The sequence below is a fragment of the Vipera ursinii genome (genome assembly GCF_947247035.1).
Source record: "Vipera ursinii genome assembly, chromosome: 1".
In the NCBI taxonomy this organism is placed as follows: domain Eukaryota; kingdom Metazoa; phylum Chordata; class Lepidosauria; order Squamata; family Viperidae; genus Vipera; species Vipera ursinii.
In genome coordinates this window covers 115401519-115452817 of record NC_139512.1, presented here as the reverse complement: position 1 = coordinate 115452817, position 51299 = coordinate 115401519, and the positions used below count along the sequence as shown (strand labels likewise).

Sequence of the window (51299 nt, the reverse complement as noted above, 5' to 3'; positions counted from 1 at the left end):
TGGGTGGATGTGAAATTTAATACCCACTCTTGCAGTTTCAGCTTGCAGTTTGTTTTTTTTCCTGGAAGGAGGAGACAGTACTTGTTGGACAATCCTTTTTGAAATCTTTTGAGTTTTAACAGAAATTACTCTGCATTGTTTTGTTTAGATTTGTAAGTTTTAATCTACTTGACAGAAGTTTGTTTCCATCTGATTGGAATCTGACTTTCAATTTTATTTTCAGAATAACCTATCTCTTCAGTGTGCTTTAACTGACTATGTGGGCTGTATTGCATATCATTTACCTAAAGATCCTCAGCTTGCGTGTTTAATGACTTCTTCTTTTCCTATCTGCCCATTGCTTTCATCTTCTTCACTTTTGCAAGCTCTGACTATTTGTTTTTTCAGATGGAGGGCAAATGAGAGGTGCGATTGTTTACAAGGATTCTCATGATGATACATGGAAGGTATCCTACACCGCAATGCTCAGAATTGTCTGCTGCTATTTTAGCTTTTTATACTTTTTCTCAACAGCCTTTTAATTTAATCTCTGACTCTTATTATGTGTGTCAACTTATTTTTAATCTTCCGGGTGCTTACATCACACCCAGGATTGACTCCAATCTCATGGCTCTTTTTTAATTTTACAGCAATTACTACAAGACAGAAAGCATTTATATTTTGTTTCTCACATATGCAGTCACTCGTCTCTTCCTGGACCTCTTTCTGAAGGCAATAGTCATGCCGATACTGCTGTTCATGTTTTACCTATTTTGTTTTCAGATCCTTTCTTCAGTCACTCTTTTTTCCATCAAAATTCTAGGGGGCTGGCACAAGCTTGCCACATTCCATTTGACCAAGCCAAGCAAATTGTTTCATCCTGTCCCCAATGTTCTGGAGCATCCCCCTCGGGGGACACGGGAGTTAATCCCCATGGTTTTGTCTCTAATCAACTATGGCAAATGGAGGTCACTCATGTTCCATCCTTGGTTCCCTGGAAGTATATTCACTTATCTATTGATACTTATTCAGGGGCACTTTGGGCCACACCTCAATGAGGGGAAATGGCTAATCATGTTATTTCTCATCTTTTTTCAGCCATTACTGCCTTCGGCAAACCTTCCTCTTTAAAAACTGATAACGGCCCGGCCTATTCTTCATCGGCCTTTTTGCAATTTTGTACAACCTGGAATATTGTTCTTATTTATGGGTTACCCTACAATTCCACAGGTCAAGCCATCGTGGAACAAGCTAATCGGTCCTTTAAAGACTGTTTTCACAAACAAATAAAAAAGGAGGGATCTCGGGTGCCCAATTTGTCGTGGGTAACACAACAGGTTAAAAAAGTTTTATTTACCTTAAATCAGTTGAATGTCTCTATTCAAAATTCGACCGCTTATCAGAGACACTTTCAACAGAAAACAAGTTTGCCTTCCCCTCTAGTATATTTTTGGGCATTACCAGACAAAACATGGTTAGGGCCAGTCCCTCTGATTACTTGGGGAGGAGGATATGCTGCTGTGCTTGCTCCTACAGGACCTTTGTGGATTCCAGCACGTTGCGTCCACCCAGCTAAGAATGTTGTGGCACCAGTCCCCAAATCTGGTTCCAGAAATGGCCAAAATGACTTTACAGACGGCACAGTGGCCAATACGATCTTGCTGGATCAGCCGTCCAGTAATGTGGGGAGATATGAAAAGCTTGACCACCAAAGCACAGGCAGTGCTGCAACAGCAGCATGTGGAGCAAACCTCCGAGAATTTATGCGCTGCCATTTTTGCAGTTTTAACTGCCAATTCCTTAGCCATTATTTGTTTATGCTTGATTATTAATTGTTGCCCTTTAGTGTCAGCAGCTGTCATCTCACCCAAACATTCACTTGAGCAGTGAATGAAGCAAAACCTATGGGTGCAGCTAGCTAACATCACACAAAATGAAGTCTTTTGTTTATCTGAATCGTATGACATGGAAAATTTGCTTTCTACATGTCTAATCCCTGTCTGTACTCCCTCTTCAGTAATTCAAAACTTCACTGGCTTGAGCAAATTTCTATTGTATAAAAAATTTAACTATGGGACTATATCTAGTTGGGGGTTGACTGCCTATGTTTTACCCCATTACAAAGTCGCATGGTCGCACAGAGAGACGGACACTTGAGCTGGGTAGTATTTCTTTTATTCGGATCAGGAATGAATCTGAGACAAAGGGGTTTACCTGGTGTTTCTTATACCTGCCCAGGTGAATGATGGCCAATAGAATTGAACCTGGGCTTCCCGCCAGTGCATGTGGCCAATAGGTTTAAACCCTGGCTTCCCGCCAGAGCTGACCATGCCGGGGGCTGTCAAACTTGCTCCGTCCGGCTTTTCCCGCCTCAGCGGTTATCGCCTGGAGCTGACCAGCCCCCTGCTGCGCTGGCATTTCCTGTGTATGCTAGCAGCATACACTACACCCCTTCCCCCATAGTGAGGGTTTTCCTCTGTCATACCATCTCCAACTATATACACATATTTACAAAACACGGTTACAATGGATACACTTGTTGATCTGTTGCCCCCTTATGAACGTACATAGTCAGCGAGGTAGCTTGGCGCTTTGTGTGGCCTACTTGACCTTCTTGGTACATGTTCTTCCGGAGGTATGGTGGCATGGCTATTCATTCCTTCCTGAAGCTCCTGTTGAGGAAGGTTGCTGTGTGTCTGTGTGTGTGATTTGGTGATTCCTGGTGACTGCCTGGTTTCTCTATCAGACTCTTGCCTGTACAGGGGTTGCCATTGCTCCCCCCCAACCATCCTCCTTGGTGAATGTGTTTGTATTGGCTTTTGTGTTGGATCTTCCTCCTCACCCTCCAGTGTGTCCTCTGCCACCCTTTCAGGAGTCTTGTTCCTCAGTTGATCCAGATGCCTTTTCCACAGGAGTCCCCCCTCCACCCTTACTCTGTAGGAAAGGGCCCCTGTTTGCTCTATAATTTCCCTTGGCACCCATGGATAACCCGTACTGTAGTTCCTGGCCCAAATGAGGTCCCCTGAGGTAAAATGTGTCTTGATGTTGGGGTTCCCCATGTCTGCGGCTACTCTGTCTAGATGGAGCCTGTCTAAAGTTGTAATGAGGTGTCTCCCCCATCTGAGTTCCGCTGGGCTTTTGCCTGTGGCCGTGCAAGGTGTTGCGTGTTGGTGAAGGAGGAATGTGGCTAGTCTTTGCTTCCAATCTCCCTGTACTATGCGCTTGAGTGCATCTTTTGTTGTTCTCACGAATCGTTCTGCCAATCCGTTACTGGCAGGGTGGAAGGGGGCCGAGGTGACGTGTCTAACCCCCAAGGTCCTCAGGAACACCTGGAAATCCGAGGAAGTAAATTGCGTTCCATTATCTGACACAATTACATCAGGCAACCCATGTGTAGCGAATATCCCCCTCAATGCTTGGATGGTCCCTGCTGATGTCATGCTGCTTACAGGTACCACCTCAAGCCATTTTGAATGACTATCCACAACTACCAGAAATGTGTGACCTTGGAATGGGCCAGCATAGTCTATGTGCACCCTGGACCAGGGTGAGTGTGTTTCCTCCCACTTATGGACTGGTGCATGTGGTTGTTCTGGCCGTGTCCTCTGGCATGTGTAACACCCCGCTACCTGTGCTTCTATCTCCTTGTCCAACCCTGGCCACCACAGGTAACTCCTTGCTAGAGCCTTCATTCTTACTATCCCTGGGTGTCCTTCATGTAGTGATTGGAGAACTCTTTCCCTGAGCCTTGTGGGAATTATGACTCTGTTTCCCCACAAAAGGCACCCTTTGTGTGTGGACAGTTCAAACCTTCTTGAGAAGTAAGCAGTGAACTCTTGCCCTGGTGATTTGTCTTGCCACCCACTACTCACCCACGAATGAACCCTGCTCAGAACCTTGTCTTTTGGTGTCTCTGTGGCTATGTCTTTCGCGTTGAGGGGGCATTCTGACAGTTCTTGGATTGCCAGGATTTGGGCAGCCGGTGCTGGGTCCGGCTCCCTGTCCATTAGGGGCAGTCTGCTGAGACCATCAGCGTGCCCCATCTCCTTCCCTGGTCTGTGTATCATTTTACAAGAATATGCAGAGAGAAATATTGACCATCTTAGCATTCTAGGTGACAAAATCTGTGGTGTTTGTCTCTCTGTTGTGAATAGTCCTAATAAAGGTTTATGGTCTGTGAAGATTATGAAATCTCTGCCATATAGGTAATCATGAAATTTCTTTACTGCAGCAACCACTGCCAGTGCCTCCTTGTCTATCTGGGCGTAGTTCCGCTCTGCAGCTGACAGGGTTCTGGAGTAGTAGGCGATGGGAGCCTGAGTTCCATCCTCCTTGAGATGGCTGAGCACTGCTCCAATCCCATAAGGGGATGCATCGCACGCAAGACAGATTGGCTGATCTTCCCTGAAATGGGTGACAGTGGCATCGCTTGCTAACATGTTTTTTAGTGTTTGGAATGCTTTTGCATGTTTGTCAGTCCATTCCCAAGGCGCTTGCTTATCAAGTAGCCTATGTAGGGGTTCTGCAATTGAGGCTTTGTGAGGCAGGAATGTGTGGTAGAAATTGAGGAGCCCCAAGAACGCCTGCAATTCAGGCTTGTTTTTGGGAGCAGGGGCTTCTTTGATTGCCCTCATCTTTGATGCAGATGGGTGGATGCCTTGAGCATCTATCCTGAACCCCAGGAATTCTGTCTCTGGGACCCCAATCCTGCACTTCTCCCTTTTGAGTTTGAGACCTGCCCCCCTGAACCTCTCAAGGACCATCCTTAAACGGGTCGCCAGCACGTCCGGGGAGCTGGCTGCAATCAGGACGTCATCAAAATAAGGGCAAACCCCAGGTATTCCCTTGAGCGTCCTTTCCATCACCTCCTGAAATATCCCCGGCGCTACGCTAACCCCAAACTGCAACCGGTCTACCCGGAACGCTCCCTTGTGAGTGATGATCGTTTGTGCTCTAGCAGCCCCTGGGTCTACCGGCAATTGCTGATAAGCTTGGGCGAGGTCCAATTTAGCGAACACCGACCCGCCTTGTAGGGACGCTAAGATGCTGCTGACTGCAGGGACCGGATAGGAATGGGCACTTAAAGCTCGGTTTATAGTCCCTTTATAATCAGCGCAGATACGAATTTCCCCATTTGCTTTAATTGGCGTTACGATGGGAGTTTCCCAATCTGCTCCATCAACTGGTGTTAACACCCCCTGGTCTACCAGCTTATCCAATTCCCGCTCTATCTTTTGCTTTAACGCGAATGGAACACGCCTCGCCTTCATCCTTATGGGTTGTACCTGGGGATCTAGTCTAAATGAGATTGGGGGACCCATGTACTTTCCCAACTGCCCATCGAACACATCCGCGAATTCCTCGCAGACTGCTTCTAGGGACAAATGGCTCCGTGTCTGATTAATCCCTGTGATTTTGATGCCCAAAGCGTTAAACCACCCTAACCCCACAAAGCTAGTCCGCTGGCCCTCGACGACCAACACACTTAATTTACTCTTGAATCCCTTGTACTGCACCCACAACAACGCCTCCCCCCGGATTTTGATCGGTGAATTTTGAAAGTCAGAGAGGGTCAGTCTGGATGTCCTCAAGGGAACCCGTTGGCCGCTCCGCTTGCAAATGTCTAAAAACGTTCTGGCGGAGATGATGGATACGGCTGACCCTGACTCCAGCTCCATCAAGCAGGGGACCCCTTGCAGCGTCACCCTCAGTTTTATTTTTCGGGCTAGCGCCGCAGGAGCCCCTGTTTTGAAAACGCCCGGCCGTCCCGACGTGTGACTCACAGTCAGACCCAGCGACCGCTTCCCAGTACCATGTGGCATACTGGAACTCAGCTTCCACCTCGTGTAGGCTGTCCCGCTGCTTGCTTCTGCAGACCGCCGCGATGTGCCCCGTTTTTCCGCACGACCGACACTTCGCCGACTTGAAACGGCAGGTAGACCGGGGATGCTGTCCTCCGCAGCTTGCACAGCGGGTAGACCGGGAGCCGCTCACGCCGCAGCCAGAGCACTGGGTAGACCGGGGCTGTCCGTAACTGCTGTTCTGGGTAGACCGGGAGTTGCAGCCACAATGCTGGGTAGACCGAGGGCGATTCGTGCTGTGGCCGTGAGGCTGGGTAGACCGGGGTCCGCTAGCTCCGCATCTGCACTCCTGGTCTCTCTCACCTGCCGTGGTTGGTCTCGGTTCTTTTCTGTTGTCTCGGTCGGTGTTGAAGGATCGCTGAGGTCGGTTGATGGCATCCACCTCCAGCTCTGCCCCGTCTGCGTCGGTGCCTCTTCTCACCTGGTGGATGGATCCGCCTTCCCTCGTTTCGGGCTCCTCGGCTGCATCCCAGGCTAGGAGTTCATCTTGGACATCCCTCAGGGTCAGTTTCTGCTTAGCAAAAAGTTTCTGGCGCAGCTTCCTGTCCCTCACCCCACAAACGAGCCGATCCCGCAGCCTAATTTCTAGATTTTCAAAATTGCAGAGGCGAGCTGCCAGCCTCAGAGCTGCCATATACTGTTTGGCAGACTCACCTGGTCGCTGATCCCGTTTTTCAAAACGATACCGCCAGGCGATCTCGGACGTCTCGGGCTTGAAATGTTCAGACAGCTTCGCCAGCAATTCGTTGTAGCCGACGGAGTGGATGTCATCGGGTGCGCAGAGACCGACCGCCAGCTGGTAGGTTTCTGTGCCGCAGCTGCAGAGCAGTACCGCCGCTCTCTGCCGGTCCTCCTTCACCCCGTTCGCCCTCAGGTAGCATTCTATCTGCCCCACGAAGGCTTCCCACTCCTCGGGGCGGCCGCTATTGAAAAGGGGATACTGACCCAGTTGTGTCATCTTGTCGTCTCGGTTGTCCTGCGACTGGATCCGGGGCTGCCGATTGGATTCCGTCCGCGGCTAGCGTTGTCCGATGCAGGATCCCACCCTCGTTGCCAGTACAAAGTCGCGTGGTCGCACAGAGAGACGGACACTTGAGCTGGGTAGTATTTCTTTTATTCGGATCAGGAATGAATCTGAGACAAAGGGGTTTACCTGGTGTTTCTTATACCTGCCCAGGTGAATGATGGCCAATAGAATTGAACCTGGGCTTCCCGCCAGTGCATGTGGCCAATAGGTTTAAACCCTGGCTTCCCGCCAGAGCTGACCATGCCGGGGGCTGTCAAACTTGCTCCGTCTGGCTTTTCCTGCCTCAGCAGTTATCGCCTGGAGCTGACCAGCCCCCTGCTGTGCTGGCATTTCCTGTGTATGCTAGCAGCATACACTACACCCATGATGTAATTGCTTTGCACACCCTGATAGTAGCTATCCCTGAGAATATAACATGTGCTAAAATAGTTAATTCTACATCTTCAAGTAAGAAGCTGTTCTGAACCAGCCCTCTTCTGGCCTTGTAGTAAGGCAAACCCCTATTCAGAAAGAAGAGACTGGAGAGCGTCCAAGGCTAAAAGGCATCTGCCAAGATTTATTACTTAATTAACAAAAACACTAGAGCTTGTCTCCTCAAGTGGAAGAGTTGCTTTCAGCAACCAGCCCCTCCCCAAACACTCCTTTTATTGAGAGCTCAGGGCGTGGTCTCCCTGTGCCTCCTCCCGAGGAGTCCCACAGCCTTTCTTTGTTTGTTCCTGCTCGACTGCCTCCTGCGTCGGGCGTCCTTGAACAGGGCCAGCTGTGGGTCATCATCCTCCGCACTATCGGGCTCACGCAGCTGAGAAGAGGTCCCCGGCTGAGGGCTCTGCAAAGCCTCCAAACCATCATCAGCCGGTTCGTCTCCCTCCTCCCCCTCATCTGAGTCATCCGATACATCGGAGCCGGCTGTCGGATCCACAGGCTGGCCCTGAGTCACAACACTATCCCGCACCGCAGGGCCCTTCCCCCGGGTCTGCCGATCCGGATGCGGTCGGGATGGGAACTGTTCGTGAAAAGCAGTCACCAACGCAGGGGCATGAACGGCGGTCGCGTCTTCCCATGTGAAGTCCTCCGGCCCGTACCCTTTCCACTCGATCAGGTACTGGAAGCGACCTTTCAGCCAGCGGGAATCCCTGATGCTGGCGACCTCGTACTCGGGGGTGCTGTCGCCATCACGAGGTCCTGATGGGGGAGGTTCCGCTTGGCGAAGTGGACAAGCCGGTTGTTCGGGGACCAACAAGGACCGATGGAAGACGGGGTGCACGCGCAGGGAACGTGGCAGAGTTAAACGATAGGCGACCGGGTTGATGACGGCCTCGACTGGGAACGGTCCAAGGTAACGGTGGTCCAGCTTCCTCGCCGGCCGAGTGGATGGTAGGTTCCTGGTGGACAGCCAGACCCGATCCCCCACCGATAATGGAGGCGTATCCCTTCTCGACCGATCGGCGAACCTCTTGTAGTCGGCCTTGGCCTTCTCCAGCTGCCGTCGCACCAACCGATGGATCGCCTGTAACTCCGCCATGAATTCGTTCGCTGCCGGCTCCGGTGAGTCCACGGGAGAAAGGGGGAAAAACCGGGGGTGATAACCCACGTTGGCCAAGAACGGTGTCATCTGCGTGGAGGTGTGCTGCGAGTTGTTAAAGGCAAACTCGGCTATGGCCAAATAGTCCACCCAATTGTCCTGCTGCAGGTTAACGTAGCAGCGCAGATACTGCTCTAAGATGCCGATGACCTTCTCGGTACCCCCGTCGGTCTGAGGATGATGCGCGGACGAGAGGCAAACCTTAATGTCCAACGCCCGCATCAACTCCTGCCAGAAGCGGGCTGTAAACTGGGCCCCCCTATCGGAGATGACTCTATCGGGAAGGCCGTGCAGCCGGAACACCTGTTGGATGAACATGCGACTAGTGGCGCGAGCTGACGGTAAGCCGCGACAGGGGATGAAGTGCGCCATCTTGGTCAACATGTCCACCACCACAAACACTGTCGTGAAGCCGGAGGATGGGGGTAGATCCGTCAGAAAGTCCATGGACACAGCCCCCCAGGGTCTCTTGGGCGTTGGCAAAGGCTGCAGTAAACCAGGCGGGGCCCCTGTCGCTGACTTGGCCTGCCTGCATGGGACGCAGGAGGTGACATAAGACTGGACATCGTGTCGGACTCGGGGCCACCAGAAGGTACGGGAGACCAGGTTCAGAGTCTTGAACAGGCCAAAATGCCCTGCAGCCGGGTTATCATGACACTGGCTGAGGACGAGTCCCCTGAGTGGCCCTCCTGGAACATAGAGCCGGTCACGATAATACAGGAGTCCATCCGTGACCAACCAAGGCGAATCTGGCCCCACCTCTTCCTTCCGCTGAGCCACCCACGCCTCCTGCTGCTGCGCCTCCCGGATCCGAGCCCGTATATCCACCGGCTCCCGCACCGCAGCAAAAGACTCGACGGGGATCACTGTCCTGGGCGGAAGCTTGTCTTCCACTCGGGTGTACTCGGGCTTCCTGGACAGAGCATCCGCTCTCTGGTTGTGCCCGCTTGGTATGTACCGCACCCGGAAGTCAAACCTCGCAAAGAAGAGGGACCACCGGATCTGGCGTTGGTTCAAATTCCGAGCGGTCTGCAGGCTTTCCAGATTCTTGTGGTCCGTCCGGACCTCGATTTGATGCCGCGCCCCCTCCAGATGATGCCTCCAAGCCTCGAACGCCGCCTTGATGGCCAGCAGCTCCGTCTCTCAGATGGTATAGTTGCGCTCCGAGGGGTTCAATTTCCGAGAGTGATACGCGCAAGGGAAAAGGGTACCGTTGGGCATCGCTGCCTGGAGTAACACGGCCCCAATGGCAATGTCGGAGGCGTCCGCCTCCACGACAAACGGCCGTTGCGGGTCAGGATGCTTCAAGATGGGCTCCTTCATGAAGGCGTCCTTCAAAGCTTGGAACGCCTGTTGTTCGGGGGCGTTCCACTGGAACCGAGTCTTCTTCTGCAGGAGCCGGGTGAGGGGGGCTGTCAAGGCAGCAAAGCCAGGGATGAATGTCCGATAGTAGTTGGCAAATCCAAGAAGTCGCTGAACATCCTTCACGCGACGCGGGGGTTGCCAACTCTGCAACGACTCAACTTTACTCGGTTCCATGGCGATGCCCTCAGGAGAAATGCGGTGACCCAAGAAATCGATGGTCACCTGGTAGAACTGGCACTTCTCCAACTTGGCAAACAGCCGATGTTTCCGGAGGCGCTGCAGGACCTGACGGAGATGCTGATGATGCGCTTCACGCGACGGGGAGTAAATCAGGATGTCGTCCAGGTAAATCACGACAAACTGGTCCAACAGATCTCGAAAGATGTCGTTCATAAAATGCTGAAACACAGCGGGGGCGTTGGTCAGGCCAAACAGCATCACCGTGTACTCGAAATGTCCATAGCGAGTACCAAACGCCGTCTTCCACTCATCACCCGGCCGAACCCTGACGAGGTTGTAAGCTCCACGCAGGTCCAGTTTCGTGAAGATCTTAGCCTCCCGGAGTCGGTCCAAGAGCTCGGGGATGAGGGGCAGCGGGTAGCGGTTACGCACCGTGATGGCGTTGAGTTTCCGGTAGTCACAGCAGAGCCGTAACTCACCCGACTTCTTTTTGACGAAGAGCACGGGCGCAGACACTGGCGAGGACGAGGGCCGGATGAAACCACGAGCCAAATTCTTTGTCAGGAAGTCCCGCAATGCAGCCAACTCGGGCTCCGACATGGAGTACAAACGCCCCACTGGGAGAGGCGCATCAGGGACTAGATCAATGGAACAGTCATAGGGCCTGTGCGGGGGTAATTGATCCGCCTCTGACTCGCTGAACACATCAGCAAAGTCGGACAGTTCGGGAGGCAAGGAAACCCCTGGGGAACCCTCCACCTGGCCGGCACAGATATGGCGGGTGTGATCCACGCACTGCAAACTTGGGAAGGTGACCAAGTTCTGAGACCAATAGATCTGTGGATCATGCGCCCGGAGCCACGCCAGTCCCAAGACCACGGGGAAGTGCAGTTCCGAAGTGATGTAGAACTGGATGGCCTCCACATGGGAACTGATGGCCATACACACGGGTTGCGTGGCGGCCGTAATAGGCCCGGACAGGAGCACTCGACCATCGATGGTCTCCACAAGCATGGGCGGATCCACCGGACACTGGGGAACAGCCCATTTGGCCACGAAGGCCGAGTCCATGAAGTTAGTGGTAGCCCCAGAGTCAATTAAGGCATGGACCGGAATCCCCTCTGGCTTGCCAGGAAGGATCAGACGTGCCTCCAAAATCAAATGCCGTGGAGGTTCACAGGCACCGTCGGAACGGCGTCACTCGGCGTGGTCGTTGTGGGTCGCCCGATCTATCACACCGTCTAGATCGGGCTCGGGCCGTTTCCCGACAGCAAAGTAGAAGACTTTCTCGGGGCAGGCTTGGTCACTGGTGCCCGCTGACGCTTCTTCGGGCAAGAAGCAGCCAAATGTCCAGGGTCCCCACAGTAAAAACACAACCCCCCCGATCGTCGTCTGTCCATTTCCGTCACCGAGAGACGGGACCTGGCGGCACCCAGCTCCATTGGCTCCTCCCTCTGGACTGGGGGCTCACGCACAACAGGAGCGGCAGGGGTCTGTGGGGTGGCACGGCGACTCTTTCGCTGCTGCAGCCGGGCATCGATCCGCAGACAAAGATGGATCAGCCCATTCAGGTCTGAGGGAATGTCCACGCGGGCCAGCTCATCCAACACCTCCTCCAACAAGCCATCCTGGAAGGCATCCACGAGCGCAGCCTCATTCCAGGCGGAATCCTGGCTAAGCAGCCGGAAATCACTGATATAGGCCTGTAGGGGGCGCTGACCCTGCCTCAAAGCTTTCAGGCGTCGGGTGGCAGTCTGCGCCTTAATTGGGTCCTCGTACATGAGGCGCATATGGTCACAAAACCCCCCAAAGTTATCCAACAAAGGGCTAGGCTGTGCCAGCAAAGGCGTGCCCCAACGAGCTGCATCCCCCGACAGAAGACTCAACACGAACCCCACCTTATCCCGGTCAGTGGGGAAATCAGCTGCTCTCACGCTGATAAATAGCTGGCATTGTCCCAGGAAGGCAGGAAACAGTTCTGGATTGCCAGCAAATTTATCCGGCATAGCTATCTGACATTTCCTCCTGGGTGGGGGTGCAGCATGTACCTGAGCTTGCAGTTGAGCCACCTGAGCTGCCAGCAAAGTGAGTTGCTGGGTGAGCTGGGCATTCTCGGCAAGAAGCTGCTCCATCGTAGTAGTAAGGGGTGGGAGGCTGAAAGCAAACTGTTCTGAACCAGCCCTCTTCTGGCCTTGTAGTAAGGCAAACCCCTATTCAGAAAGAAGAGACTGGAGAGCGTCCAAGGCTAAAAGGCATCTGCCAAGATTTATTACTTAATTAACAAAAACACTAGAGCTTGTCTCCTCAAGCGGAAGAGTTGCTTTCAGCAACCAGCCCCTCCCCAAACACTCCTTTTATTGAGAGCTCAGGGCGTGGTCTCCCTGTGCCTCCTCCCGAGGAGTCCCACAGCCTTTCTTTGTTTGTTCCTGCTCGACTGCCTCCTGCGTCGGGCGTCCTTGAACAGGGCCAGCTGTGGGTCATCATCCTCCGCACTATCGGGCTCACGCAGCTGAGAAGAGGTCCCCGGCTGAGGGCTCTGCAAAGCCTCCAAACCATCATCAGCCGGTTCGTCTCCCTCCTCCCCCTCATCTGAGTCATCCGATACATCGGAGCCGGCTGTCGGACCCACAGGCTGGCCCTGAGTCACAACAGAAGCCTCACTGTTTTCGTATTAGTTCACCTGTTTTAAATTGTACAGCTTTTGAGGAAACTTCCTTTAATTTTTCTCATGTTTGGCTCCCGCAAGGATGGTTTTTTACATGTGGTCAAGAAACTTTTAATTACATTCCTGCTAATATTAGTGAAGCACAGTGTTGTCTCAGCCAGTTGATTCCTGTTTTGCTTTCCAAACAGCAAATTCACTCAAATTGTTTTCGATGAGGAGTCACACTAGATAGCACCTGTGATTCTGAACCAGCTTTACTTAATAAAGCAGAATATGTAGCTTTGGCTATATCTATACTGGGTGTGCCAGCGCTTGCTGCTCGCGCTCATCTTAACATTAACACTGTTGTGTGTAATTTGGAAAAAACAATGCTACTTCTATAGCTATTTCAGCAATCAACCACGAGCTGCAAGCTTTGCGTAAAGGTATTTTGCAAAATCGTGCTGCTATTGATTATTTGCTTCTGCGTCAGCATTTGGGTTGTGCTGCTTAGTCTCTGCTCTGGGCACTCCGCTCCTCTGCCACTTAGCTCTGCACGGCTGTTGCTCTCAGCCACTGCTACCACCTAGCTCTGTTTCACTTCTGCTCAGTGGTCTCCATTTGCACCTCACCGCCTTCACTCAGCTGCCAGGCTGGATTGCTGTGCCACCTCTCCATCTCTCAGCTAGGCTGCCGCGCTCTCAGCTGGGACCTTGGGCTATCTCACATCTGGGTCACCTCTCTGCTGTATTGTCTCTCAGTCAGAACACCGGGCCACCTTGTTAAAGGATTTCTCCCCCCCCCCCCAAATTTTAAAATTGCCTTCTCACTGGCAAATTTCAAAGATCAACAGAGTAAAAGAGGATGAGATTAAAATTAGAACCCAATGTCTTTTTAAATAATTTACCCAGGAAAGGGGTTGTTTCAATTAATACCTCTGCACATATTACATAGGAAGTGAGCTCATGAGATCTCTCGTGTCTGTTTTAGGCAGATGTGGATGTGTCTCCCTTCTCTTCAGTCTCCTCCATCTACTCTTCTCTCCCTATAAAGTTGGATAGAGAAGTGCTATGCTGGTGGTCTAGGGCAGGCATGTCAAACTCGCAATGTCACGTGACGTCGTGCAACGTATTGTGACTTTTTCCCCATTGCCAGCGATGGGGTGGATGTGGTTTCGACGCATTCGGCCCGCGGGCCAGCAGTTTGATATGCCTGGTCTAGGAGCACTGCCATTAACACTAGTTTATCCTGCTGGCAGTACTGTAAAGAAATGAATTCCCAATATTTAATACCACACAACACTGCTGAAAGTTGAACAAGTTGCAAATGCATGGACAACTGTTTGAAAATAAATTACATTGAACACCTGTTATAATTTCTCCCATTTATAGCTCTTGTATTCCTTATAACACATAGTGAGCTTGATATAGTTTGTTTTAGCCATGCTCTGTGAAACAACCAAACAGCTGAATTTAAATATCAGAGTAAACAAAGCCAAAACAATTATTAGTTGTCTCTATGAGTTTACTTACAACATATTATAACATGTATACTTGTCTATTGAGCATACTAGAATGCTGAATTCAGAATAGCTGCTATTTTGGATTAACAGAAACTAGAACTTGTAACCTTCAATAAACCTTGGTTACAAAGTCTATTCCTGACTTCAAAATGTCTTATGTACAAAATGTATGAGTATTTGTACAACATGGTGGAATTGCTATTGACTAAGTACATTACATGAATTAACCAAAAAGCAGCCTGTGTTTTATCCCAGAAAGGGCTGTGAACCCAGCCTGAAAATCACCTCTGAATTCTCTCAGAATAGAAGAAATGGCTTATAGAGTTTCATTGGAAGAAGTCAAGGCACCTGAGTATTGCACGAGCTATAAATGAAGCCAATGAGAGGGCCCAGGACTTGGTTCCCACCTGGGAGAATTCTTGAGTAGTTGTTGTGAACGATGGAGAATCATCTAAGCCTATGGGCTTTGTTGCTTTTACTCACTGGTGTTTCTAGTCAGAACTCCTCAGGTAAATGTAGAGAGGGAATTTGGAGAAATGAAAAGAAAAAAAGAAGGAAGGGCTAATTGATTGCTCCTTAACCAGCTATTGTAATTTGTTTTTGGTGTCTATTCAGAGGACCAGGCTTCAATGTTCTTTTATTACAGGTTGTTTTCTGTTATTAAAGATCTGCCAAGATGCAATTCTAATTACAAAACAGTTTTAATGGGGATTAATTAAAGCTGATGTGCATTACTTGGTGTTAGGGAAGAATTAGCTTTGTTCCTTTAATGTATTCACAATACAAGCCAGTCAACTCACTAGGCTAGTGAACCAGTGCTGGGAATGGGGAGAAAGTATATTTATTAGGACATCTTACCAAGTTGTAAAATGGGGGAAAGTGGGGAATTTGGCTCAGAATTAGAAAGAAAACCCAATAGTTTTTTTTAGTTCTGGGCATTTTGCTAGATTTGGTATGCTTTCAGATCAATAGACAAGTCTTGTTGGAGGACCCTTAATTAGATTAACTTGTGCAAAGTCTTTAGTTTGTATGAAGGTTTGTTGGCACAGAATTAAGGAAAACAGTTTTTTTTCTCTTTTTTTAAATGAACAGATAACCGTGCATAAAATCTTGAGTTACATGTAAAGAAACATGTAGTTCAATTTATTTAATGGAACTTTTTAAATGGAAGTTCAACTGTAATAGTGGTTGGGGATATGCAGTTTCTAAAAATATAAATAATCTGCAGATAGCAAATGACAGTCAACCAATTTTGGTTTCCAAACTGGGCCAATCAGGAAAAAAAAAGCTACAGAGGATTTAAAAAAAATAGAATCCAGGGCCAGGTGTGCATCAAGCTGTTTTATTTATAAAATGTCTGTAGGGTCTTAGAGAATTTAAAGATGGTATCGATTAGGTCATTTCTAGATACAGTAAAGGGAATGTTAAATAAATTCATGACTGTTAAGAGGAAACCTAATGGACAACATTAAAAAAATGTTACTTCTGGAGATAGCCTGACTTCACTATTCACTCACACGTAGGCAGTTTATATGTGCACATTCTTTAGCATAAGAGTTAAGTTACTTTTTTCCTAGAAGCCCTTAACTTGGCCTGTTTGCTGGCAAGGCCCATGCTTGATGAAAAGTTTGTTTCTTAATTGCTAAGTAAAATACTGGTTGTTTTCCTACCATTGTCTGGTTAATTGGGATAGCTCTCTCTCTCTCTCTCTCTCTCTCTCTCTCTCTCTCTCTCTCTCTCTCTCTCTCTCTCTCTCTCTCTCTCTGTGTGTGTGTGTGTAAAAGAGTTGTGTGAACTCAGCCAATGTATCAGTTGAAGGGGGGCATTGGAGAAATGCAGGCAAGATAAATTTACAGAACTCCCAGGACCACAAACTACTAATTACCCTTTTAGATTTATGTATTGCAATTAGTTCAGGGTTGAACAATTGGGTCAGATGAAAAAGTTGTGGTTTAGTTAAGGTTGGGAAAGCAACCTGGCATGTGAACAGAGCCACAAAATAGCTTGATAGGGCTGTCTAGTGCCCTAAATAGCTTGGTGGGTTAGATGTAACAAAGAGTTTGATCCTAATTGTCTGCTTGAATAGTTACTTCATCCGAAGTGGATGCTTCTGTGCACCTAAGTATAGGACAGCCTGAATATGTGATTGCTTCAGTTATTCATTGGTTTTATTAAAAAGGAATGAGGGGTGATTGAAAAGCTTCCTAGACTCTCTGGCTTTTAAGCAGAGGCTTAACAAATACGACTGATGGTTTACAAAGATTAGAAAGTGTGAGAACAATACACTTCCAATGGTAGTAGACATGACATAAGGGCTTCAGACCAGCCACAACCCTCTCTTCCTCTCAGTGGCTGCCCTCACTCTCCCAATTATCTACCCTCTGAGTTGGCCAGTTACTCTGCCAGATATAAGGGCAGCTCTGAAGCTAATTGGTGGGGACCAACAACAAATGAGGCCTTTATGTCTTCCTCTTGACTTCTTGGAGGCATCTTATGTAATGTGTAGAATGATAATCTCAATTGATTGGAGCTCTGATTTAATCTTCTGGATCCTCCATCTTTTCAGGAGCTTAATGGTACTATTTATGAAAACCCCTGCATGTTCCTGCATGTAGAAAAAATATGCTGCTACAGATTGCTCTAGCAGCTGACCCCTTGTATCTTCTGCAGTTTCGGTGTCCTGTGGAAGCTCGCATCTAGTCATCACTGTTCCTGTGAATCTCTTCGGGACTGGTGTGATGGTTAATGCCAATGAGCTGATTCTGGGAACTGGCTGTACAGTGACAGCTGTACACGCAAATGTTCTCCTGCTGGAATATCCTCTCTTTGCTTGTGGAGCCACCAGACAAGTAAGAAAGCACCGTGTTTGGAATTTTGTGAATAGTTTAATTATAGAGGTCTTTGCAATAACACCAGTCAGGAAGGCAAGTACCCCTCTGGATAATAGCAGTAGAATGACAGAACCATCAGATCTCTGGAGGTCTATCCTGAACCTCCTTCCTTGCTATTTTAACCCTCTGGATATTATTCTGCCATAAATTCACTTCTGCTTCTATGCAACAATCTTCATGTATTTGGAGACTGCCATCATATCTTTAGTAATTTCTTATTATAGGCAAGACCTACCCAGATAATTTAATTGCATCTTATAGGGCTTGATTTCCATACCATCATCTTGGTTGCACTTTTGTGAAGTTGTTTCAAGGTGTCATTGTCATTTTCGAACTGTGGTGCCCAAACACAGCATTCCACATATCTCCGACTTGTGCATAATGGAATGAAAAGATTGCTTTCTCATGATTTGAACTCATGGGAAATTGTGTCTTGAAAATTATTTTGCAACAATTGTTGGATATGTTCTACAGGTGCAGATATTAGTATTGGGATGGTATCGGTAATAAATGGTACTTACGAGCATAGCACAATATATACATTTCTTCAAAGAGTTTTCATTTACCGTAGTTTTATTTCTGGCCAAAAGATCCAAGTAACAAACTACAGATAAAATCTAAAATTTGGCATTAGATAAAGCTGTTTCACATATCTACTTTGGGTTGGTGTGTTTTTTTTACCTTTTCCTTGTGTTCTTTGTTATTTCAACTTTTTAAATTATGTCATTTTTTTCATTTGTAATTTCTTTTCTGGAAAGCAATGATCTGCTTGTTTATAAGCTTTGGGCATTTTAAAAGCTATTTCTCTTCTCGGATTCTTCTGCTATATCATATATCTTCATCTTCATCATTTGCTGGATCAGTTTGCTGAGGGTAAACAAATTGTCCTTTTACTCAGTTACAAAGTTTGTGATGAAGAGAAATTTGCACCCCATTTCTTAATTTATTAATAGATTACTGAAGTTGCTCCAAAATATTTAACATTGAATAGGATGTTTTCTGTTGCAAAGTAATAATTCAAAATCTAGCTGACGAGGGTGCTTTGTCAAAAGATAAGGTGGTTTTATCATCCTCTACCCAACTATAGATGTCATTTCTTGGGATGAAGCTGTAGTCTTGGCCTTGATTATTGGCAGGAGTGAGCTACTTAATAAGATTCACACTGATTTCATTGGGTTTTTTTTTGAAAACAGAAGAATCTGTTTATACAATCTTAGTAGCCTTGGAAAATTTTTTTGGTTATTTGCAGTCTGCTGGGACTTCTTTTCATTCTTCCCAACTTAACAGAATGTTGGAACAAAATTATGCAATATCCAAATAATATTCTGTTCACCCATGAGCAGAACAGAGGCATTAAGCAAGGGATAAGGATGAGCAGGTAGGGGCAGCTATATCCTATTGAGTTCATGTTCGTTTATTCAAGGATGGGCGAATGGTGCTTTAATTCAGCAGTGGGGAAAGGCTCTTAGTCATCTTAGAATATAACCTTAAAATGAGCTTCTGCATATGTTTTATTTGTCCACATAGCTTCTTCCAGGAAGCATCCATTATAAGAACACTCTCCACTATGTGCCTTCAGCTCCAGATGGGGTGATCAGGACCAGTCCATTCTCCCATGCTATAAACTGTTTCTATCCTAGGTAAGTCATGGAATAACATGCTGGTGAAACGAGAGATAGTCTCAGTTATAATTATTTCTCTATGTTTTATAGACTGAGTCCTAAATGTTGAAATGTGGAAATCCATCTTTTGTTATTTGTTATCTATTTAAAGCAGACCAAGAAGCTACATACATAGTCTCTTATAGTATCAGAACTGGCATTACTGCTACCAGCATCCTGAGCTCTGAGAATTAATTTGAATTGGATTTGTACTTAACTGCATCTTTCCTTCTAGGAAAGTATATAATGTCCCCTTTTTTTACATTAAACTTATATACTGCCCCTCTCACCTACAAGGCGACTCTGGGCAGCTTGCAGACGTTAAAAAGATAAATATAAAAACAAAGTTTTTAAAACTATATGTAAAAGTAGAACCAAAGGGACAAATAGCAAAGATCTTACCCTGGCAATCACCTTCATCAGTGACGGCTACCCCAAGCCAACAGGCAAACCAGGTTTTTGGAAGGCCAAAAGCATGGGAGCAGTCCTCACTTCCAGTGGTAGTATGCTCCATAAGGCAGGCGCAAAAGTGAAAAAGAGTCTTCTTCTTGCCCTTCCAGCTAGAATTCTTTAGTGCAGACATGTCAAACACAAGGCCCGGGGGCCAGATCCGGCCCGCGAAGTGGTTTCATGCGGCCCGCGAAGTCATCCTGGAAACAGTGAGGGAACGGCCCCCACTGCCTTGGCCCTGGCCCAGAGACCCTCCTCCTGCCAGAGACCCTCAGATCTGTCCCACTCCTGCCCAGGCCCCCATAGGCACCCTTGATGCGAACGATGTAGAGCTGGCCATGCCCACCCAGTAGGCCATATGCACTTTAGCCACGCCCACCCAGTAGGCCATGCCCACCCAGGCCACACCCACCTGGCCCCCTGAGGGCAACCGCAATGCTGATGTGGCCCTCAATGAAATTGAGTTTGACACCCCTGTTTAGTGCATGGGCTGTGCAACAGGACTCTTCCACTGGAGCAACTGGGGCAGCCCAGTCCAAATGAGGTTTAATGGCTCCTCAGATACTCTGGACCTGTGCCATAAATGGCTTTAAAGGTAACCAACACCTTGAATTGGACCTGGAAGCAAACTGGTAATCAATGCTGCTCTCACAACAGCAGTGCCCTATGTGCAACACTAGGGGCTCCCGGAACTGTCCATGCAGCTGGATTATGGAGCAGTTCTGCATCCAAATAGTCTTCAAGAGTAGCCCCAAGTATAATGCATTGCAGTAATCCAGTCGCGATGACCACAGCATGAGTGATTGTGCACAGGGCCTCACGATCCAGCTAATCATAGATCCGTGAAGGATACAGTATTAAATCACGGGGTTGTTGTTTTTTTTAAGAGAGTTTCAGCCTTCTTGCTCAGAATTCCTTTTCAGGGAAGGTTTAACAATGTTATTCCTGAAGGAAAGGAAGGAAACGAAAGAAAGAAGTCCCTGCAGATTTTAGTCCACTAGTCGTTGCTGACTATAGGGGGTGGCACTCATCTCCATTTAAAGGGTTTGTGAGCCAATACTGTCCAAAGTCTGTCTCTGCAGCGATGAGGCCAGCAGATATTGTGCAGCTCTGTTTCCTCCCCACCAAAGTGGTATCTATTTATCTACTCGCATTTGCATGCTTTCCAACTGCTAGGTAGGCAGAACCTAGGTGAAGATGGAGCTTTGGGTTTATTTTCTTAAAGCCCAGAAGGCGTAGAATTTAAATTTGTAATATCCAAAGAAATCAAAGGGGAACATAACAAGTATGATTAATGCACATAAATAAGTCAGCTGGTAATGAAAAAAACTTCCTTGTGGTAAAATGCAAAGGGGAAAAAATAATAGAAGTATAAATCGTAGAGAGTTTTGGGAAAGCATTTGGAAAAATCTGAGAGGGTGTATCTGAGAGTCTGTCTTATGCTGAAATTACCTGACAAGCTCAACTCCACCTCTTGACCCCACAACGCTGTTGCCGTTATATGCTAAAAGCACATTATTGCTTATTTTTTGTTTTGCAAATATCACCCTGAAGCAACGTATAGAGCAGTGTTTCTCAACCTTGGCATCTTGAAGATATGTGGACTTCAATTCCCAGAATTCCCCAGTCATGGTATATAGAGGATAGCAAAGAGAGTAAGGGCAACGTCTCCTTTGCCAAGTAGCAATTGTTCTTACCTCCATCAGGGTAAGGTCCACTAGAGACAGTTGGGGAGAAGAGCAATTAAACCTCTTCAGCCCTGGGATTTCAAACTCCCAGATGGTCCTGTCAATGTTCCTCTGGGCAACATACAGAGAAGATGATCTTCTGAAAAGCAAAAAAAGAGGATGTGACTAGATAAACATGGTGTCTAAATTTAGGTCCTGGAACGTCTCTTCCCTTGGACTCCGTCCTACTTGGGTCCCTTTCAGATCTACCGTGGTGGACCATCAGAACCTGGTGTTTGCTCTGGAAGTCTATGACAGTGAGTGTGCTAATCAAATTGAATACAGTTTCCATTGACTTGTATAAATACAGGTAGTCCTCGACTTACCACCACAACTGAGTCCAAATTTTGTATTGCTAAGTAAGGCAGTTGTTAAGTGAATTTTTACCCATTTTATGACTTTTCTTGCCACAGTTGTTAAGTGAATTGCTGCAGTTGTTAAATTAGTAACATGGTTATTAAGTGAATCTGGCTTCCCCATTGACTTTGCTTGTCAGAAGGTTGCAAAAGGTGGTCACATGATCCTGGGACACTGCAACCGTCATAAATGCGAGTCAGTCACCAAGCATCCGAATTTTGATCATGTGACTGTGGGGATGCTCCAACAGTCATAAGTGTGAATAATGGTCATAACTCACTTTCCCCAGTACTGTTGTAACTTTGAACAGTCACTAAATGAACTGTTGTAAGTCAAAGACTACCTGTATTAAGTAAATCTAATAGATAGCTATTTTTAAATCCCTAATGAGTATTTTAAAGAGTACGTAGAACAGTAAATCCGTATCACTGAAACTTGCATCGGGGAAAGGAGGAGCTTGAGAAATTATTAAGAAAAAAAAAGATTTTGGGGTAGGCTACAGGTTGCTTATCTATGATATCGATGATCTTCTATTAATATATTGTTTTTCAGGTAGCTGGTCACAACCGACGCTTAACCCTACTTACTATCTTGGGGACTTCATCAACATTCAGGCATCAGTAAGAAAGGATAACCATGTACCACTGAGAATCTACGTGGATGAATGTGTCGCTCGCCCAAGTGCAGAATCCTCGGTGAAATATGAGGTCATCACAAATCATGGGTAAGTCTCTGAGAGTTTGGGCACAGCAGAATGAGATGTGGTAGTCGTTATCTTTACAAGTAGCCTCATGTTTCTTAGTAGAAGTAAGCATCTTTAACCAGATTCCCGTGCTTGCGAAAGGAAGGTCCTTCTCATTGGACTTGGAGAGTAAATGCTGTTCAGTTATTTCCTTGTAACTGAGTGGGGACTACCCCACCTGGAGACTAAAATAACTGAGAAGGCAGAATGTTCCGTCAAGTTAGTGGTTGAGAACTTGATGGTCTATAACAGGGGTGTCAAACTCAATTTCATTGAGGGCCACATCAGCATTGCGGTTGCCCTCAGGGGGCCGGGTGGGTATGGCCAGGGTGGTGTGGCCTACTGGGTGGGCGTGGCTAGAGTGCGAATGGCCTACTGGGTGGGCGTGGCCAGCTCTACATCGTTGGCATCAAGGGTGCCTCTGGGGGCCTGGGCAAGAGTGGGACAGATCTGGGGGTCTCTGGCAGAAGGAGGGTCTCTGGGCCAGGGCCAAGGCAGTGGGGGCCGTTCCCTCACTTTTTCCAGGATGGTTTCGCGGGCCGCATGAAACCACTTTGCGGGCCGAATCCGGCCCCCGGGCCTTGTGTTTGACATGTCTGGTCTATAATTTTTACCATTGGAAGGGCCCACAACTTTTCGGCACCCTGTAAAAAAAGCCTGTAGGTGTCCCAAAGTGGCTGCTGGAGAGCAGATCTATTCTGAGTTGGAGTGTGTCCAAAGATAAGAGAGTTCTTCTTTTTCTTCTTGTCTCTTCTCAGACTTAACCCGAGAGAAAAGTAGTTAGAAGGGAGCAGCGCTTTGGGAACTGTAGGGAGACTCTAGAAACCATGGCTATTTATTGTTTACCGCCCCTAAAATGAACCTCCACTACCATCCCTTCCTTTAACCCACTGAAGTGTCTAAACCATAGAGGGATGTTGTGGTTTAGCATGATGAAAGAAGCTGGCCACTATTTCATCATCATGTCCACTCGAACTCGAATTTGGAGGAAATGACTTTTGTTTCTAAAATGTGAAGAAATGGCAATGATTTCCTGGCTTCTCAAAATAAAGCCTCTTTCTAAAATAAAGCAGGGGGTTGGACTAGAAGACCTCCAAGGTCTCTTCCAACTCTGCCATTCTATTTAGATTTAGATCTAGAAATCTACCACTTGTAGTACAACTAGCTTATATAATGTTCCCTCCTCCTATTTTCCAATAGATAGCAAAGAACATGACCTTGGTGGAGATATGCACTTGCTGTTTCCTAAGCAAAAGGGCCTAAACATTTTTAAATGTGGCTCAGGCAACCTCCCATAATTCACTGAACTATAAAAAAAAGGAAGAAGGGTACAGCACCACTAGACTTGCAAGATTCTATTGTTGTAGCCAATTTTGGGTAAAAGTACTTTCAGCCAGCCATGTGGTGTTTATCATGGTCTGGTCCACCCAATGGACATTTCTCCACAACAACAATCCTGTGATGCGGGTTGGACTTAAGAGAGAGTTTCTGACTTGAAATCACCCAGCTTGCAGTTGTGCTCATCATTGCAATACTATTGACAAACACAAAGAAAGCCCTAATTAGAAGTATTGATAACCTGGGAAAGGAAAATGAGCCCATTCGTGTTCGGATGCGGTGGCTCAGTGGGTTAGGACGCTGAGCTTGTCGATCAGAAGGTCGGCAGTTTGGCAGGTCGAATCCCGAGTGCCGTGTAGCAGAGTGAGCGCCTGTTACTTGTCCCAGCTTCTGCCAACCTAGCAGTTCGAAAGCACGTAAAAATGCAAGTAGAAAAATAGGGACCACTCCGGTGGGAAGGTAACAGTGTTCCGTGCGCCTTTGGCGTCTAGTCATGCCGGCCACATGACCACAGAGATGTCCTCGGACAAGCACTGGCTCTTCGGCTTTGAAACGGAGATGAGCACCGGCCCCTAGAGTCGGAAACGACTAGCACACATGTGCGGGGGAACCTTTACCTTTACCTTTACTTTCAGCCAGCCATGTGGTGTTTATCATGGTCTGGTCCACCCAATGGACATTTCTCCACAACAACAATCCTGTGATGCGGGTTGGACTTAAGAGAGAGTTTCTGACTTGAAATCACCCAGCTTGCAGTTGTGCTCATCATTGCAATACTATTGACAAACACAAAGAAAGCCCTAATTAGAAGTATTGATAACCTGGGAAAGGAAAATGAGCCCATTCGTGTTGGGACGCGGTGGCTCAGTGGGTTAGGACGCTGAGCTTGTCGATCAGAAGGTCGGCAGTTTGGCAGGTCGAATCCCGAGTGCCGTGTAGCAGAGTGAGCGCCTGTTACTCGTCCCAGCTTCTGCCAACCTAGCAGTCCGAAAGCACGTAAAAATGCAAGTAGAAAAATAGGGACCACTCCGGTGGGAAGGTAACAGTGTTCTGTGCGCCTTTGGCGTCTAGTCATGCCGGCCACATGACCACAGAGATGTCCTCGGACAAGCACTGGCTCTTCGGCTTTGAAACGGAGATGAGCACCGGCCCCTAGAGTCGGAAACGACTAGCACACATGTGCGGGCGAACCTTTACCTTTACCTTTACTTTCAGCCAGCCATGTGGTGTTTATCATGGTCTGGTCCACCCAATGGACATTTCTCCACAACAACAATCCTGTGATGCGGGTTGGACTTAAGAGAGAGTTTCTGACTTGAAATCACCCAGCTTGCAGTTGTGCTCATCATTGCAATACTATTGACAAACACAAAGAAAGCCCTAATTAGAAGTATCGATAACTTGGGAAAGGAAAATGAGCCCATTCGTGTTGTTTCTGTCTATCCTGCAGATGCTTTGTAGATGGGCTGCACAGTGGCTCCCATTTTCTTGCCGTGAGAGAAGATGGGTTTCTCCGTTTCCAACTGGATACATTTACCTTCATTGGAGCCTCCAACAATCAGGTTAAGATAGAGGATGGGAAGAAATGGAAGTTGAATTTCTAAATATAGGGCTAGTATGCTTGATTAGTGTGTGGGTATGAGTTGGGGTGGAAAATCTAAGCGCATGTATGTAGATACAATATCATCTTTAAAAGGTGAGGAATAAAGCCATCCTTCTAATTTAGTTTTGGCACTGCCTATATTGAGGGAAGGTATTAAAATGGAGTGAGTCCCCCTTATGCATCACAACAGATGCCTATTATTATGCCAATAATAGCAGATGCTTTTGGTATAAGGGATTACCATGGATTCTTCTGTATCTTGTCCCAAATACAGGATTCTTTAAGTTACTAGCTAATACTGTATCTATTCTGATTCTTTTAGATCTACCTCATCTGCCACTTGAAGGCAGTACCCGTTGGCCCAGCAAACCAGCTCAATAAGGCATGCTCCTATGATCAGGCTACTGCAACCTGGAGCTCTCACGAAAGGGTGGATTGCTCCTGTTGTGCATCTCATACTGGCTGTGGCAGCAAAAGAAGAAAAAGGAGACAGCCGCAGAGCAGAGGTAGTGTGACCTCCCATTCCCTATTAGAATGGTTCATCTCAGGCGTCTGGTGGATCTGATCCATGACCCCACTTTGGCCTCTTGTACCAGGAGGAGATTTGGGCCCTTGACAGGATTGCGTCTTGGGTGTGGGTCAGTCCGAGCATGTCCTTTGGTTTTCTGAGGAGCTCTGAGAAACTATACAATAATACCTGGACAATGAGTAGGAAAAAAAAGTAGAGCTCCTGAAATTGCTGGTTTTAATTTATAAACCCTTATAGCTTGGTGCCCAGTTAGCTCTTCTCCAACCAGAATTAACCCATCCAATGTGGTTATCCTGGAGCAACTTTCATGGGCAAGAGAGGCTGATAATGGTACCTATATTTGGAAATAGCCTCCTGGAAACAAGATTAGGCCCCTCTATGGTGGCTTTCCAGAGGCTGGTGAAAACCGAGCTCAGGACATTTTTCAGAGGACATCTGGGGATTAATGAAGATATTGCCATCTGGGATTATTGGTTACTGTTTTTTCTTTCCTTTGTATTTTTTGGTCAGTTTTTTAAAAAAAATTATTAGTAGAGACTCCAAGATCTCTTAAGAGTCCAGCATATACATTTAATAAACAATATCGGCTTTGCAGGATAATCCTTGAGCTTAATGTTTGTCGTTTAAAAGTTCAGCAAAACGATGGCTTTATTTACTAGCCCTGTTTGGCACCTGCCTAAGTAGAAGCAGCCCGTTTGTTCTTCTACATTAGAAAAGTTCAGGCTAATTGAGGAATTCTAAAATCCATAGCATGTATTTTCTTACCAAATTTCTACGCCATTCAGGTCATATGTATCCCAAGTAGAATGAAATGAACAGCACAGAGAAATTGAATCGCATTGCATAAGACAGTGTGGTAATAATATATGGAACTGCAGGGTTGAATTCCAAGTCTTTATTTGCCTCTTTCCAGGAACGCTTGGAGAAGGAGACCTGAAACTTGGTCCCATTGAACTGAAAGGGGAGCAGCCCCACACCTCTCTGGAGCAGAATGGCTCCAGGACCTTGGAGCTGATGTCCATTGTGACCGACTCTGTCCCTGCTGTGCCCGTCACATCTCATGCTGCTGAACCATCTCTGAACCAGATGGTGAATGTTATCATGAGGAAAGAAGGAGTGAAAGAAGATGCCACCAGTGAGGATACCACGTTTTTCAATTTTTTGATGGGTTGAGATTTGGGGCAGGAGGTGGGACAGAACTGAGGCCATGGATATGACGATGTGTTTCACAGAGCAGTTTTAACAGCACATTTCTTCCTTCCTGCTGTGGTGGCCAGTGGCTCTGGTGTCAGTAGAGTTAAACATATCAGCCATTTTTTTATGCTGCATGTCTGTAAGAAATGGCGGTAAACATAATTGTCAGGGAGAGTAACTAACTAACTAACTTGTTTTGTAAAGCTGTCTGCAAATACTGAATTCCACTTGTGATTCTTGAGAGACCAGTAGCTGTATCAGGGTTTGTTTGTTTCCTAAGGATGGGTTTTCCTTCTAATCTGTAGGCAATAATGCAAAGTCAACATTTCCTTTTTCCAGAGAAGTAAGCTTTTTATAGCAAAGAACAAAATGGTTTGGGGAATTCTTTTTAACTTTTAACGAATTTATTATGGTATAAGATTTCATAGCTAGATTAGGCTTAATTGGATACGTGGGATAGTCTCATTAGGCTAAATATTTGAATCAGGACTTTGTTACAAAATCTTATAATTGGCAACAGGCTCAGCTATGAAGGATTGTTGATCAAAGTACAGATTCTGGCACTTTCTGTAATAATAATGCATTTCTGATGCACGAAGGAGCAAGTCCTTTATGTAGTCTCAGCTTGGTGTTCTCCAAAGGAGGTACATGTCAGATCTTTTCCTCTTTGCCAAATTAAGGTTTTCAGCAGAAAACGTCACCTGAGTGAAATTTGCTGTTGCCATTGTGAGTCCTTTTCCTGCCTCTATTTTGTCTGTTCTCAGTCAGTGTCCACCATCTGATTTTCCTTTGAGGGGTCCCTTCACTTGAAAGCTGCCTTTGGACTTTGTCAAAATAAGGAAGCATTATGTTAATACTGATGCAGCTAAGGGCCACTTCAGCCTGCCTTGCTGATAAATGAGGGCAAAATCATGGGCACACAACCCAAAAGATCTATTGCCAGGGCACGTCTGTACTCTTGTTAGGTGCAAATGGGAAAAGCAACCAATACAGCACAGGAAAGGCTGTTCCAATAGACTTTCTTTTTTCAATGGCCTTTCAAATCTAAAGAGATAGTCGAAGAGAAAGCCACAGCTGTGTTAATACTGTACAGTTACGGGTTGCCGCATGACATTTGCATTTGATCAGATATTATCAACACAGCAAACATTCCCTCCGTGTAAAAAATGCCAAGACTTTCTTTGGAGCCTTGGTTTAATCAGAGAACCTGTGTTTGAACCCGAAGATCAGTGCCTAAGTGTGCACTGGGGAATTTGCAGCATACATTTGGTCCTGAGTAGCAGGAGGCACCTCAATTTAGAGTGGGAATGAAGAGAGCTCTTTGGATCTGATAGGATTTCCAGTCAGCCTTCTAAAAAGCTTGGGAGAATGAAGGGGGTCTAGGAGGCACTGGGTTTTGTAGCTGATATACCAGTAAGGATTCAGTTTGTCATCTTCCCTATGAATTGCCATTCTGACCTTCCATTCTATCTTTGCAACCATTTGTCTGAAATGTTATAGGACAGAGGTCCCCAACCTTGGCCACGTTATGACTTGTGGACTTCAACTCCCAGAATTCCTCAGCCAGCTGAGGAATTCTGGGAGTTGAAGTCCACAAGTCATAACGTGGCCAAGGTTGGGGACCCTTGGTATAGGGTTTCCTGCCTGAACAGGGGATTAGACTAGAAGACCTCCAAGGTCCCTTCCAACTTTATTATTATTACTGGTCATTGCACAGTCAGCCAGATGTTCAGACTAGATTTGGCATTTTTGTCTACCTATCGAGTCCTTACCAAGGAACCTGGGATAGGCAGATGTGGATGTTTAATGGTATTACAAATATCGTTGCAGGATGGAAGCTGTTCCTAGTAAGGCCGCCTTCTGCAATTGACTAATGATGAATTTGTCAATGCCAATGGTGTTCAAGTGGTGCTCCAGTTATTTTGGGATTGCACCCAAGGCTAATATTATTATTACTATTATTACTATTATTATTATTTCTTCTCCTTACAGGATTTCATCTCCCCTTTTCCACTGCCACCATGGTCATATTGGTTGCCTGTTCCTTCATTGTTTTGGTGTCCATCCTGGGCTGTTACTATTCCAACAAGCATTCACGCAGAAGATACCAAATGGAGATGATCCAGTCAGTTCTAAGAGAAACTAGTGCTGTGGCCATGGCACCGGCATCAGTTGGAACATCTGGCGTTGAAACCTCTGGGCAGTCCAGTGTTGCTTCTAGGAAACCTGATGATCTAGTAGCTGTATTTTAGAAGGGCAAACCTACTTCTTTCTGGGTAGCAAGTATTTAAGAAAATAAATATGCCAATGCAAAACAGAAAGTGTAATTGTGTAATGTGTAACAAATCAAATTTTGTTACAGTCATAGACCAATGTAATATGCATATTACCTAATTCTATTCCATAAGTTGTTTCAGAGGTCCTAGTACACAAGTTCATAATACAAACAAACTGGCAACATTACAAAGGACACCCAGGGCGAGCTCCAAAACCAGAACCAGCTTGCTGGTTTTTCACTTTGCAAATGTATTTCATCTGCTAACATTGCAAATATGTTTCTTATCACAAAAACATCACTGGCTATTAATTGCTTTGTTGATCAGCCGAAACACAGCTGCAGATCTCATCTGACTTCTTGCCACATTTTAAGCAGCTTACCTTCAGCCATCCACATGGAGAGCTATATACAGACATCTTTAATGCTCAAGAATTAGAGAGTACAGGACTAAATGTCCTCCTCAGTTCATGTGGACCCTTCCTCCAAAGCTCATTATAATATATCTCACACACCTAATCTTAAAACGGCAAGGGTGGGGATGGGGAGACTAATGTAGAATTAGGATGCTCAAGATATTCCTAAAACGGCTTACATATATAGTATAGTCATAACTGAAGATCCATAGAAACAAGACTTCAGCAACTTACGTTGTTCCTAAATTCAGGTTTGAGATGGCAGTGGGGAAACAGTAGCGCCACATTTCTATTGGTGGAGAATTCAGCTACCTATTTCTCTTTTAATCTCAACCCCCAAATGTCAGGCTTGTGTGTTTACCCCAAACCAGGCTTGCTTCTTTCCTTTCTCTAGAGGTGGTGCAATGGGAGAACAAAACAAAAAACAAAAAGAGGATGAGCCTGTCTTCATTTTCACCCAACTGCAGCACAGTCCTGCCCCTAAACCTCAGCTGCCTTCATTTGATTCCCCAAGTCATATCTGAGGCGATCTTAAATTGTTCTTAAATTGTAGCAGGGTTAAAATTGTACTTTCTCTCTCTGATCCAAAGACAGATTTTGCCACGGATACACTATGATTGCTTCATTCATTGGGTACTCTGTTGGTGAGAAAGTCAAGTGACCTTTTGCCCTATCTCTGGAATCAGCCAACCACCAGTTGGGAAGAGAGGGCAGGCTTCCTCCCCTCAGATCAGTGTTCTTCCAGGACTATGCTGCTCAGGTAGCAAAAGAGTCCATTTTCTTTCAGACTAAGCTCTTCCCCTGTATCTGCCAGATCTCTGAGCCAATGGGACCTCGATCAATCTGAACAATATCTAATAACTGGAGGTGGCCAGGAAGTAGAGGCTGCTTGGAAACAGTGAGCCAGCTATGTTTCTGAGGACCCCCTTAACCTGCCAGTTGCTGTTTTGACTGCTGTTACTGCTCTTCTAGAATTGCTCGATTCTGTGTCCAAAAGGAATTCAATTGAAGTTGATTGTTGGGCTTCCTTTGGATTCTATAGGAAACATTTGCATAAAACCAGAGTGGATTTTGACAGGTGGTTAAACCCATGTTTATGTACTGGCTGATGACTCTTGTTGGAGATGGGTAGGGGAACAAAGCTGAGGTAATTCACCAGTGTCCCAATCCTTGTCTTAACATGCCCTACACTGTAAAAAAAAAAAAGAGAGAGAGAGCACTATTTTCCATCATTCCTATGTACATTTAGGTTCCACAAATGATGGCATATTTTAGGTAGGCATCATATCTGCCAGCTCATGGTTGGATGGGTAGCCTAACTCTTTTGTGGAGAAGGGTCCTCACCATGTTTCTCATTCAGACAGGCTCTTATCAATCATTTGCCAGCTGTTAAGTACAGATACCTTCATCAGCACCTTAAAAATACCTTGGAAAGAGCATATATGACAAAATGCATTTATACTTTTAAAAGTGTACATGTGAAATGTACTGTATAGCAGATTTCCCTTTGATGCCCTTAAAAGTACAACTATGAAAAATTTGAGAAGGCTATTTTTTTTCTTTAAAGCGTTTTAGTAGAAAATTACGACATAAAAGAAAGGATAACTGCTACAAATGCAATATTGTAATGTAAGGGAATTGCTTAACAATATTTTATCAAGCTGAATCATCACCACATCTTTCACCATTCCTGTCTTAGGCAATACAGATATCAGGTTTGTATTGCTCTATTTTGACTTACTTTTTCTTTTAGCCTGATCTTGCAAAGCAGAGTTTTGCTTTTCATCTGGAAATCATTCTTTTCTGATCTACCCAGTACCATTTGCTTCTGCAGCAAATCTCAAGTTTAACAGACTTTAATTTTGCTTTTGATTCATTCTCTTTTGCTGCTTCTTGGACACACATGTACCGTAGTTTCCGGCGTATAAGACTACTTTTTAACCCATGAAAATCTTCTCAAAAGTCAGGGGTCGGCTTATACGCTGGGTGCTGAAAATTTAGGGACAGGGCTGGCTGGAAAACCTGGAGCGGATCTCCCATTTAGTCTGCGCAGGGAAAGCGGGACCAATTGGAGAAGAAGCTGCAGTCTGTGATTTTTCACAGGCTGGGGTCTGGGCGTCTTTCCTTCTAAAGCTGAAGAGCAGCTGTAGTATATCCCAACTTGAAAGGCAGGTGGGGAAGGCAGCAGCCAGAGCAGCGGCTTAGCTCTAAGGACACATTTGACTCAGGAACTGGGCAGGCTGGCTGGAAAACCTGGAGCGGATCTCCCATTTGGTCTTTTTTTAAAAAAATCCCATTTATATCCTGCCCTTCTCCGAAGACTCAGGGTGGCTTACAATTTAAAGCACAAATCAATGTGCTTAGCAATAGCCTTCATTCTGTGTATATGCCTGTTTATTAGGGCTTTCACCCTAATAAACTGCCCCCAACAATCTGGGTCCTCATTTTACCTACCTTGGAAGGATGGAAAGCTGAGTCAACCTTGAACCTGGTGGGATGTGAACCTGCACTAATTGCAGGCAGCTGGTGTTATTTAAGGCTCTGCGCAGGGAAAGCTTTAGAGTGAATTAGGAAAAGTGAAAAAGTGAATTAGGAAAATAGGGAACGGTTGCTGGAATTGGGTATGTGTAGCTTAACAAAGAGAAGGGTGAGTGGTGACATAGCAGTGATCCAATATCTCAGGGGCTGCCACAAAGCAGAGGGAGCCAAGCTATTCTCCAAAGCACCTGAAAGCAGGAGAAAAAGCAATGGATGGAAACTAGTCAAGGAGAGAAGCAACCTAGAACTAAGGAGAAACTTCCTGACAGAACAATTAACCAGTGGAACAACCTGCCTCCAGAAGTGGTGAATGCTCCAACACTGGAAGTTTTTAAGAAGAGACTGGACAGCCATTTGTCTGAAATGGTATAGGGTTTCCTGCCTTAGCAGGGGGTTGGACTAGATGACCTCCAAGGTCCCCTCCAACAACTACTTCTTCTTCTTCTTCTTCTTCTTCTTCTTCTTCTTCTTCTTATTATTATTATTATTATTATTATTATTATTATTATTATTATTTATTATAGTTTAATCCACTTGCACTGTTTTATGTTTACATGTTTGATGACAAACAGCCTTATGTTTATAAGTGACAGTTTTCCTACTAAGCACCTGCATGTCATAAGCATTTGAATTAAAATTACCATATTAAAATCAAATCTGATGTTTTTTAATTTTTATTTGGTGTGCGTTGGAAGAGGGGTAGTCTTATATGGCGAGTATAGCCCAAACCCTATAATTTAACAGGAAATGTAGGGGGTCGTCTTATACGCCCAGTCGTCTTATACGCCGGAAAATACGGTAAATATAAGAAAGTCACTCAGTGCTTGGGAGCTATTAACTCAATGGTTGCAATCAAACCTGTTTCAACTTACTGTGCTTTTCTAACATAATAAAATCAAAATTTTATGTTTGGCATTGCCCAAACAGTGTCGTGTTGAAAGCTGCACACTACAGAAAGAGTGATCTGACAAGGGAGAGATTGGGACACTTCCTACACTGTAACAATGTTCTGTCCAAACAGAATCATCTGTCTATCCTCAACAGGAAGAGAATAGTTGATGAAAAACTCTGGGGAAAAAGAATTAAGTTCTATGCTTCAGGCAGTGACATAGGTGAGTGCTGGGCTAACTGAGTTGGGCAGAGATTGGGGGTCCAAAGATGTCCAGGTCAATAGGAGCAATCCCCCTTAATATGGACAGTCCTCCTGCTCATTCATTTAGATTGAAGTACCAACTATTCAGTACAGAATTATTTTAGACCAGTTCCATCCCAGTAAAAACTTCAAAGATGTCCTTCAATTCAGGCAGAAGATGGAACATAGAATCCAGAGAGCAGAGCTACTATGAAATGAAAAGAGAGTGTGAAGCTAGTCTTGACAAACGTATGCAGGATCTGCTGGGAAAGTGGTTTAAAGAAAATAAATGACAGCTCAATCCAGGAGACCAAGACTCAAAATAACTCCAATTTGATTCTGGTTGGTATAAGAGGAAACAGAAGGAAAGGCTGCTAGTAGGTCTTGTGAATATATTGTACAACATAGAAATTGAATCTGTTCAAGTTTACTAATTTTGATTGTTTTCCAGTATTCTTTACCTTTTATTATATTGTAGGCTGCCCAAAGTCTCTATATCACTGAGATGGGTAGCATAGAAATTAAGCAAACATTTTTGTAGCCCTGGTGGTATCTGTGTCTTTGACCAGGCCCACCTCAAAGAGCTGATATTAACCTTAATTTGAAGATTCTTAACTCAAAAGTAACAATGTAAGTTTAGGTATATGCTTACAAAGAACATGCTCTCAGGCATAAGACTGCAGTCTAATGTGAATGGATAGGACCTTATTTATGAAATGGACATAATAGGTTGAATGGAAGAAAGGAAACTACAAATATATTTCTTGCAATTTGCTTTTTAGATCCTTAGGAATGACTCAATGGTTGCAATCAATGGTTGTAAGGTTGGGATTGTAGCTAAACTGACCAGCTGCAAACTTACAAATGATGTGACGTGAACCTTTTGTTTTCCTAACTCCTGCTTACTCTGCGACACTCATAGATGCTACACCACAGAAGCCATAACCAGTAGTGGGAAACATGTTGGAGACAGCACCCTTGTTACAGAAATTTCTTGGGAGTCAGCCAAGAACATTTGGGGTGAGTGACAATAAGTATCTTCTGTCAGTCTCTTTTAGGAAGAGATCAGGAAAAAAAATTATGAGACTAACTAAATTTGGAAGGTTCACAGATATTACCTTGGGGTATTTTCAGGTGCAGAAAAACAGCACCACCATTCAAAAGGTGTTGTGCCATGTTCCTCTCTGTTTCATGGATTTTCTGTGGCCAACTTAACAAAAGTTGGAAAGTGGTGTTGGGAAACTGTGGATGTGCCCTGGGTGGAAGATGGTGTGTGCAAGCGGCCTATGGATGAGGCAGGATGGATGCATGACAACATTCTGCTCTGGAGGTAGCTGAGGTAGCTCTGCTACTAACCTCAGGGCTGCAGTTTCGAGAGGTGGAGGAAAACAGGCTGCCCAGCCTTAGAATTTCCCTATCATTTTCTAACTTGGTTTGAAGTCAAGGCCTTGAGCCTGATCCTTGCCTCATATTAAGAACAGAGTTTTAAGGTGCTTTTGTAGGAATTCCTGCTTCAAAGGGCCACTTTCTATGTCAACAATAAAAATAAAACAATGAAAATGGTAGCAATTGTCTGGTAGCTATGCTGGCTGAGGAATTCTGGGAGCTGAAGTCCACAAGTCTTAGTTATCAAGGTTGCAGACCCCTGGCCTAGTTCAAGTCATACTAAGTTCCATGTGTTGCATTTGGTTCTGTACATATACAGTGCTTATATACTGTATATATATGTGTGTGTACCGTACATATACAGTATATCCTTCCAGTACTTACCTAGGGCATGTTTTCTACTGCGGCATTACAGAAAACTTTGCATTTAACTCTGTGGACTCTCTTTTTCAGGCTGTGTTGGTGGTACTTGGCTTGCTTCAGATGGCCTTTGGTGTCCTCTTTCTAACTGTCCGCTGTTCTTATACAGATGGCCTTGGCATTCACTTCTTCTCTGGTTCTCTGGTAAGTGAATTAATGTGGATATGTTGGAAATTCAGAAATAGAAGAAAGCATTGATCCCGTACCTTTGTAAGATTGCACAAAGGGGAAAATCATCAGGAGAAACAGCAAGCAATAGCTGATGAAATGATGTTTTTCTCTCTTTGATTGAAGTTACAACTGCCTTATCTTCTTCTTTTTCTTACTGTCCGAAGAGACCCACTTTCATGGTTTCTGCTAAATGCTTCACCCTCATGAGAGGATCTCTTCACAAAGTTTTAAATAAGTCTAACACAGATCTGTATTGACAAATAAATAATTTTCTATGGTTACACCCTACTTATTGGGGTGTAAACCCCATAACATTGAGTGAGATTTATTTTTGAGTAGTTACGTGTTTGTTTGAATTACATAAAGTCCTTTGTTTTGTCAGGATTTTGTTAGACAGCAACTCCCATCATCCACCATTAGCTATGCTAGGCAGGATTGTTGTGAGCCCAATGTTGTTGTGTCCAAAGTGCTGTGAAATTTCATAGTCAGGGTCCAAGAACAATAACATTTGCATTGAGGTTTTATTTTAAGCTGTTTCTTGCTTCTACATATTATCATGTATTTATAGCTTTATTTAACAAATGTACAGTATCTACTGCCCATTCCCAATACTTTTGGTGACTTGCAAATTTATAATAATGGTCCCCTAACTAAAATCATAAACACTCTAAGTTAGTATTCTTTATTCCTTCTCTTTCCTTTTTGTTAGTTGTTTCTGGCTGGTGTTATTTCTGTTATAGCTGATCGAATTCCCTCTATTGGTTTGGTGAGTCCTGCCTTTCTTTTCTTGTTGTATTTCTCATCTATTTATAATACTAATTTAGTCTGGGATTCTATAAGAGTGAATAATTTGCCCCTCTCTCCTAGATAAAAGCCTGTTTGATCTTCTGCATTATATCAGCCATCACTGCAGCTGTAATCAACTTTCTGTACCTGAGAGATATACTTTATTTTCTTCCTTTCTTCTGTCCCTTTACTGACAAGGTCCAACATGGTTGCAGAGTGAGTGCTCAGTTGGTGGTAAGTCATTTGTGAAATCAACTTTCTCTCAACCGGTCAGTTCCTCCTGTTCCGTCTGGTCTTACTTCTGTAGAGTCTTAGGTTGTTCTGAGCTGACTAGCTGAGGTTACTTCCACACCGCAGTGCTTCCATCATGTTCCACTCCTGCTACAACAGGGGTGAGCAACTATGGCAATTTTACAACCTGTTGGCTTCAACTCCCAATTCCTGAGCCAGCATGGCTGGTTCAGGAGTGCTGGGAGTTGAAATTCACAGGTTTTAAAGTTGCCATAGTTTCCCACCCCTGCTTTACAACAATGGGAAGGCTGTCCTGCAAACTTCTTTATTTGCTTTTGACCTTGAAAGGTGAACAGGAGAGAAAAGAGCAAGGAAACAGGCTGAGACAAATTGCCACCAAGAGGGGCAATGGACTATTTTGAAATTTTGTATAATTAAAGAGCTTTCAGGAAAAAAAAGTTTCACTATGATTTTGAATATCCAGCAGTAAAATCAGCAATCAATTTCTACAACAGTCAGTATTGCACTGATTTTGCGCTACTGTTATTGGCCTGCTTTAAAAGAGAGTTTATTTTCCTCCCTGTGAGGAAACATACGTATACCTTGGACATGTCTTGTGCAGCTGTTTTGTTCCACCGTGGTACAGATAGTTAACAGTAGACTGTTCTATCCTAGGAACAGAGGGTGGGGAGCTGTTTACATAGCCAGACATCTTAATTGGAAATAGGCATCATGTTTCTTTTTTCTTAAAAGGAGTATATAAAAAATAATAAAATGAATGACTACATTTGCTTAGGCAGCTACCTTTTTATTATAAATGTTTTGAAACAGCAAAACAACCCTCAACAAGCTATGTCAGAATGGGCTGCCTCTTGTCAAGATCAACCCAATTATTCAGACTGGGTCTCTGTCCAATCGTCTACAGTGGTGTTTCTCAAACTTGACAACATTAATATGTGTGTGTGTGTGGGGGGGGGGTTGGCAGCCCCCAGAGTCAAACATCTACCCATGATTGCTGTAATCCCTAAAATGGCTGCAAACCTCTGCCATTTGCATCACCACGCCTCCCCACTGCAAATCTTAGTCTGCTCAAATGTGTTAAATGTCACCTCCTCCCTGATTTACACAGTAATTTTGGAAGCACTTGGCTGCAAGGCCAAGATATGATTAGGGAAAGAGTCACACTGAGACTATGGGAATGAAATTGGCTAGTCTAAAGAAAAGAAGAAATAGGGGTGACGTGATAGCAGTATTCCAGTATTTGAGGGTCTACCACAAAGAAGAGGGTGTCAAACAATGGTTGGAAACTGACCAGAAAGAGAAGCAACCTGGAATTAAGGAGAAATTTCCTTAATTAACAATTAACCAGTGGAATAGCTTTCCTTCAAAAACTGTGGACACTGCCAAAGCATACTTTAGAGGCCTGGCCATAATTTATATTGCTAAGAAGAACAAAGAAAAGAAACAATTACAATTAAAGCTGAGGGAGGAACTTAGAAAACTAGAATTAGAATTACAAATAGATCCAGATAAAGTAATACTCAAGAAACAAATGGAAATAATAAAGCACAAATTAAATTTACCTGAGATGGAATTAATGGCTCAACAGATCAAACGGGTCAAACAGAACTTTTTTGAAAACGCTAACAAGCCGGGAAGATGGCTAGCATATAGATTGAGAAAGGAAAAAGAAAAGAAAATAATAAAGAAACTCCAAGATACAAAAGGAGAAATACAGTTTCAAAATGATGCAATGAGAAAAATTGTGAAAGAATATTATGAGACACTTTATAAAGCAAAGGAAATTTCTAAGGAAAAAATAGATCAGTATTTAATAAAAGCAAATCTACTGAAAATTCCTCAGAATATCCGAAATATATTGAACGAACCAATAACAATGATGGAGACTACAGAAGCTATAAATAGGCAAAAAAAGGACAAGACTCCCAGGCCAGACGGACTGCCTGCAGAATACTACACTGCATTACAAGAAGTGCTTACTCCGATCTTGAAAAAACTTTGTAATGAAACTCTTCTGAAAACCAAAATACCAAAGACATGGACTGAAGCTAATATCACTTTAATTCCCAAAGAAGATGCATATTTGATACATATAAAAAATTATAGACCAATTTCATTGCTAAATGTAGACTATAAAATTTTTGCTTCGATAATGGCAGAAAGAATTAAGAATTTTTTGATTGAATTTATACATACAGATCAAAATGGCTTTCTGCCTAAAAGACAGATAAAAAAACAATTTAAGAATAATCTTGGATGTTTTAGAGTATTATGAGGCCCATCCAGGCAAACAGATGGCTTTGATATTTCTTGATGTGCAAAAGGCATTTGATAACTTAAATTGGCAATTTATGTTTCAGTAACCTTTGGAAATGGATTTTGGAGAAAACTTTATGAATGCAATTTATGCAATCTATGATAAACAGACTGCTAAAGTAATTGTAAATGGAGACTATACAGAAAACTTTGATATTAAAAAGGGCAGAAGACAAGGATGTCCTTTATCACCATTGCTATTCATATTAACCTTGGAAGTATTGAACAGAAATATTAGACAAGACTCTGAGATCAAAGGACTGGAGATAAAGGGTGAAAAATATAAATTGCAGGCATTCACGGATGACTTGGTCTTTATATTAGAAGAACCTTTGGAAACAAGCACAAAACTGTTGGCCATAATAGAACAATATGGTGAGGTTGCAGGCCTGATAATAAATAGAGAAAAGACCAAAGTTTTGACAAAGAACTTAACAGAAAAACAGAAAATGCAACTTGCAAGAAAAACAAATCTTCAAATAGTTAAAAAAGTTAAATATTTGGGAATTTATTTAACAGCAAAATGTATAACAGTGAAAGAGGACAACTATACAAAATTATTAAAACAAATAAAACTGGACTTAGAAAAGTGGAAAATCTCCAACTGTCAATATTGGGGAGAATAGCTACAGTTAAAATGAATATCTTACCGGAAATACTCTTTTTATTTCAAACCATTCCGTTAAAATTAGAAAAAGCCTTTTTTGATGAACTGAATACCATAATATTGAAATTTGTTTGGCAAGGGAAGAAAGCACGAATTAAAGTTAAAATTGCTACAGGACATTAGAGAAAGCGGAGGACTTGGACTTCCAGATTGGAAGTTATATTACCAAGCAGCTATTTTAGAGACAAAAGATTACTTTACCTAGAGGGGCATGACCTGCAGATTGGCTGGCATGCCTTTCTGTGGTATGGAAAGAATAAAGTGCATAGATATTTTCAGAACCATGCTATAAGAAATGCACTTCTCTTAGAATGGGAAAAAATAAAAGAAAACAATTATACTAAGATACCTGAATGGCTCTCAACAATGGAAGCCTTTGCTTACCCAAACTTAATTAACTATGATAAACTTATAACATATAAAGACTTACTGGATAATGAAGGAAAACTGAAATCTAGACTTACAACAACAAGGTATTGACCTACCATGGTGGCCATATTTACAAATTCAATCGAGATATGAAAAAGACGTGAAAGCAATGGGGCTCTATAAGGAACAGACAGAACTTGATCTTACATTGTTAAAACAGATGAAAAGCTGATTAAAAAACTCTATAGATTACTGCTTAACTTAAAGATGGAGGAGGAACAAGTTAAAGAAACAATGATAATATGGGCAAAAAATGTTGGTCATACTATAGAGCTTGAAGAATGGGGAAACCTATGGGATAGAAATATTAGATTAACCAAAGCTGTATCATATAAAGAAAATTTGTATAAAATGTTTTATAGATGGCACATGACACCAGTGAGACTAGCTAAAATGTTTAAAAATACTTCAAATGTTTGTTGGAAATGTAAGCAAAGACCAGGTACTTATTATCATATCTGGTGGACATGTCCTAAAGCAAAAAGGTTTTGGCTTAAGATACATTTATGGTTAGAGAAGATGATTAAAAAACAAATAGAATTTAACCAGAATTGTTTCTCTTAGAAATGATAGGCCCTAACTATGATAAGGAGAGTGGATACTTAATGTTACATGTATTGACAGCAGCAAGAATTATGTATGCTCAATATTGGAAAAATGAAAAGTCACTGACTGAAGAGGTATTAAGAAAATATTGGATTGTGCAGAAATGGATAGATTAACTTTAGAGATTAAAGAGAAAGAGCATTTAGTTTATTACAGAACTTGGAATAAATTTTATCAATGGCTAGATAAACGAGTTAGAAAGAAAGGAATGTGATATGCAACTTTGAATTTATTTGAGTAAGAATGTTATCATACATTGAAAATTTAGCATTGTTTTTGATAATTTATTATATCTATCAGTGTTATTGTTAGCCTCATTATCTTTATTTATATATATATATATATATATATATATATATATATATATATATATATATATATATATATATATATATAATTATTATTATTATTATTATTATTATTAATTTTATTTGTATACCGCCCTTCTCCTGAAGGACTCAGGGCGGTGAACAGGGCAATACATACTAAAATACAAGAATACAAAAATTAAAAAGAGATTAAACAAAGTGCCCAATATAACAATACATTAAAATACATAAAACGATAATAAAACCAAAACCCATCACCCATCAGGCCAGGCCGGCTTGTTCAAACAAGTAGGTCTTCAGATCGCATCGAAGGAGCGAAGGTCGGGCGCCGTCCAGAGCTCAACCGGTAAACGGTTCCACAAATCCGGCACGTCCACCGAGAAGGACCTCCCCCTGGGGGCCACCAGACGACATTCTCTGACCGATGGCACCCTGAGGAGGCCCTCTCTGTGGGAGCGCACTGGGCGGAGGGAAGTTGATGCCGGCAGCAGGTGATCCCTCAGGTACTCCGGCCCCATGCCATGTAGCGCTTTAAAAACCATAACCAGCACCTTGAATCTCACCCAGAAGACAACTGGAAGCCAATGCAGCTCACGGAGCAGAGGTGTAACATGGGAGTATTGGGAGACTCCCAACACAACTATCGCGGCTGCATTCTGCACCAGTTGGAGCCTCCGAGTGGTCCTCAAGGGCAGCCCCATGTAGAGAGCGTTGCAGTAGTCTAAACGAGAGGTCACAAGCACATGAGTGACCGTACGTAAGGCATCCCAGTCTAGATAGGGCCGCAACTGGCGCACCAGGCGAACCTGGGCGAAAGCCCCCCTAGTCACAGTTACTATATGGTCTTCTAAAGAAAGCTGTGAATCTAGGAGGACTCCCAAGTAACTCACCCCCCATAGAGAGAGATGGGATATTCTGAATATCCTGGGATGCCGGTACGCACAGCCACTCAGTCTTGTCAGGGTTGAGTCAAAGCCTGTTCCTCCCCATCCAGACCCAAACCGCCTTCAGGCAACGGGACATCACATCGAGGGCATCACTGGGGTGGTTTGGGGTCGAAATAAAAAGCTGGGTATCATCAGCATACTGATGATACCCAACTCCAAAACCACGAATGATCTCACCCAGCGGTTTCATGTAGATGTTGAACAGGAGAGGCGAGAGGACCGACCCCTGAGGAACTCCACAAGCGAGAGGCCTCAAGGTCGACCTCTGCCCCCCTGCCAACACCGACTGTGAACGTCCCAGGAGATAGGAGGAGAACCACTGAAGAACCGTGCCTCCCACTCCCAGTCCCCTGAGACGCCACAGCAGGATACCATGGTCGATGGTATCGAAAGCCACTGAGAGGTCTAATAGGACTAGGACCGAGGAAAATCCCCTGTCCCGAGCCCTCCAGAAATCATTCACCAGAGTGACCAATGCCGTCTCCATGCTGTACCCGGGCCTGAAACCCGATTGGTACAGGTCTAGACAACATTTACCCAGACAACATGCTGTTTGCCAAATATTGAATGTTATTGGGGGAAACCCCAACCCTCACCCTTAACCTTTCCTCTACCCTATCCCAAATCCCCATTTATTTATTTTATTTTATTTTATTTTATTAGATTTATATACCGCCCCTCTCCAAGGACTCGGGGCGGTGTACAGGGCAATTAAAACACTAACAACACACAAGGTATAAAAATTAAAATAAGATTAAATCAATAGCCCTAAGTAATAAATACATTCTAAAATTTAAAATTTTTAAAAATTTAAACTCTAAAATCCAATCCCTCAGTCCAGGCCGGCCTGTTCAAACAACCAAGTCTTCAGGTCGCGGCAAAACGAGCGAAGGTCGGGAGCCATCCGGAGCTCAACTGGAAGCTGATTCCAGAGGGCAGGCGCGCCCACAGAGAATGCTTTCCCCCTGGGAGCCGCCAGTCGACATTCCCTGACTGACGGCACCCTGAGGAGGCCCTCTCTGTGGGAGCGCACAGGGCGATGGGAAATTAACACCGGCAAGAGGTGCTCTGTAAATAACCCGGACCCATGCCATTTAGGGCTTTATAGGTCATCACCAGCACCTTGAATCTCACTCGGAAGACAACTGGAAGCCAATGCACCTCGCGGAGCAGAGGTGTTATATGGGAGTATCGGGAGACCCCCATCACAACTCGTGCGGCTGCATTCTGCACCAGCTGGAGCCTCCGAGTGGTATTCAAGGGCAGCCCCATGTAGAAAGCGTTGCAGTAGTCTATCTGAGAGGTCACGAGCGCATGAGTGACTGTGCATAGGGTGTCCCGGTCCAAATAGGGCCGCAACTGGCGCACCAGGCAAACCTGGGCAAAAGCCCCCCTAGTCACAGCTCCTATATGATCTTCAAAATTGAGCTGTGAATCAAGGAGGACACCCAAGTTGCAAGCCCTATCTATGGGGGGTAACACCTCACCCCCTATAGATAAAGATGGAATAGAATGGACAACCCGAGATGCCGATACGCACAGCCACTCGGTCTTGTCGGGATTTAGACGAAGCCTGTTCCTCCCCATCCAGACCCTCACCGCCTCCAGGCAATGGGACATCACGGAGAGGGCATCACTGAGTTGATCTGGGGTGGAAATAAAAAGCTGGGTATCATCAGCGTACTGATGATACCCCACCCCAAAACCATGAATGATCTCGCCCAGCGGCTTCATATAGATGTTGAACAGGAGAGGCGAGAGGACCGACCCCTGAGGGACTCCACAAACGAGAGGCCTCGAGGCCGACCTCTGCCCCCCTGTCAACACCAACTGTGAATGACCCAGAAGGTAGGAGGACAACCACTGTAAGACAGTGCCACCCACTCCCAACCCCCTGAGGTGCCGCAGTAGGATACCATGGTCGATGGTATCAAAAGCCGCTGAGAGGTCTAATAGGACTAGGACAGAGGAGCAACTCCTGTCCCGAGCCCGCCAGAGATCGTTCACCAGTGTGACCAATGCCGTCTCCGTGCTGTACCCGGGCCTAAAGCCTGATTGGTAGGGGTCCAGATAATCCGCTTCCTCCGGGAACAGAGGAAGCTGATGAGCCACCACACTCTCAACAACCTTCGCTAAAAAGCGAAGGTTGGAGACCGGACAATAGTTATTTAAAATGGCCGGGTCCAGAGCAGGCTTCTTGAGGAGGGGCCTCACCACCGCCTCCTTCAAGGCGGCGGGGAAGCTGCCCTCTCTCAAACGAAGCAGTTATTACTGCCTGGAGCCAGCCTCGTGTCCCCTCCCGCGCTGCATAAACCAGCCAGGAGGGGCACGGGTCCAGTAAACAAGTGGTGGAACTCAGTGTCCCCATGATCCTGTCCACTTCTTCCAGAGTCACAGGATCGAATTCTTCCCAAATAATATTCCCAAGACCGCTCGATTCCCCGTCATCAGACTCTGCCCAGTCGGAGTCCAATCTGGCCCGAATCTGAGCAATTTTATCCGCCAGATATTGACTAAATTCCTCGGCACGACTCTGCAGGGGCTCCTCCGTCACCTCCTGGTTCAGGAGGGAGCGAGTCACCCCAAACAGGGCGGCCGGGCGATTATTCTGCAGACGCGATGAGGGCAGCAAAGTAATTGGACTTCGCTGCCTCCATCGCTGTGAGATAAGACCTCGTGAAGGTTCTTAGTCGCAATCGATCAGACTCAGACCGGCTAGACCTCAAACAGCTCTCTAGGCTCTGTCTCCGACGCTTCATCTCCCGAAGCTCCATGGAGAACCATGGTGCCCGCCGGGATCTGCGCCAGGTCAGGGGCCACATGGGAACAACATGGTCGAGTGCCTCCATGGCCGCCCTTTCCCAGGCTTCCACTAAGGCATCGACTGGGCTGTGAGCGAAGATGGCAGGCACAGATCCAAGCGTCTCCTGGAACCGTTCAGGGTCCATTAGGTGCCTGGGATGGAACCACCTGGTCGGTTCCATAACCCCGCGACGGGGGGGCCGAAGTGGAAGGCCAGCCACAGGAGGTGATGATCGGTCCATGACAGGGGAGTAATAAATTGAGATCCCCCTCCCAGATCATCAAGCCACTGTCCAGATAGAAAAATAATTTCCCTATCTTTCTTTTTAACCCTATAGACACTAATAAAAAAATTTCAAAAAACAAACTGTGGGCGCTCTATCACTGGAGGAATTTTAAGAAGAGACTAGACAGTCACTTGTCTGAAATGGTATAGGTTCTCCTTCTTGAGCAGGGGGCTGGACTAGAAGACCTCCAAAGTCTCTTCCTACTCTACTCTACTGTACTCCACTCCACTCCACTCCACTCTATTCTAAATTGTTATTTCAATTCTCCTTCTCCATCACCATGTAACAGGAGGAGGTAGAGACGGCAGGTAGAGTAAATGTTCCCAACAAATATTCTTATCATCTGCAAGATGGCAACTGACTAGGTGCTTTCACGCTGTTTGGTCATCCACCTTTAAAAAGAGAAGGACTGAAAAGTCATCACCTCTGAATTTATTAACCAAACAGAGATCTTTCAAAGAACTTAACTAATCTGAGGTTGTGACATCTAAGCGTTTCTTATTCTTTTCTCTTTTTTTGAATATAATTTTAGTGGATTTTAACTTAAGGGCTGCCTCTTAACTTTTTCTCTCTAGTTCTATTGTACTGGACTGCGAGGACTGGCCTTTGCAACTGGCATCATAGGCATCTGCCTAACCATCGCTTTGGCAGTTTTGGGCTGCAAAACGGTCTGCTATGACACCTCAGAAGACACTGCGGTAATTCCATAGGAGCTCCAAACAGGAAAGGACAAAGAGTGTGATTCTGCTCTGATAAAAAATTAAATATAATTCTTTACATCTCATAAATTCAGTAGTAACGCTAAGTAGAAAAATAGGGACCACTACGGTGGGAAGGTAACAGCGTTCCATGCCCCTTTGGCGTCTAGTCATGCTGGCCACATGACCACGGAGACGTCCTCGGACAAGCGCTGGCTCTTCAGCTTTGAAACAGAGATCAGCACCGGCCCCTAGAGTCGGAAACAACTAGCACGCATGTGCGGGGGAACCTTTACCTTTACCTTTACCTAACGCTAAGGAATAGGGGAGATATTCCTTTTATTGGTAAAGCAGCTTTTTGATGCTGCTTATAAAAATTTATGAATGAAGACAAATCAATAAAAGGCCCGTCTGAAAAATGTAATTAGCTTATCTAGAAAAATGGGGAAAGTCCCAACTTTTCTACTGCTTTGTGTTGGCATACTGACATCTTGTGGTTAAGTAAAGAGCTGCTAATAAATGTTTATATTGAAACTAAAAATATACAAAAGCTCCCATAAGTAGCTGGAAAAAACATAGTCCCACAGCAGCCAAGATGGGTCAGTGGGAAGTCCGAAAGCAAGAAGGCAATGACTTGCAGTAACAACCTGCTGTTCTCTGGTACTCTACGTGATAGTAGAGCCACTGTGATTTGGTGGTGAAGGCATCAGACGAGAAACCTGGATACTATGGGTTCTAGTCTTGCCTTAGGCACAAAGCTGGTAGGATGGCCTTGGGCCATTCACTCTCCCTCAGCCCTAGGAAGCATGCAATGGCAAACCACTCCCCAAAATTGTCAAGAAAACTGCAGGGATGAGTCCAAGCACTGGTTGCCAGGAGTTAAAAACTAACTTCAGAAGATACAGAGAGAATACGTAATAACCGAAAAATTTGCAGGGTCACCTGGATGGCCCAGCAATCCTAATTTTACTCTAGCTCCTAGATGAGGATATTGTTTTGTCATTTTTCAAGCGTGATTTAAGTGTTTGACACACAACAGAACACTCGATTCTTCCTCCTTAAAGCCCCAGGGCCTCACTTGAGCACTGCTTTCCTTCTTTTTGAAGAAGTCTGCTCAGACCAGTCTTGAGTTTTATTGGTGAATTCTCTTGCTTAAGTGATATCAACACAAAGGAGGCATCTCTGTCTCGGGAAAGCTGGTGGAAAATAGATTCCACTGGCTATTCATCAGCCACTCAGCACCCTCATAGTATATTTCCAGTCAACCCATCAATTTTGGCCAGCTGAAAAATACCTAGAGCCTCAACAAAAATAGGGCAATATTTCTCCTGCAGATCATTAGAGAGCCAGAGCATGCAGGAAATTCCATGAAGGCTGGCTAGAAAGGAAAATTTCCCTGTTGCTTTCTATGCCAAATTCAAAATGCTAAGTGGCCTAAACCAAAATTGTACCCAGAGCTGGCCACATCTGAATGTTTTAAGTCTGCAACAGAGTACATTTGGGGTCCCACCATGTCTGTGTTTCACATTAGCACATTCCTATTCTGTGTTAAATCTTCTGAAGCATTCTTTTCTGTGGCAGGATACAATGAAATAACTTTTTTTAAATTAGATTTTTATCCTGCCTTTACTACCTTATAAGAAGCCCAAGGCAGAGAACATACGTAATACTCCTTCCTCCTCCTCCTCCTTTTCCCACAACCAGTGGCGTAGCGTGGGGGGTGCAGGGGGGGCCGGCCGCACCGGGCGCAACATCTGGGGGAGCGCGCTCGCACTGAGCTGCTCAGGGAGCCCCAAGGGCTGCACAGAGTCGGCTTGGCTCCGCTCTCGAGCTGCTCTTTCTTGCAAAGCGAAACGAGTCCGGAGGTGAGATGGGCGGCCACATAAACTGAATAAAATAAATAGAAGCGCCCAACTCTCCGCCCAGGCTCAGGCCAACCGCAAGTGCCCTGCAGGCGCCCCGGCAGGCTTGGCCGAGCGAAGACTGACCCGCCGGCCGGCTGGCCTAGCTTCGTGCGCATGCGTGGCTTTATTTAGCGGGGCTCACGTGCGAGCTTGAATGCAGCGGCTCTTGCAGGTCGGAGCCCCGCCCAGCCACCCTCGAGAGGGACCCGGAAGCATCCCGCATGCGCGCGACTCTTCTTGGAAAGTCTACGCCGCTGCGGGGCGCGTCTTTTCGGCGGTGCCATGACGTCACCGGGTTAGGGGGCGCAAATTGCCCCGGGTGCTGACAACCCACGCTACGCCACTGCCCACAACATCAGTCCTGTGAGGTAGGTTAGGCTGAGAGAGAATAACTGGCCCTAAGTCTCCCAGCTGGATTTCATACCTGAGATTGAACTAGAATTCACGGTCTCCTGTTTTCTAGGACAGCAGCTTAACCACTGCACCAAATTTGCCATTGGAATTCAGACAATTGCTGCATGTTGCAGTTGGGAATATGTGTGTGTTAAAACATAGCTCCTTCACAGGCTTTTTTTAAAAAAATGTTTTTATTGTTACATTTAACTTTAAATTGAAATTTTAGATGAAGGCACCTAGAGTTTAAAAAAATGATAGAAATTGCCTCCTATCCTGGGGAGGAATATATAGGCAATGTGGTGTAGTACATCAACTGAATACTGAGAGATATAGTTAAAAGCATGGAAAACAGTGCAGAGTTACACGTATGGCTGAAAGGATACGTTAATATTTGGTTTGATATGTGGAATTAAAGCACCCTTATAAAGAAAAATAGTTAAGAAAATAGTGTCATGTTTGTTTGTTTCTTTGTTTGTTTCTCTTTATGCCATTCACCTCTTCCACAATGTGACTCTGGTTACATGTTGACCTGAGGAAGCTTGTGAAAATAAGAGGTTAGTCATGAGATTCATGACTAATATATGTCCCATTGGTTTTCTGGGGTCTGCTTTTAACCTTAATAACCCCCCCCCCAAAAAAAATGCTTTTCAGATAGCTTAAATTATGACCAAATACAGAGACAAGGAATGAAATATATCAATAATGTCTGTGTTAAATGTGTCATTAGATTCCATGAATTTATTGAGATTTGAACACTCTTTTCCCTTGTTTTTCCCCCCTCATGTAGCCTGTCATTGCTCTTCACTTGGAAGATGGCAAAAGAAGTCCAGAATAAAAATTGCCTGCCAATGTCAGAAGAAACACCAAAGAAGTTTCCCTAGAAGCCCAAGAAGCTTGTTTGTTCTCTGCTTGTTGCTGGTTTTGTCATTTCATTCCTTTATTCCTATCTACATTAAAATGAATAAAACATGCTCAGACATACATAAAAAACAAAGCAAAACAAAACCTCATGGTGTATTGGCTGAGACTTAATCCAAAGATATCCAAGTACGAGGTCATTTTTGATACTCACCAGGAGTGGCAGACAGAAGCAGTTTCTTCAGGAGCCCTAAAAATCTCTCTCTTCCTTGTCAGTAAATAAATGAGGACAGTCTTGCCCAATTGGTGACTACCAGATACATCAAAGGTAAACCTTAAATTGTAACGAACTGAATTAGGATCTTCACTAAAAGATGGTTGTGAATATGACCATTAAGATGACGAGTAACCAATCTGATTCCTACTAAAGCTATAAAATAAATCTTGCTCTGGAGGAATTCTCTCCTTTTGCCATTGAACAGAATGGTAGCTTGCACCTTATTTCTTACATGTAAATGACACCATAAAGCATGGACGAGAAATACCTGGGTTTGATTCAGCAAAATAGGAGATAGCAGAGCTTTATCCACCACTAGGAAATTTAGGGGCAGTGAACGAAAATCTATGGGCTCAACGGGGAAGGAACTTTGCCAATTTCTGAGCGGGAGGCTAGAAAGAAAGCAAAGGGGGAACTGCTGAAACAAATGAGCAAAATGACCCTCCCCCACCCACTGCTCCCTTGCAGGAACATTATGAGTGGACATCTTTTTCTCCATGTCTGTAAACACTTGGGAATCTGACTGAATCCTTTTAAAACTTTCTTTGTGTAAGGAAAAACAAAATTAGTGAGCTTATGTGCATCAAGTAGGTACAGGCAGACTTCAGCTTTATGGGATCTACTTAATTTTTTTATTTGAATACCAAGATAGTACAAAACTGTAGCTTAATAGATGGGAATAATTAAGTATTAAATCATCTAAATCAGCAGCACCTGGGGTGAGCATCGTGCCCAGTTGTGTCAATGATGTCAAAGATATGCAAATAGGGTGGGGTTTCAATCAGAATAGAGGTGGGAGGGACCTTGGAGGTCTTCTAGTCCAAACCCCTGCTCAAGCAGGAGAATCTATACCAGGCATGCTGGCTGAGGAATTCTGGGAGTTGAAGTCCACAAGTCATAAAAGGGCCAGGTTTGAAGACCCCTGATCTATTACTATTTCAGACAGTTCGCTGTCCAGTCTCTTCTTAAAAACTTCCAGTGATGAAGCACCTACAACAGTGATGGGGAACCTTTTAGAGACTGAGTGCCCAAACTGCAACCCAAAACCCACTTATGTATCGTTGGGTGCTGGGTGGGCGTGGCCCATTGGGTGGGTGTGGCCCATTGGGTGGGTGTGGCTACGGTGGTATTGGCAGACTGGGTGGGACTAAAAAGTTCAATCAATCAATTCCAACTTTGTGAGATCTTTTTTTCGTGAGAAGTTGAAATTGATTGAGTGATTGAAACTTTTTGTTTTCTTTGCACACGGTGGTGAAGGCCTAAAGCGAAAAGGTTTTATAAAACCCAGCTGAAGGCCTAGGATTGGGGCAACGGTGTGTGTGCCCACAGAGAGGGCTCTGTGTGCCACCTCTGGCACGCGTGCCATAGGTTTGCCACCACGGACCTACAACTTCTGGTGGCAAGCGGTTAATTTTTCTCACTGTTAGGAAATTTCTCCTTAATTCCAGGTTTCTTCTCTTCTTGATTAGTTTTCATCCATTGTTTCTTGTTCTTGCCTTCTGGTGCTTTGGAAAATAAATTGACCCCTTGTCTTTGGGGCAGCCCCCCAAATACTGGAATACTGCTATCATGTCTTTTCTCTAGACAAGCCAAACCCAATTCCTGAAATAGTTCATATTTCAAAATTTGCGCAGCTACACCATATAGTGTATCTGTCTTCTTATAGATTTTGACAAACATGCATATGTATGCTGCTGCTCTTCTAAATGAGATTCCAGAATGAGCTAGATATATAAGTTCACACATATATCTGAATTACTAAACTTAAGAATTTACAAACAATTAGTTTGGCATAGGAGCATTTTACTGTCCCCGTATCAATGATCAGGCATTAAAAGTGGAATTGTAACAACTAGCAACAGATTATTTAAATTACTTTCTGTTCATTCCTTCTTTAGGAGGAATGCTCAAAACCAGAACCTGCCCTCTGGAAGCTGCTTCTAAATCTAGGGCAGAGTTTCTTAAACTGGGAGGGATGGAGCAATTTGCAAATGCTTATTTCAGAGTTGAGGATACAGATTGGGACTGCCACAGCTGGGAAGCTTCCATAAACAACAGAGTCTGGAGGGCGTTTCTGTGAGACTAATGAGATTATTCGAGGCCAAGAAATGGAGTAATTGGATGAAACAGTTTAAGAGCCACTGATTGAGGAAAATGCTAGAAGATAGAACTCCCTGTGTGACATGTCTTGCACCTGCTAAATAAATTGCCTGCTCTCCGCTGCATTGACGGGAGAGGAGAAGGAATATCATCTTGTACTTTGCATCAAACAGCAAACTATCTTGAATCATCTCTGGTTGGAGCTGAAGGCATGTGCTATGGCCAGCAGGCCAGATCTTAGTAGATTTTGAACTAGACATGTGACTGTTGCCAGTTCTAAATTCAGCCTGCAAGCAACAACTGTTCTCCCGAAAAATGTAATGTGAAGAAGGTATCTGGTTTCACCACGATGTAAAAAAGATGTTGAGACTCTAGAAAGAGTGCAGAGAAGAGCAGCAAAGATGATTAGGGGACTGGAGGCTAAAACATATTTATTTATTTATTTATTATTGGGACTTATATATGCCGCCCTATCTCCCGAAGGACTCAGGGCGGCTAACAACAATAACATACAATAAATACAGAAGTTAAGATAAAATTAAAATTAAAGGCTTCTGTACAATAAATTAAAATTAAAATTAAAATTAAAATGAATTAAAAATTAGAGTTAAAAAATTAAAAACATAATTAAAATCCCTGTCAGTCCAGGGATTAT

General features: G+C 44.7%; 2 protein-coding genes across 4 annotated transcripts; both read left to right on the top strand.

The window, feature by feature from the left end:
- Positions 1–14599: 14599 nt before the first annotated feature.
- On the top strand, positions 14600–28904 carry OOSP3 (oocyte secreted protein family member 3; the record flags this gene model as incomplete). Its single annotated transcript, XM_083360315.1, has 9 exons — positions 14600–14669; positions 16831–17009; positions 18579–18691; positions 21043–21146; positions 21799–21970; positions 24777–24888; positions 25252–25435; positions 26372–26593; positions 28645–28904. 9 exons carry the CDS (start codon positions 14600–14602, stop codon positions 28902–28904), a joined length of 1416 nt encoding a protein of 471 aa, XP_083216441.1.
- A 3993-nt stretch (positions 28905–32897) lies between these two features.
- Positions 32898–48380, top strand: LOC310644345 (membrane-spanning 4-domains subfamily A member 15-like). Of its 3 annotated transcripts, none has more exons than XM_083369228.1 (7): positions 32898–32993; positions 33936–34033; positions 34853–34963; positions 35700–35756; positions 35858–36010; positions 44987–45109; positions 48197–48380. In XM_083369228.1, exons 2-7 carry the CDS (start codon positions 33974–33976, stop codon positions 48242–48244), a joined length of 552 nt encoding a protein of 183 aa, XP_083225354.1. In that variant the 5' UTR covers positions 32898–32993; positions 33936–33973; the 3' UTR covers positions 48245–48380. The 3 variants fall into 3 exon arrangements, with proteins under 3 accessions (XP_083225354.1, XP_083225356.1, XP_083225355.1); XM_083369229.1 differs by lacking the exon at positions 32898–32993 and adding an exon at positions 33224–33355; XM_083369230.1 differs by lacking the exon at positions 44987–45109.
- Positions 48381–51299: the final 2919 nt, after the last annotated feature.

Coding starts and splice junctions, on each gene's coding strand:
- LOC310644345 (XM_083369228.1), top strand. CDS start 33,974: ATGTTGGAGACAGCACCCTTGTTACAGAAATTTCTTGGGAGTCAGCCA. Junction 34,034..34,852: donor GTCAGCCAAGAACATTTGGG/GTGAGTGACAAT, acceptor TCTCTTTTTCAG/GCTGTGTTGGTGGTACTTGG. Junction 36,011..44,986: donor GAGTGAGTGCTCAGTTGGTG/GTAAGTCATTTG, acceptor TTTTCTCTCTAG/TTCTATTGTACTGGACTGCG.